The 72,089-nt window shown below is 37.4% G+C and overlaps 1 long non-coding RNA gene across 1 annotated transcript; it reads left to right on the forward strand.

The window, feature by feature from the left end:
- The first annotated feature begins 9,984 nt into the window (after window positions 1-9,984).
- Window positions 9,985-47,487, forward strand: LOC134484602 (uncharacterized). Its single transcript, XR_015647330.1, has 5 exons — window positions 9,985-10,181; window positions 42,548-42,605; window positions 45,057-45,144; window positions 45,336-45,583; window positions 46,358-47,487. It is a non-coding gene; the product is annotated as an uncharacterized LOC134484602 (long non-coding RNA).
- The last annotated feature ends 24,602 nt before the right edge of the window (window positions 47,488-72,089 follow it).

The following is a 72,089-nucleotide window of genomic DNA, read 5'->3' on the forward strand; positions in this document are numbered from 1 at the left end:
ATGGTTATGTAATGTCTACCAACCCCCAAAACCTGTAATATTGTGAAAACTGTCTTATTTCTCCATAACTTGGGTCTTTGGTCACCAACCTTCTCATTGCCTATCTAAACTCTGTTCCTCAAATAGATCAGAAGACTATGTGAGGGTGTCACTCTCATGTAGAAGACCAAGGAACTTTCTGTACTTGCATGTATTTGCTCTTGGGAACATGTAAATGAAACTTTCAGTTTCAAGAACTAAAACATGGCCGTCGAATGGGACACACATGGAAAATAATCTTCCTGCCATCAGTGAACATTAGCACACTGGTAACAGCACAGACAATAAAATAATGTAATAATCCTGGAATAGTAGTAATAATAATAATAATAATAATGATAATATAATGATGATTATTTTAATAATAATAATAATAATAATAATAATAATAATAATAGAATAATCCCCTCAAGGGATCACAGACTAAGTAAAGTAAATATTGAGACATGTTTTTCAAGGGTTATTTTACCCATGAAAGCTATTTTCACTAGGACAGACTCCTCATACATGAAAATCACTCAACCTTTCATGACTTCACAGAGAGATTTGAGAACCAGGGTGGTCTTTTCTTAGGACAGGAGAAAGATTTGCCAACTTTCCAAAAAGAAAAGCAAACCAGACAGTCTGTGTGAGGATGGTTAGCTTGTGCATGACTAACACACACACACACACACATACACACACACACACACACACACACACACACATAAACACACATATCCACACACACACAGACACACACACATACACACAGACACACCAAGAGAGACACAGACAGACAAACAGACAGATACACACACACAGATACACACACATACACACACATAAACACACATACACACACATACACACAGAGAGACATACTCACATACAAACACTCACACGCATAAAAATACACACAGAGAGACACAACACAGGAACACACATACACACACATAAACACACATACACACACATACACAGAGATAGACACACACAGATGCAAACACACACAAACACTCACACACATAAAAATACACACACAGACACACAGACAGACACATAGATACACAGACAGACACACAGATACACAGACACACACACAGACAAATAGACACACACACACACACACACACACACACATCTCTGATGTATGCTTCTTAGAGTGTCCAGGTGCAAAAGGATGAAGTGGCCCCAGGAACTAGTCGGTCAACAGAATCTTGGTCAGCCTGCAAGTGAGTTGGGGGTTGCTCCAAGGTATTAGTGTCACAACTCTGTTAGAAGGTATTCAGGGACGCGCTGTGTGCATATATTTTACTCAGGTTGAACAAGGGCTACACAAACCTTGAAGAGCGGGAAGGGGTTTTCGGGTGGATTTACATCGATGGAGGCTTAAGGTACCAGAAGGGCTCATTTGCTTGAGCTTTTATAATCTCTGTCCCAGCATCGGTCTGTTATTCAGGGATCTCCATTTGACCTCCTCAGAAACCGACTCCACTGAATGTGCCCCATCCCAAAACCTGAGGTTCCACTTGCTTGATTTCAAAAGATTGAAGGTTCGGATTCTGCGTTCTCTATCAGATTAAATACTCGGGAGGTTGTTCTCTAGACGCCATGAACTAACAAGTGCATCCATTGAGTTTCTGCATTAACCCATATGTCCCCTAATTCTGGCCGGTTCTCTCTGCACAGCGCTATTCCTCCATCTTCCCCACCAACCTTCAGCTCCTGTCTCAGTCGTCCGAACTTCAATCACAGAATCTGTTACAGTTTTCCTTTCAGAGAGGTTGATGCTTTCCCTCTCACCGGCCTTCTCCTTTCCTTTGTCCTCTCTCCATTTGTGGATTGTAGATAGAATATGATTTGCCTCACACCTGATACCATCCATAGGTAAACACGCGCCATGTTTGTGTCTCTAGGTCTCAGCTCGCTCTCGGGCTGTTTTTTTTTTTTTTTGTTTTTTTGTTTTTTTGTTTTTGTTTTTGTTTTTTTTTTTCTAGTTTCAACTATTTTCCATGAAGCTTCATGATATCATGACCCCATCCCCATGAGGATATGCCCCACTCCCATGATGTCATGCCCCACCTACACGATGTCATGAGCCACACCCATGATGTCACGCCACCATCCCCGTGATGTCATGCCTGTGCCCCTTGCAAGAATGGTTGTATATATTCACCAGGTAACAGTCTGAATGCTGCACTGTCACCACACTCCTCCAGGCTCCCACCATTTACAGTCCCTCTTTCTATCCTCTCCCCATCTTCTCTGAGAGAGTGGAGTGCCCTTCTGGGTGCACCCTCTCCCCTGGCACATCAAGTCTTTGCAGGGTTAGATTCATCATCTCCCACCAGGTCCTGAAAACGAAGCTCGAGTAGGAGAACAGGATCCAAAGACAGGCGACAGGTTTAGTGAACCCTCGTGAAGACCACTGTGCTCCTCTGCCTCTTTCAGTCCTTTCCTCAGCTCTTTGGTTAGACTCTCTGAGCTCTATCCGATCTTTGGCCGTGCACCTCTGCTTCTGTGTCAGTCGGCTGCTCGGTGGAGCCTTGCAGAGAACAATAATGCTACCTCCCGTCTGCAAACATGTCAATGTTTGAGGTTTGCCCGTAGGATAAGTCTCACATCCGGCTACTTATCCTTTGTCCATTCCCTCATTTCTCTTCCATCTCTGTACCTGTGTCTTTTATAGAGAGGGCAATTTCTGTGTCAAAATTTTGGGGGTGGCTTTGTGTCCTTATCCTTCCACTTTTGGTCCTCTGTGGCTATGGAAAGTGATCATTTCAGTATTTGTATCCCCACTGCTCCGAGTCTCAACTAAAGTCACCCTCATACACACTAGGGTAGCCTCACCAATCCCAGATTGCAAGCAAATCTTAGAGATAGCACCCACCCTGGACAGTCACTGCTTTCTCTTTATTCTCTTGGCCCTCTGTCCCTCTTGCTCGTCTCTCTCAAGAAATGATTCTCAAACCCCATTTCCCGTCCCATCCCCTCAGCCACCCATTCCTTTCCTTCCATCTGCCTCCTCTCATTATTTTATTCCTCCTTCTGAGTGAAATTCAATAATTTTTCTTGGGTCTTTCTTCTTGTTTAGCCTCTTTGGTTCCTTAGATCTTAGTGTTTGAATTCTGTACTTTATGGCTAATACCCTCTTTTAAGTGAGTATGTACATGTTATTTTGGGACTCAGTTACCTCATTCAGAACAATACTTTCTCATTCCATCTACTCCACCGCATCTTCACAATGTCCTTACTTTTCATAACTGTGTAGTATTCCATAGTGTAAATGAACCACATTTTCTGTAGCCATTCTTTGGTTGAGGGGCTTCTGGGTTATTTCTATTTTCTGCTCATTATGAAGAAAGCAGTTAGAACGTTATGGAGCACATGTCCTTGCGGTATGGCAGAGGTTTTTTCAGATATAAGGCCAGGAGTAGTATAGCTGGGTCTTTAGGAAGAATATCCCCCATTTTCTCAGAATACACTGGATAGATATGCAAAGTCATTATTCGAATTTGATCTTCCCACAGCAAATGTTATTTGTATCCTGATATTTATCTGCTTCCTCAAAGGAGGTTGCCCCTGACTAGTCCTCTTTCATGGATTAAGGAGATCGCATATGAACCTTCTGTCCCTTTTAACTGTTCTTTAAATGTTAAAGCCTATGACAGTGAGCCAGAGGGGAAAGTTGATACTGGAGTACTGAGGGTGTGTTTAGGTAGAGAGTCAGAAGAGGGTAAGAGAGGTATAGTTTATTACTATATAATAATTTAATATACTAACATAATATATTAGTATCAATTATATTTTATTATGATATAAATATATAATAATATAATGTATTAATAAAATATGACTATATTATTTATTTTAATAATAATATTCTTTAATATGTTAATATAGTATATTATTAATTATATTATTATAATGATTGTACATATCACTTTAATATATTAATTTATTATAATAATATTTTATATATGTGTATATATATATGTATTTATATACAATATAAATATATATGTGTATATATATATACTGCATGGTATGCAACATCCACAAAGTTAACTCCAGGTGGAGCTCGCACGTTAATGTGAAATGCTGAGGGCAGAATATTTTTTTTTCAGTTCAGTTTGCTTATATAGTGGATCACTTTGATGGGTTTTCATAGATTGATCCACTCCTGCAGCCTCAGGAGGTAGCCTACATGATGGCACTGAATGGCGGTTTTGATATGCCCTTGGATTTTATTTTTGAGCATTTTACCTAGTATTTTTTCCACCAATGTTGGTAAGGGAAATTCTCCTGAAATTCTTTCTTTGTTGTGTCGTTTGTGATTTATGTGTCAGGGCGAAACTGGTGTCATGGAATCATTTTGGCGTTTTCCTCCTGTTTCTGTTATTTTGGTGTAGGTTGAGAATTCTTTGAAAACCTGGTAGGAGTCTGCACTCAAACAATCTGGCCCTTGAGCTCTTTCAGTAGGGAAACTTAATTACTGTTTGTGTCTCATTAGGTGTTGTAGAGCTATTTACAGAGTTTATCTTACCTAAATTTACCTGTGGTCAGTGCAATCAGTCTACACAATCATCCACTTTAAAGTGAGAACTAATGATTATGTGACTTTCATCATTGTACATTGATACGGCTCCCTGTTCATTTCTGAATTTGTTATTTGGATGCTCTCTCCTCCTATTACATTATCTGTCTGAGGATTTGTCTGTCGGATGGATGTTCCCAAGGAACCAGCTCTTGTTTTTTTTTTTTTTGTTTTTGTTTTTGTTTTGTTTTTTTGTTTTTTTTGATCTTTGTATTCTCTTTGTTTCTGATGGATCACTCTCACCCTGAGTCTGATCATTTCTTGCTGTCTCTTCCTTTAATATGTATTTGCTTCTTTTTATTTTAGAGATCTAGGGTGTGCTGGGAAGTTGCTAGTGTGGGGTCTCTCCGGTTTCTTTATAAAAGCACCCTGTGCTGCATATGCAGGTAAGTTTGGAGAAGTTGTGCCTTCATTTTCATTAAATTCTAGGAGCACTTTTTGTTTTTCATCTCTTCCCTGAACTGGTGGATCTTAAGTTGCCAGCTATTGAATTTAAATGAGTTTATAAACTTTTTCTTATTGTTGAAGTCCAGTTTTAATCCATGGTGATCTGAGAAGATCCAATGGTTAGTGCTGTATTTCTGTATCCATTGTGGCTTCTTTAGAGTGGGAGAACATGTTCATTTTAGGATAAGGTTCCATGAGGTACTGAAAAGAGAGTGTGTACTTTTGTGTTTGTGTGAACTATTCTGTAGATATCAGTGAAGTCAATTTTATTGAACCCCGTGTTTGTTAAATCATTTATTTATTTATTTTTTTAATTTCTGTCTCAATGGCCTGCCTTTGGTGAGATGGGACATTGATGTCACCCACTATTAATGTGTGAGGTTCGATGTGATATTTACGCTTTAGCAATATTTCTCTCACCAATATTTCTGCTTTTTGTCTTTGGCCTATATACATCCAGAATTGAGATGTCATTTTGGTGGATTTTTCCTCTGATGCATATGAAGTATCCTTCCCCGTCTCTTTTGATTACTTTTGGTAGAAAGTCTGATTTGCTGGATGTTAGAATGGCTACACCATCTTGTTTCTTGTGTCCATTAGGTTGGAAATCTTTTCCAACCCCTTGGTCTGAGGTTTTGTCTATCTTGGTTGCTGGATTGTGTTTCTTGAGTGCAACAGAAGGATAGATCCTGATTTTACATCCATTGTGTTAGCCTGTGTCCTTTTACTGTTGAGTAGAGGACATTAATGCTTAAAGGTATTAATGAGATGTTGCGGGAGCAGGGTTTTTTTTTTTTTTTTTTTTGCTTGCATGTTTTTTTGGTTTTTGTGTTTTCGATTAGGATGTTTGAGTATGTATGTGAGTATTACATCTGTTCAGTAGGGTGCATGATTTTTTTTGTTTGTATTTTTTTGTTTTTTTTTTTGGGAGGGAGCTATTGGAGTATGAATGTGAATGTGAGATCCTTTCTGTAGATTATGCTGTGTAATTATTAATTTCTAGGGGGAGGCAGAGATGTTTCAATTTCTGAAAATCCATCAATATAATTCACTATATAAAAAAACTGTAAGAGAAAAATCACATGATAATCTCATTAGATATTTAAAAAGCTTGCAAAAATATTCCAACCCACCTTCATGTTAAAAGGGTGAGAGCAATCAGGGATACGAGTCCTATGCAGAAACATAATAGAGGCAATGGACAGCAGGCCGGTACCCAGCATCAACCTAAATGGAAAGAAATGTAAAGCAATTCCTTTAAAGTCAAGGACAATGTAAGGCTGCACACTCTCCCTAATTAGTATAGTATTTGAAATTATATCTAGGGTAAAATCATAGTTCAAATTTGGTTCTGAAATGGAGTATTGCCAAGGCCTGTGAAGGAGGAATGGCACAGAGCTTTAGAAATCCTGGGGTATGGCCCAATCTTCAGCACAGTCTCGTTGGACCTTGGTGAGTCATGAACCCCACGAGGATTTCAGGCAGAGTGGTGCTCAGTTATTGCACTCATTCTCTCTTAATCTAAGAAGTGCATGAAAATCCTCATGGAGCTTTCTACCACTCAGAGGGCAGTGCCATTGGCATTTGCAATAAGAGTGATACAGGTCTTTTAGCAATTGCCTCTGGGGTAGATCATTGCTTCTATCATTGCCCGAGGAAATGTAGAATGATTAGCGAGGACCACAACCCATTAAAAGCATTTGGAAAAATAAAATTCTTTGTGAAGCTGGCTAAGATCTTTTCCCTACTGACTCTGATATAAAAAACAATGTATGGAACAATTTGTAGTTCGGAAAGGCTGGGATCTTTTAAGGTCAGGGATCAAGAACAATGGCGGCACAGGCTAATGGTGTGACTGTCACAAATGCTGGACTGTTGATGACTGCTTTCTGAACCAGTTTTACCCTCAGCTTCCTGATAGGATTTAATAAGGTTTGCCAATCACAGATGTGCATTCTGATCATTTAAAGCAGGTATAACATTTTTATACAGATGTTTAGATTTCTGTTTCTAAAAGATTCTTACAAGTATCCTTTTAAGGATAAATAATACAATACTTTAACATTTCTCTGTGAATTCAAATTGCTTACTTATGAAGTTACGTTGACCTTGGGAGCAATTTGTTTTCTTTAGGTGTACTATATAATATTTGTTCTAATACAGTACTGGGTATCACTTTTTTCATCACTAAGCAAGAGAAGAAAACTAGAATATGATCACATTTGTAATACAATATTCAATAAATTAAAGGTCTATAGGGAAAATACTGCCCGTTGCGAAACAGAGAAAACCTAGAAAATTGAACTGTATGTCACAGGAATAATCCTGGGAGTATAAATATTATCTAGAAGAATCACCTCCACTCCATCTTCCTAAATCTTTTCTACCCGTGACGTGCCCCAGACTAACTTTCACCATTCAGAGCATTTAACCACTAATGAAGAAAAGAGAAGTATCTAACTTTATAGAGAGATGGAGTACGTAAATGTTTCCACTGTGACACAAGAGACTCTCCTGGAAAAGGCACTCTTGAAACTGGTCAATGTAAGGAAAGCTGTTCAGCATGTAGGCCATGGGCGTTCTAAGAGACATTATCATTAGGCCCTCTCTGAAAAATCTCTTGTAACCTAGAGAGCCCTAGCTCCTTTTGTGAGGTCACAAGTGTTGTCCTGATAGCATCTGCCTCTCAGATATTTCTTCAGTACCCCTAGAGCTTACTAATTGGCCTTTAATTCAGAATAAACAGACATTTTTGAAGGGAGAACAAAGAGGATGAAGAAATCAGAGATGTGCAAAGAAAGCTTCCCTTCTGTTTTGGTATCATAAAGGAAGAATTACCTGGTCCATTTGAGAGCTCAGTGAGTCCGGGGTAGGTGTTTAGTGGGTTTCCTGAAGAGACAGCCTTCATCTCAGCTTTCCACATATGGGAATGAGGACATGGGAGCCTCTCAAAATCATCTGGACTTACCTGTTCTTATGGTTCCTGGAAGTCAGAGAGTTTATATCATTCATTTCTTTATTCCAAAAGCCAAGGGATGGAAAGGGCACAGTTGTTTTCCTGAGAGTGCATGGCCTTTATTCTTTTTGACAAGAAGAAAAGGGACTTAAAGAACACGGGAAGGACAAGTTTTGTAACCCTAGCTCTGTGTAAACTCCTCCATGCTTTAGATTCCTATAGTGCAGTTTGTGCCTGACCCTGATATCTGGGATAGAGAAGAGCTTCTATTTGAAACATCATCATCTCAGTCCTTCAACTATTATTTCTATGACTGTCATTACCTGATAGTGACTCATTAGATTTCTGAGTCAATAGCTGTAATTAGCTGGTAGTTTTCTCTTCTTTTATTTCTTATATCTTTTATTTTTACAAATTTTATTTCTTTTTTTAAAATGTATATTTATATATTTATATTTAAAATACTGTTTCCTTTTAGAATTTCCTCCCATAAGATCCCTAACAGGTCCCTCTCCACTTCTTCTATAAACCATCCCATTACTGTCCCTTCACATTCCCTTTAAATGCAAGTCAAATCAAGGGAGGACCAAGGGCTTAACCTTCCTTTGGTGCCCAACAAGGCCATCCTCTACTACAAATGCAGTTGGAGCCTTAGGTCTTTCCATTTTCCACCTTTGAATATTGGTCTCGTACCAGAAAGATCTGGTTCATTGGCATTTTTGTTCTTATGGGTTGAAACCCTTTTCAGCTCTTATTATCCTTTCTCAGAATCTACCAACTGGAACTCCATTTCCAGTTTACTGGTTTGCCATTGACATTCACTTTTGTATTTGACATGCTCTAGCTTTGTCTCTTAGGAAATATCTATATCTGTTTCCTGGCAGAATGCATTTCTTAGCTTCATCAATGTTATCCAGTTTTGGTGGTTGAATATATATATATATATATATATATATATATATATATATATATATATATATATATATATATACTTTAGGTGCTTCCTACACCTATTAGGTTAGGTGGAATGATTACATGGATTCTGCACAACTAGGTCAAGAATGTAGAGTTTGCAAATGAGTATATCAAAGAGACTCCCTCCTGTACTTATGAAGGTATTGAGTTGAGGTTTCACTGTTCCTCAAGTCTTTCTTCCCCCTGCCCATGCTCCTGTTTCTTATATATGACATTAAGGAAGAATCATGGCAACACATCTAAAACCTTCAAGTCTGGCCATGGGAACACAGGAAGTAGATAGTGTAGTACAGATATCAAATGTGAATAGAGAAAAGAATTGTATACTCCATGTGGTCCTTTGCTTTATTGATGATGGTAATTTTTGAATAACATAAGGATTTGGGAATTTATAATTGAAGTAGGTACACCATATTTACACTGTTATTCTCAGTCTATAGATGGGCCCACTTTGTTTCCAAAATCATAGCAGAGAATGGAATTTGAAAACAGAATTTTTGAGTACATATTCAGGAATATTTATAATGTCCCCTATGAAGGAATGTACAATAGGAAAGTGAAATACAATATTCATTCAACGAAAGGTGTGTAGGTAAAGTACTGGCCTTTATAAAATTAAGAAAACCTAGAAAATTGAACTGTATGTCACAGGAATTGACCTGGGAATAAAAATATTATCCAGAAGAATCTCCTCCACTCCAAGTTCCTAAATAATTTCTATCCATGCCATACCCCTGACTCATTTTCTCCATTCAGAAGTCACTAGCTTTAGAGAGATGGAGAACGAAAGTTTCCACTGTGTCACAGGAGACATACCTAAATTGGCACCCTCAAAACTGGTTAATGTAAGGAAAGCTGTTTAGAGTCAGGCCATGGCAGTTCTCAGTGACAATATCATTAGGCTCTCCCTGAAAAATCTCTTGTATCCTTGAGAGCACTAGCTTCTTCTGTGATGTAATAAGTGTTGTCCTGACTGCAAATGCCTCTCAGATATTACTTCAGTACCTATAGGTTTTACTAATTGGCCTCAAATTCAGGGGAAACAGTCATTAGGGAGGGAGAACAAAGACGATGAAGAAATCAGAGATGGGGAGAACGAAGCTGGTCTTCTGTCTTGGTATAAAAGAAGGAAGAAATACATCATCCCTGAGAAATCTCACTGAAGCCTTGGTAGGAGTGGAATATGTAAGTTGAAGAGATAGAATTGATCTGATCCTTCCACACATGGGATCAGGAGCTGGGAGCCTCTCAGAAGAATCTGGACTTCCCTGCTTCTAATGGTTCCTGGAAGTCAGAGAGTTTATATCATTAATTAATTTCTCCCAAAAGCCAGGGGTTTGGAAGGACACTGTTCTTTTCCTTAGAGCTCATGGATTTTTGTTCTTATTGCCCAGAAGAAAATGGTCCTAAGGAAGAAGTGAAAAATAAGTATACTTTCCTCAGCTCAGAGTAAACTCCTCAATTATTTGGATACTTATAGAGCAGTAAGTGTCTGATACTGGTATTTGGGAGAGAGAAGTGCTTCAAATTTGGACTTCATCATCTCAATCTTTCCACTAGTATTATTCTGACTATAAATCCCTGACAGGAACCCTTTGGATTACTGACTCAATAGGTCTGATTAGCTGCTAATTATCTTTTGTTTTTTTTTTCCTTTTTTTTAGCAAATTTTATACCTTTTTTAATTGGATATTTCTATATTTCCATTTCAAATGTTATTTCCTTTCCCAGTTTCCTGTCCTTAATATTCCTAGCTGGTCCCCTTATCCTTATCTATAACCTTTATTGTGCTTTGACATTCCCTTGAACTAGGGAGAACCAAGGGCTTCTCCTTCCATTGATGATCAACATCGCCATACTCTGCCACATATGCAGTTGGAGCCACAGGTCTGTCCATAAACAGTCTTTGAATATTGGTTTAATACCAGAAAGCTCTGGTTAATTGAACTTGTTGTTCTTATGGGGGTTGAAAGCCCATTCAGCTCTTGTAATGCTTTCTCAACATCTACAAACAAGGGGTCTGTATTCAGTTCTCTGGTTTGCCACTAGCAATCACTTCTGTATTTGACATGCTCTAGCTGTTTCTCTCATGAAAGATCTAAAACCATTTATTGGCAGAATGCACATTTTATCTTCATCAATCTTATCTAGTTTTGGTGCCTGATATATATATATATATATATATATATATATATATATATATATATATATATATATATATGAATACATACATACATACATACATATATATATGAATACATACACACATATAGATATGAATATATACACACATATTATACATATATATATACATATATATATACATATATATATATACATATATATATGTATATATATATATACACACTTTTGGTGGATCCTACAACTAGGAATTTTGGTTTAATATTTGGATGGATTCTGCATAACAAGGCGAAGACTATAGGATCCACAAGTGACAATTGCAAATAGACTCCCTCCTGTTTTTTATAACCTATTGAATTTGAGGTTTCATTGGACCACAAGCCATTCCTATCACTGCCCATCACTCAGAAACTGATGTGTGGCCTGAAGAAAGAATCATGGTAAAACATCCAAAACCCTCAAGCCTATCCCTGGGAACACAAGAAGGTAGATATTAGAGGGCTGATATCTAATAGAACTTCAGAACCACATTCTATACTCCATGTTGTCCTTTGCTTTACTGATGTCTTTTAATTAATGGATAAAATATGGATTTGGGAGTTGATCATTAGAAGTAGGTGCACAATATTTCCACTCTTATATTCACTCTATAGCTGAGCCACGTTTGATACCAAATTCATTGCAAAAAATGGAATTTGAAAAATGAAATTTTGAGTACACATGCAGGAACATATATAATGTCCCCTGTCAATGAATTTACAATCAGAAAATATAAAACAATATTCACTCAATTAAAGTTCTGTAGGGAAAATACTGGCACCAGTGAAACAGGGAAAACCTAGGGAATTGAACTTTATGTCACAGGATTTGACCTGAGAATAAAAATAATCTCCAGAAGAATATCTTTCCTTCTGTGTTCCTAGATCTTTTCTACCCATGACAAGCCCCTGACTAACTTTCTTCATTCAGAGCATGTAATCACTAATGAAGAAGAGAGAAAGCTCTACCTTTAGAGAGATGTAGCATGTAAATGTTTCTACTGTGTCACAGGAGACACTACTGGAAAGTGCACAACCAAATCTGGTCAATGCAAGGAAGCTGTTGAGCAGGCAGGCTATGGCAGTTCCCAGTGACATCATCATTAGGCCCTCCTTGAAAATTCTATTGTGTCCTGGAGAGCCGTAGCTTCTTCTGTGATATCACAAGTTTTGTTTTGACAGCAACTACCTCCTTCCATATATCTATGGTTTAGTAATTGGCATCTAATTCAGAGTAAAGAGCGATTTGGGAGGGAGAACAAATAGGATGAAGGGATCAGAGATGGGGATGAGGTAGCTGGCCTCTTGTCTTGGTATAAAAGTAAAGAAGAAATAAGTGGTTTTTGGAAAACACCCTGAGCAGATGGCTTTAGTTCTTTTGTTCTTCTATGGGTTAACCGAGCTCTTGGAGAAGTTGGTGAACATCCTAAAGACCTTTTGGCAGATGGTAAAGTTTTTAGACACCCCTTTTTGTATTTCGATGATCCTAGGGATTGTATGACTAAAGGTAATTGTTTTCTAGGACGAGTGCTAGAGAAAGATAGATTTTTAGGTGCTTTAAAAGACATGGAATTTTTCTGATATACTTGGACTAATGGCACAAGGTCTAAATGATTTTTTTTTCGATGTGGACTTTCCCTCAGACCATAGGTAATATTTAAAAAAAAGGTTTTATATGTTTGAAGTCTAATTTGCACAATGACAAACCACTTTGAGCATGGAGAACACTTTCTGGAGCCCTAGAGAGGGGTGAAGAAATTCTCTGAAACTCTAGGGCAGACGGTGAACATGCCTTTTTTGTAGAAGGAGGAGTTACTTGAGCATCTTGGGACAATATGGAATGTCCAGCAAGTCCTTTCAAGGAATGGCATCTTTGCACAATTCCTTCATATTTTTTGGAAATTCCATGTCCCTTTGGACAGATGGAGAAGGTTAGGACTCACCTGAGGATAAGATGTAGCTTTTGGTGTCTCTTTGGCAGCAGAAGATGGCACAAGATCAGAAGGGGGATGTTTGAAACTATCTTCTTTAGAGGAAATTTCTCAAGACTACATCAGAAGGATCAAATCTTAACCTTTTTTTTATAGAAACTGGATGCCTGTGGTCCACTTTGTTAGAGGGAGAATGTCGCCTCTTTATCCCCAGAGTGGACATGTTAAATAAATCTACTTAGGTATATGGAGATAGTTCTAAAACATGCTGTTCAGATGCAGTAGATCCTAAGACATCCTTCTCAGATGAGGAAGGTGTTAATGTACCATGTATACGTGTAGAAATCCTTACTGTGATATCAGAATGTAGGGAAGGTATTAGAGCTACCTATGAAAATGTGACCTCTCCCTGAGCATCATAGACATATTCTAGATATTGTTTTGTAACTGTGGAAGTTCCAAGAGAAATTTCTTCTGCTGGAGAAGTGGAAACCGACTTTCCTATAGAAGTGTCAGGTTCCCTAGCCTGCTTGAGAGGCAAAACAGGCTCCAAAGCCCCTTCAGAAGATGAGGTAAAATCCAGAGCTTTTGAGGTATTTGGCAGATGTTCTGGGTCTGCTTGTGGGTATAAAGAAGGAATGGCAATCCTTTCTGAATATTTGGAAGAGTGTGTAGCATCTTCTCTAGTTGGGGAAGATGGCTGATTTTGAGGAGATAAGGAAGTTCCTATAGCCTACTGTGGAATTTGTGGAGGTCGTATTCATTCTTTTACACTAATGGAATACAAGGAATCCCTCTCCTCAGTTGTCGAGGATGCTACAGACTCTGGTGTTCGCATTTCATGGTTCACATATGTTTGGGTCCATAACCTTCTCTACAGATGGAATCTGTCCTAGAATATCTTTTGTATATGTGTCACATCCACAAGACATTTCTAAAGATGTGGCTATGGGTAGACCTCCTTTTGTAGAAGTTTCTTGTCCCACAGTCTCTTTATGAGATAGAGTAATACTCAGAGAATACTGCTCAGTTTTGGGAAGTTCTAGCATCTCTGATGTATATGTGGAAAATTTTGGAGCCTCTGCTTTCAGGACAGAACGACTTAGAGTCCCCTGAGGAGGTAGGGGATATTTTATCTTCTCTGCACATTGTATAAATATGGAGTCTGCATGGCTCATTGACAGTGTGTTTTGATAAATTTGGCTTTTTGGGGCCTAATGGGATGTCAGGAGGGTCCCTTCAGTGGTAGAGGATATTTGAATAATTCTCTATTATATAGGGACATTTGAAGTACTGGGGGATATGGTGAGGCTGCTAGAACATATTTTTTATGTGCAGAAGGCACAGGAGTTCCATCGGTGGATTCAGAAATTTCTACCACATCTTGCGTGGGTGTGGAACTCTCAAGAGCCCCTTCTGAAACTGTCAATGGTCCTTGATCTAATGGTGTACATGCAGAAAATTTTGTCTCTTCTTGGGCTGGTATGTGTGTTATGAGGTTCACTTGGGTATTTGTAACTGTATTTTGTACGCCTTGGATCATAAGTGATGATTTAAGCGCATTTTTAATAGTGGAGGACTTTGAATGTCCTCTTGGCTTAATAGGGTAGTTCTGCAATCCGCTTTGTCAGCAGAATCAGGTTTCAAACTCATTTTACCCGAAGCAGATTTCATAAGCACGTTGGTGGAGATAGGGCACATCTTTGACTGTCTTTGTGAATGGACAGAGCTCTCTGCCCTGCTTTGGCAGCTGGCAAAGGTATTAAAGTCTCTTCTGGAGAAGGGGCAGGACTTATTCCACTTGTGGAATATGAGAAATCACTGAGATTACCTTTAAGAGAAGAAGATTTCCAGCCCTTTTTTTTTCTGATTGGGCCTGTTGTACCTCCCCTTAACCAGAGGCGTCTTCTCAAACAAAATTTGGAGGAGAACTGGAAAGACTGAGGACCTGTAAGATAGGGAGTGAACATTTGAAATCCTTTGGAAAGTCTGTGGGACAAGAGCTGAACACCCAGAAGAGTGTGCAATACTGAGACCTCAGCGAGGAGACCCTGCTACTTCTTCCCACATGTGCTCAGATCCCTAGCCCAAGAGGAAACTGCATAGTGCCACTGGATACATGAATATAGGAGCAGTCAATCTGCAGGAGCCCTGCAGTCCAAACTGCAGCTGAATCTGAACTTGTCCAAACAGTATTCTACACCCAAATGTCATGAGGGGTGGGGAAGTATTACACTGTCAGAGGGGCAGAAACCCGTGAGAACTCTGCTCAAATTCCTGACTCAAGAAAAAAACACCTAGCTCCATCTGGGCCTCCTGTGCATAGGAACCTAGGAGCAGTAGGGTCAAGACACTTCTGGTTGCAGCCCTTATGGAAAGCTGAAAGTCAGCCCAACAAGTGAGTTCAGGCCTGAGAGAAGAGGTGATTCCAACTTTTCTGCTTGAAGCGAGCTCACTGGTTGACTCAGGACATGCAAAGGCAGAACTCCTCTGGGATCAGGCATTTCCAGTTTCTAGCTGGCTCCTGAACCTTGCTGATTCCAGCACAAAGCTCCCTTCTCCTAGAAACTGTGGGAGAGAGAGCTGATCACCCAGGAGTGTGGGCAATACTGAGCATACAATGCACACAGACTACCACTTCTGCCCACAATTACCCACATCTCTGGCCCAAGACAAAATTGCATAGTGACTCTGGAATAGAGGAGGAGTAAATCTACTGGAGCACCATGTTCCAGACTGTGCCTGGATCGGAACTGATCTTGTCAAACAGCTCCCTGTACCCAAATCATGATGGTGGGGTAACTAGAGCCTCAGAGAAGCAGACACTCCTGGGAAACCAGAGGAGACTACTCTCTGCCCAGATTCCTGACTCAAAAGGAAAACACCTTGTACCATCTGTGCCCCCTCCCCCCACAGAGGGACCTAGGAGAAGTATGGGAAGTTCCTTCTGGTTCCCGCCCACAGGGACAGCTGAAAGTAAGTAGACAGGAGCAACTACATGCCTGAGAGCAGAATACTCTGTTCCCTTAACTGGGTAAAAGAAAACAGGAAAACAGGTCTACAGCAGCCCTGACACACGAGCCTACAGGACGGTCAAGCCACTGTCAGAAAGAGCAAGACAAGCTAATTCCAGAGACCACCTGATGGCCACAGGAAAGCACAGGAACACAAACAACAGAAACCAAGACTACTTGGGCTCAACAGAACCCAATTCTCCCATCAAAACAAACACTGGATATCTAAACACACCAGAAAAGGAAGATCTAAATTTAATTTCACATTTATCATGATGATGGAGGATGTTAAGAATAGTAACTCCCTTAAGAAAATGCAGGACAATAGAAAAAACTGAAGTAAACAAATATAATGCAAGAAAGAGGGAACACAAAACTACCTTAAAGAACTACTTGAAAAACAGCATAACAGGAGAAGTAAATAAACAAAACCACCCAGGAGTTAAAAATGGAAATAGAAACAATAAAGTAAGCACAAGGAAGATAACCCTGGAAATGGAAAACCTAGGACAGAGACCAGGAGTCATAGAAGTGAGAATCACCAACAGGATAAAAGACATAGAAGACATAATCTAAGGAGCAGAAGAATCACACAACTGTCAAACATAATGTAAAACAGAAAAGACCTAGCTCAAAACATAAAGGATATCCAGGACACAATGAGAAGATCAAACCTAGTCTTAACAGGTATAGAAGAAAGTGAAGACTGTCAACATCAAGGGACAGTAATATCTTCAACAAAATTTTAGAGTAAAACTTCCCTAATCTAAAGAAAGAGATGCCCATAAACATACACAAAGCCTACAGAACTCCAAATAGATTGGACCAGAAAAGGATATTCTCCCATCACATAATAGTCAAAACACCAAATGCACAAAACAAATAAAAATGTTAAAAACTGTAAGGAAAAAGTTCAAGTAATATATAAAGGCAAAGTTATCAGAATTAAATCAGAATTCTTTCCGGATACTATGAAAGTCAGAAGATCATAGACAGATGTCATACAGACACTAAGAGAATAAAAACACCATCCCAGGGTACTGTATCCATCAAAACTCTCAATTAACAAAGACGGAGAATCCAAGATATCCCATGACAAAACGAAATTTACACAATACCTTTCTACATATCTAGTCTTATAAAGGACACTAACTGGCAAGACCGAACACAAGGATTCAAGTAAAACCATAGATAAAGCAAGAAATTAGTCTTTTCACAACAACACATAGAGAAGAGAAGCACACAAACATAAACTAACCTCCAATTATGAAAATAACAGAAAGTGACCATCACTATTCCTTAATATCTCCAACATCAATAGACTCAATTCCTCACTAAAAATACACAGATTGACACACAATATGTAATGAGGACCCAGCATTTTGCACTACAGGAAACACACTTCAGAGACAAAGACAGACACTACATCAGAGTAAAAGGCTGGAAAACAATTTTCCAAGCAAATGATCTGAAGAATATATAAAATCGACTTTCAACCAAAAGTCATCAAAAAGCATAAGGAAGGACACTTCATATTCGTCAAGGGAAAAATCCACCAAGATGAACTCAAAATCATAAATGTCTATGCTCCAAATACAAGGGCTCCTACATACACATAAGAAACCTTACTAAAGATCAAAGCACATATTGCACCGCAAAAAATAATAGTATAAGATTACAACACCCCATTCTCATCACTGGACAGATCACAGAAGCAGAAATTAAACAGAGATATAGACAGACTAGCAGAAGGTATAAACCAAATGGACTTAACAGATATTTACAGAACATTCTATCCTAAAACAGAAAGATAAACCTTCTTCTCACAGCCTCCTGGCACTTTCTCCAACATTAATCATATAATCAGTCAAAAAGCAGGCCTCAAAGCATACAGAGAGATAGAAATAATCCAACGCATCCTATCAGACCACCATGGGCTAAGGCTGTTCTTCAATAAAAATTAGGAAAGAACGCCCACATATACATGGAAGTTGAACAATTTTTTTACTCAATGATAACTTGGTCAAGGAAGAAATAAAGGAAGAAATTAAAGACTTCTTAGAATTCAATGAAAATGAAGGTACAACACACCCAAACTCTTGGAAAACAAAGAAAGCTGTGCTAAGAGGAAAACTCATAGCTCTGAGTGCCTGCAGAAAGAAACAGGAGAGAGCATACATCAGCAGCTTGACAGCACACCTAAAAGCTCTAGAACAAAAAGAAGCAAATACATGCAGGAGTAGTAGAAGGCAGAAAATAATCAAACTCAGGGCTGTAATCAACCAAGTAGAAAAAAAGGGACCATACAAAGAATCAACAGAACCAATACCCGATTCTCTGAAAAAATCAACAGGATATATTAACCCATAGCTAGACTAAGCAGAGGATACAGAGAGTGTGTCCAAATTAACAAAATCAAATATTAAAAAGGGAGACAGAACAGCAGAATCAGAGGAAATTAAAAAAAATTACTGTACTACAAAAGCCTAGGTTCAAAAAACTTGAAAATCTGGAAAAAAAAAAAGACAATTTTCCAGACAAATACAAGATACCAAACCTAAATCAGGAAAAGATAAACCATTTAAACAACCCATAACTCCCAAAGGAATACAAGCAATCATCAAAACTCTCCCACCCAAAAAGAGTCCAGGATCAGATGGGTTTAGTGCAGAAATCCATCCAAAATTCATTGAAAAAGTCATAACAATACTGTCCAAACTATTCCATAAAATTGAAACAGATGGAGTACTACCAAACTGCTTTCATGAAGTCACAATTTCTCTTATAACTAAAACAAAGAAAGACTCAACAAAGAAAGATAACTCAGACCAATTTATCTTATCAATATCAACACAAAAATACTCAATAAAATTCTGGCAAACATATTCATACAACACATTAAACAATCATCTACTATGTTTAAGTAGGATTCATCCCAGGCTTGCAGGGATACTTTAATATACAGAAAATAAACAACATAATTCACTATATAAACTCCAAGATAAAAACCACATGATCCTTTCATTAGATGCTGAGAAAGATTTTGACAAAATTCAACATCACTTCATGAAAAAAGTCCTGGAAAGCACAGGAATTTAAGGCCCACACCTAAACATATACAGCAAATCCGTAACTAACATTAAACTAAGTGGAGAGAAACTTAAAGCAATCACACTGAAATCAGGGACTGAACAAGGGTGCCCACTCTCTCACAACTTATTCAATATAGTTCTAGACATCTTAGTCAGAGCAAGCAGACACTGAAGGAGGTCAAAGGGATATAGATTGGAAAAGAAGAAGTTAAAATAGCACTGTTTGTAGTTGATATGATTGTATACTTAGTGACCTCAAACATTCCACAAGAGAATTACTAAGCCTGATGAACAATTTCAGCAAAGTGGCTGAGTATAAAAATAACTCTGCACAAAGCTAAACAAGCAGAGAAAGAAAGTAGGGATATGACACCCTTCACAATAGCCCCAAATAATATAAAATGTCTTGGGGTGACATTATCCAAGTAAGTAAAAAATATGAGCATATGAGCAGAACCTCAAGTCTCTGAAGAAAGTGAAGGAGATTTCAGAAGATGGAAAGATCTCCCATGTTCATGGACTGGCAGGATTAATACAGTAAAAATGGCCATTATATCAAACGCAACCTACATATTCATTCCAATTCCCATCAAAATTCCAATCCAATTCGTCAAAGATTTAGACAGAACATTCATTAATTCATCTGGAATAAAAAAAAACACAGAATAGCTAAAACTGTCCTCAACAATAAAAGGACTTCCATGGGAATCACTATCCCTAAACTCAAGCAGTATTACAGGGCAACAGTGATAAAAAAAAAAAAAAAAAAAGAAAAAAAAAAAACAAAACAAAAAAACAAACAAAAAAAAAAAACTGTATGGCGTTGTGACAGAGGCAGGCAAATAAACCAGTCGAATAGAATTGAAGACCCAGAAATGAACCCCTACACCCATGGTCACTTAATTTTTGAGAAAGAAGTCAAAACCATCCAATGGAAAAAAAGACAGCATTTTCAGCATGTGGTGCTGGTTCAACTGTGTGTCAGTATGTAAAAGATTGCAGATCGATCCATTCTTACTGCCCTGTAGAAAGTATAAGTACAACTGGATCAAGGACCTCCACTTCAAACCAGATACACTCCAACAAATAGAAGACAAAGTGTGGAAACATCTCAAACACATGGGCACTGGAGAAAATTTTCTGAACAAAACACCAAAGGCTCATGTTCTAAGATGAAGAATCAACAAATGTGATCTTAAATAAACTGAAAAACTTCTGTAAGGTACAGGACACTGTTGTTAGGACAAAATGGAAACCAATAGATTGGAAAAAGATCTTTACCAATCCTACAACTGATAGACAGCTTATATCCAAAATATACAAAGAACACATGAAGTGAGACTACAGGGAGACAAATAACCATTTGAAAAATGGGGTTCAAAGCAAAACAGAGAATTCACAGCTGAAGAATATCAATTGGCAGAGAAATACCTAAAGAAATATTCAACAACTATAGTCATAAGGGAAATGCAAATCAAAACAACCCTGATATTCCACCTCACACCAATGAGAATGTCTAAGATCAAAAACTCAGGTGAGAGCAAATGCTGGAGAGGATGTGGAGAAAGAGGAACACTCCTCCATTGTTGGTGGGATTGCAGACTGATATAACCATTCTGGAAATCAGTGTAGAGGTTCCTCAGAAAATTGGACATTGAGTTATCTGAAGACACAGCTACACCTATCTTGGGCATATACCCAAAAGATGCCCCAATATATAACAAAGACATGAGCACCACTATGTTCATAGTAGCCTTATTTATAATAGCCAGAAGCTGAAAGAACCCAGATGATCTTCCACAGAGGAATGAATACAGGAAATATGGACATCTAACCAATGGAATGTCATTAAGAGATACATTGAAATGCTAGCACTCTATACAACAGGGTTTTAGAGTCCCTTAGTGAGAGAATGGTCTTTTACAGCAAGGTCTTCATTATCAGACTTTGATTTAACCCGTCTACCAATGAAGTGAAATTATCACAGACATAAAATAGTGCCTCTCCAGAAACAGCTTTTATCCACAAATACGCATCTACTTCTATTTCATAATTGTCATGTTTATATGGGTTTAGGATACAATATGTTCTGATTTATTAATGATATTTAAGTATTATTTGGGGTAATTTTGAAATTTTCAAAGGAACAAACCTATTTTATGATTGTATTCCATACTACTTGTAATTTGATCTTGAAGAATTTCATGAAAACTGAAGTATCGAAAATGTATATCTTCCCATTGAAAATTTGTAACATCAATCATGTGAAACTCCCGCTGAACCTCAGTGTATTGATTTCTCTGAAAGCATTTATAGACTCTCCTACTGCATTATTGCAACTCTACAGAAGCTTCACTCCCATAGTGGCAGTTCCAGATCAGATGTAAACAAACAATTTTCTTTGCTTTGGAAAAGATTTAAAATATTTTCATTAACTTTTTACATGAAACTACTAAGGATTTTGAGAAAAGGGGGCAGACAGGCCCCAGAAAGTATGTTTTTAAAATTCTTTTCTTAAAATTAGACTTTTTCATGCAATATATTTGAATTATGATTACTCTACCCTCTATTCCCCCCTTCTATTCCTCTCCTGTCATCTGTATCTACATCCTTCTGACTCTCAAAACAAACCATCATCTAAGGGATAAAAATAAAATGAAAGTTAATGAATAGGAATAGAACAAAACAAGCATATAGAAAAGAGCCAAAACAAGGTTCAAGAATCAGATACAGACACGCTGACCCAGACTTCCATTCACACACTCTGGAATTCCATGGAAACATAAAACCAGGAAAAATATATACACAAAACATACAGAGCAAAAATTTATAGATAAATAAACATAAAACAAAATGAAAAAGATATTCTGAAGAAAAAGTCCTGACCCATTATGAGACAAGGATCCTCCAAAGATGATGTTCAGTTCCCTTAGTGCTTTATACGCAGTCTACCCTTAAAATTAGTTTGTGTACCCAGTGATATTCCCTTGGAGAAAACTAAGTTTTCATTTTCACATGATTATCCAATGGAGATAACTTCCAAATTAGAGATAAGGTGATATGCAGGCCTTGGGTACTTTCAAGGGCTTATTAATAGGTAAGGAGATCTGTGAGGTGCTGTCCACTGAGCATGATACAATTGTGGCCCTCCAGAACTCAAAATACTTACATCTATCTGAAAAGACCCTATATAATATTGACACTGCCTATTCAAAGGAACTAAGTGAAGTGCTGGAGAATAGAGAATGATGTAGCCATGGGTGTCTTACTTCATGCAAGAAGATTTTAAGAGACTAAAATTTACTATGAGTTGGTGTCTCAAAGTAACACCAGAAATTACACTGTTAATGTCTCACTAACACAACTGCCTAAACAACAGCTGAGGAAGAGAGGGAATGGGTAAGAATGGAAGTTTAGTTCTCTTTCTGTTTAAATTCCTTCTTCCTCTTCTTCTTCTTCTTCTTCTTCTTCTTCTTCTTCTTCTTCTTCTTCTTCTTCTTCTTCTTCTTCTTCTTCTTCTTCTTCTTCTTCTTCTTCTTCTTCTCCTTCTTCTTCTTCTTCTTCTTCTTCTTCTTCTTCTTCTTCTTCTTCTTCTTCTTCTTCTTCTTCTTCTTCTTCTTCTTCTTCTCTTCTTCTTCTTCTTCTTCTTTCTTCTTCTTCTTCTTCTTCTTCTTCTTCTTCTTCTTCTTCTTCTTCTTCTTCTTCTTCTATTTCTTCTTCTTCTTCTTCTTCTTCTTCTTCTTTTTCTTCTTCTCCTTCTTTTTCTTCTTCTCCTTCTTCTTCTTCTTCTTCTTCTTCTTCTTCTTCTTCTTCTTCTTCTTCTTCTTCTTCTTCTTCTTCTTCTCTTCCTCTTCTTCTTCTTCTTCTTCGTCTCCTCCTCCTCCATCTCCTCCTCCTTGTCTTCCTCCTGTTCCTCCTCCTTCTTCTTCCTCTTCTGCTTCTTCCTGCTCTTCTTCCTCCTCCTCAATCTCTTCTTCTTCCTGTTCTCCTTCCTCCTCCTCCTCCTCCTCCTCCTTCTCCTCCTCCTCCTCCTCCTCCTCCTCCTCCTCCTCCTCCTCTTCTTCTTCTTCTTCTTCTTCTTCTTCTTCTTCTTCTTCTTCTTCTTCTTCTTCTTCTTCTTCTTCTTCTTCTTCTTCTTCTTCTTCTTCTCCTCTCCCTCTGGTTTGATGTGTAGGTCCTTGATTCACTTTGACTTAGGCTTTGTACATGGTTATAAAAATGAGATAATTTGCATTCTTCTTCATGCTGATTTCCAGTTGAACCAGAATTATTTTTGGAAAATGCTATGTTTCTGCCTTTGAATGGTTTTTATCTACTTTTCCAAATATCAAATGATAGGTGTGTGGGTTCATTTCTGTGTCTTCACTTCTATTCCACTGGTCTATCCATCTGTGTCTTTACCAATACCATGCAGTATTTATCACTATTGCTCTGTAATACTGCTTGAGTTCAGGGGTGATGATTCCCCCAGAAGTTCTTTTCTTGTGGAGGATAGTTTAAGCTCTTCTAGTTTTTTCTTATTCTAAATAAATTTGGAAATTTCTCTTTTTATCTCTATTAAAGAAGTGAGTAGGAATTATGATGGAGATTGCATTGAATGTGTAAAATTAAATTGAATGGCAAAATGGTCATCTTTACTATATTAATCCTGTCAATCCATGAGCATGTAAGCTCTTTCTATCTTCTGAGATAGTATTCAATTTCTTTCTTCAGATACTTGATCTTTTGTCATACAGATCATTCACTTGCTTGAATAAACTTAAACCAAGATATTTTATATTATTTGGGACTATTGTGAAGTGTGTGATTTCAATATTTTCTTTCTCAGCCTGTTTATCCATTGAGGAGAGGAAGGCTACTGGTATGGTTGAGTTAATTTTATACCCTGACACTTTGATGAAGTTATTTATCAGGTTAAGAAGTTCTCTGGTGGTACTTTTGGGTCACTTAAGTATATACTATCATATCATCTGCAAATGGTGATATTTTGATATCTTCCCTTCCAATTTGTGTCAGTTTGACCCCCTTGTGGTCTGGTTTCTCTGACTATAACATGGAGTCCTGTTTTGAATGACTAGGGAGAGAGTGGGCAGCCTTGTCTAGTCCCTGATTTTAGTGGGATTGCTTCAAGTTTCTTTCCATTTAGTTTGATGTTGGCTACAGGTTTCCTGTATATTTCTTACACTCTATTTTGATATGAGCCTTCAGTTCGTGATTTTGCCAGGACTTTTATTCGCATGGGTTGTTGAATTTTGTCAAATGCTTTCTCACCATCTAATGAAATGACCTTGTGCTCCTTATCTTTGAGTTTGTTTACATGATGGATTACATTTATGAATTTTCCTATATTAAACCATCCTTCCATCCCTTGGTTCAAGTCTACTTGATCATGATGGATGATTTTTTTGATGTGTTGTAATATTCGGATTGCAAGAATTTTATTGAGAATTTTTTCATCAATATCCCTAAGGGAAATTGGTCTGAAGTCCTCTTTCTGTGCTGAGTGTTTGTGTGGGCTAGGTATAAGAGTAATTGTGGATTCATATAAGGAATGTGGTTGTGCTCCATCTGTTTCAATTTTGTGGAAGAGTTTGGACAGTATTAGTATGAGGTTATCTTCCATTCTCATTTCCCTGCTTTCCCTATACCTAATTCCTGCAAAGGCCACTCCCTTCCCAACCTCCCCTCTCATTCAGTTTCCTCTCTCCCTCCATCCTCCTCAATATCAATTCTGCTAACTGCATTTTAAAGTCAATATTTAGGAAAAAACACTGAGAAAGTATAGGAAGTATCCCATAAGCAATTGTGGTTGATGTTTTGTCAAGATATGAACATATTTAATTTAATAGTTGTCAAAATTCCTACATATACTGTTAGAAGAGACCCTGTCTTCATTACCTCCAATATGAAGGAAAACCATTTATATATTCTTTTAAGTTATACAAGGGCATCTGTTAAATGAGTAACACACATCACACAACTTTATTACTTTGAAAGCTCTCTTCTTTGCATATATTTACACAATGAAAAGTACAAAGGCTTAAACTCATGTGAGTGTACTTTGTTTCAAAGTTAAAGTTTAGATATACAGGTTGATGACAACAGCCATCTCAGACTCAGAGGGGTTAAATACATAAGGGCATCATCTATTACCTTACCTTTCTTCTTTCCTTTATTCCTGATTAAGACTCATCTCATTTGCAGCCCCTGCTGTGAGAGATGGATCAGAAAATGCCTGAGAGTCCACAAACCAGAATCCATCTATAGGAAAGAAAAAAGACTACATCTACAAATAGTACACGCACTCAAAACTTGTTTGTAGATCTTAACACTTGAAATAAAATGCAAAAAGAAACCCATTTTCTAGGATATTACAATATACAGGAAATGGTACCTGTAGGAAGCATTCTCAGGGGATTTTAAACTTCTGCACCTAAGAAGGAAACTGCCTCCATGAAGGTGAAGATTTTTTTCTTTGGCAAGAAAGTCAGTCTGTCTCTTGACAGTTGTGCAGTCTGTTCATCACTAGAGCAACGGTGATGCTTTATGAATGTGAATAGATAAACACATACCAGTTTTCACTTCTTCAAATAATTTCAAGAAGAACCTGAAAGAGAATATATAATGTTCCACAGATGAAATATGGGAATTTAAATTAGCCAGCATAAATATGCTGTTAAAATTTCTGCCTTTATTAATTTTGACTATTTCTGCTATGAATAATAAGATGGTTATGTAATGTCTACCAATCCCCAAAGCCTGAAACATTGTGGAAAACTGTCTTATTTCTCCCCAACTTGGTTTTTGATCACCCTACTTTTCATTGCCCATCTAAATTCTCTGTTTCTCATGTAGATCTGAGGACTATGTGAGGGTGTCACTCTCATGTAGAAGACCAAGGAACTTTCTGTACTTGCATGTATTTACTCATGGGAGCATGCAAATAAATCTTTCAGTTCCAAGAACAAAATCGTGGCTGTCCATGACCCACATGAAACAAAATCTTTCTTTCTGCCATCAATGAACTTTAGCACACTGGTAACAACACAGATAACAATATAATGGAATAGTCCTGTAATAATAATATTAGTGATGATGATGATGATCATGATCATGATGATGATGATGATGATGATGATGATGATGATGGAAAAATCCCCTCGAGGGATCACGTTATAAGGAAAATAAATATTGAGATGTGTTTTTTTAAGTGATATTGTATCCAGGAAAGCAGTTTTCAATAGGACAGACTCCTCTCACATGAAAATCACTCAAACTGTCATGGCTTCACAGAGAGAGTTGAGAACCAGAGTGGTCTTTTAGGACAAGAGAAAGATTCGCCAACATTCTATAAAGAAAAGCAATCCAGACATTCTGTGTGAGGATAGTTAGCTTATGCATGGCTAACACACACAACATATACACAAACACACAAACACACACACAGACACATATGCATGTACACACACACAGATACACAGAGACACACAGAAAGAGACATAGACAGTTAGACAAACAGACATTCACACAGAGAGACTGACAGTAACAGACAAACACACAGACACAGACACACATACACAGACACAAACACACAGACACACACACGTATACACACAAATATACAGAAGCACAGACACAGAGATGATAACCAATATACAGATACACACACAGACACAGACAGACACACACACACACACGCAAACACACTTATGTACACACACACACACATACACACACACACACACACACACACACACACACTCATCTCTTGTCTCCTACCTAGAGTGTCCAGGTGCATAAAACGTGTGAAAGGATGAAGTGGACCCAGGAAACAGTTAGTCAGCAGAATATTGGTCTGCGTGCAAGTGAATTTTGGTGTCTTCCAAGGATTTCAGTGTCACAGCTCTGTTAGAAGGTATTCAGGGACACGCTATGGTTGTGTGCATATAATTTACTCAGGGTCAAAAGGGCTAAACGAACCTTGGAGAGCAGGAAGGGGTTTTTGTGTGCACTTACATCAGTTGCAGGCTTAAGGTACCAGGAAGTCCTCTATTGCTATATCTTTATAATCTCTGACCCAGCATCGGTCTGTTGTTCAGGGATCTCCATTTTACCTACTCAGAAATCGACTCCACTGAATGTGCCCCATACCCAACCCTGAGGTCCTACTTGCTCGATTTCAAAGGATTGCAGGTTCATGTTCTGCATTCTCTGTCAGAATAAATCCTCAGGAACGTGGCCCTCTAGACATCATGAATTAACCAGTGCTTCCATCGAGTTTCTGCATTAACCCGTATGTCCTCTATTTCTGGCCGGTTCTCTCTACACCCCGCTATCCCTCCATCTTCCCCTCTGAACTTCTGCTCCTGTCCTCAGTCGCACTCACTCACTCACAGAACCTGTTCCAGTTTTTCCTTTCAGATAGGTCGATGCTTTTCTTCTCAAGGTGCCTTCTCCTTTCCTTTGTCCTCTCTGCATTTGTGGATTGTAGATGGAATATGATTTATCTCACAGCCGATACCATGCATAGGTAAACGCCTGCCATGTTTTTGTCTCTAGGTCTCATTTCCCTCTTGGGCTGATTTTTTTTTCTAGTTTCATCTATTTTCTCTTTGGCTTCAGGATATCATGCCTCGACCACTATGATGTCATTCCCCCACCCCTATGATGTCATGCCCCACCCCCATGATGTCATGCCTTGGCCCCTTGTTAGAATGGTTGTATATATTCACCAGGTAACATTCTGAATTCTGCCCTGTCACCAGACTCCTCCAGGCACCCACCATTTACAGTTCTTCCTCCTATCCTCTCCCCTTCTACTCTTATTGAGTAGAGGACCCCTCTGGGTACACCCCGTCCCCTGGCACATAAAGTCTCTGCAGGACTAGACTCATCGTCTCCCACTAGGTCCTGAAAACGCAGCCCGGGTAGGAGAACAGGATCCACAGACAGGCGACGGGTTTACTGAACTCATGTGAGAACCATTGTGCTCCTCTACCTCTCTCAGTCCTTCCCTCAGCTCTTTAGTGAGACTCACTGAGCACTGTCTGATATCAAGCCCTGTGCCTGTGCATCTGTATCAGTCGGCTGCTCGTTGGAGCCTTGCAGAGGACAATAAGGCTACACTGCCGTCTGCAAACATAAGAAAGGACCATTAATAATGTCAGTGTTTGCCGTCTGCCCATAGGATAAGTCTCACATCCGGCCACTTTTCCTTTGGCCATTTCCTCATTTCCTCTTCCATCTCTCTCCGTGTGTCTCTTATAGAGGGGGCAATTTCTGGGTCAAAATTTTGGGGATGTGTTTGGTTCCTTATCCTTCCACCTTGGGTCCTCTGTGGCTACAGAAATTGACCATTTCGGTGTCCATATCCCCACTGTTATGAGTCTCAGCTAAATTCACCCTCATGGACGCCAGGGTATCCTCACCCATCCCAGATTGCTGGCAAATCATAGAGATAGTACCAACCCTGGACAGTCACTGATTTCAGTTTATTCTCTTGGCGCTCTGTCCCTCTTGCTCGTCTCTCCCAAGAAATGATTCTCAAACCCTATTTACCTTCCCATCCCCTCAGTCACCCAATCCTTTCCTTCCAACTGCCTCTTCTCATTACTTTGTTCCTCCTTCTGAGTCAAATTCAAACATTTTTCTTGGCCCTTTCTTATTGTTTATCCTCTTTGGTTCCATAGAACTTAGTGTGTGAATTCTGTACTTAATGGCTAATACCCTCTTTTAATGAATATATACATGTTATTTTGGGTCTCAATTACTTCATTCAGGACAATACTTTCTCACTCCATCTTCTTGACCGCAGCTTCTCAATGTCCTTATTTTTCTTTCTTTTTTTTTTCTTTTTTTCAGAGCTGGGGTCCTTATTTTTCATATGTGTATAGTATTTCATAGTGTAAATGAACTAAATTATCTGTAGCCACTGTTTGGTTGAGGGGCATCTGGCTTATTTCTATTTTCTGTTCATTATGAAGAAATCCACTAGGAACATGATGGAGCACATGTACTCTCTGCATGGCAGAGGTCTTTTCAGATATAAGACCAGGTGTAGTATAGCTGGGTCTTTAGGAAGAATATTCCCCATTTTCTCACAATCCACTGGACAGATATTGATAGCATTATACAGATTTGCTCTTCCCAAGCAAATGCAATTTGTATCCTGATATTTATTTGCTTCCTCAAAGGAGGTCTCCCCCCACCAACTAGCCCTCTATCATGGACACTGGTGATCACATATGAAACTTCTTCCCATTTTAACCGGTCAGTAAATGCTAGAGCCTATTACTGATAGCCGGAGGGGAAAGTTGGTACCGGAGGTATGACAGTGGGGTTAGGTAGAGAGGCAGAAGAGGGTAAGAGGGGAAGGGAGAGGACTGAAGAAAAAGAGGAGGAAGTAATGATGGAAACAATCCATGTGGCCTGAAGAATGCACATGTAGCAGGGGTTTGATGGTTGGAGTATAAGTTATGATAACATTAGATCTACCCAATACACGTTTATAGATTATAATTATAATAACCAAATTGTGTGTTTTCTTTATGGGTCATTGGGTTTGGAAATTCCAACAAGCTTTCCTCAACAGTATTTCTGAATCAAATTTTCTGTTAATAGAGATCACCCCTTGTAGGGGCTCTAACCATTGCTCCATAGTCCAGTAGATACAGCTGTTTCTTCCTCAGTCATGTCTCTTGTATTTTCTGTGGATATCTGTTTCTTCAGTGATTCATGCCCAGTGTTCCTTTTTCTCAAGGTTTTCAATGATCTCACCCAGAGGAGTTTCAGGTTTCTCAACTTGTTCCACTTAGTTAACCGCAGCTTCACAATGTCCTTATTGCTCATACCTGCATATTATTCCACTTTAAAAATTTTCTGATAACAGTGAACCGTCGTGAGTAGGCTAAAATTTCCCAAGAAAACATTAAACATTCAGTCTCTAAATCTAGATCTCCTCATCCCATTATGCTTGCTTTGCCTGAATGGCCATGGCATGAGCAGTTTTTTCTTAGGGACATCAAAGCCATTTCCTTCTCCAGTAATGGCTGCCATCCCTCTGTCACAGGTTTTTACCCTGGTTATTTTTGGTGATTGATGTGATTTAGAAATTGTAACACCATCTGCATGGTAGAAAGCCAGAGATGTTTCAGGTTGACCCTGCTTCCACAGCCAATGATGTCACATGTGCACAATGAGCAACCATGTGACACCCAAACAGCAAGATGATGTCATCTTTGACTCCACATGTGACTGCAAGATTGCCTCTTCTCCTGCATGCACCTTGGCAACCATGTCATCCTGACTGCAAGATAGGAACTTTGAATCTACACCCAAAATTAAGATGACCTCTTTAACTCTCTTAATCCTACCCGTCTGTGAGTATGGGAGGTCTTTCTGTCTTCTGCTACCTTCCTCAGTGTCTCTTTTCAGAGACTTGGAGTTCACACCAGATATGCTTCTGATGTGCTAGGTTAGAGTTAATTTATATTTCATAATATATATATATATATATATATATATATATATATATATATATATATCTCCATTGTGATTGGCATGTCTTCCATAATTTCTTCTCAGCCTCTCTGTCATTTGCATGGCATATTATTTTCATTTAATTTTTCATCCATCCACTTGGCTGAAGGTGTTTTTCATATGTAGGTCATTTCTGGTAAAACTTTTGGATCACATATGTTCACTATTATATGATGTGTGAATGGTGATACACTGAGTTCTCCTTTTGCGATATCATCCCCTTGACCTCCTTTGGTTGTCTTATTGCTCTAGCTGGGAATTTAAGGACTTTACTGAAAGGATGCTGCGAGGTGTGCAGTCTGTTCTCATTCTCCAATTTAGTAGAATTGCCTTTTGCTTCCCTACCCCTTATTTAGATATTAACTGTTGGCTTGCTATATTGCATTTTATGTAATATTTTTTGTATTTATTTTAGTATTTTATTACATTAGGTATGTGCCTGACATCCCTGGTCTCCCTGAGACCTTAAATATGGAACGACGATGGATTTTGTCAAAAGCATTTTCAGCATTTAAGAGATAGTCTTGCATTTTTTCCTTCTTTCTTTAATTCTGCTCCTTCACACCATTGAGTAATAGTGAATATTAATAATATTAATAAATCATATTAAATATGTTAATAATTAATATATTATTTTTGATATATTAATGTAATATATCAGTTACATTATTATATCAATATATATTAATTTAATATAGTAAAAAATATATTAATATTAATTATATTTACCTTATTAATATAATAATTTAATGTATAAATACATGTTAATATTAACATAGTATATTAATATTAGTTATATATTATGATGTTAGGATATAACAATTTAATGTTACTTTATTAAAATATATATGTATTTTATTAAAAAAATATATATTATGATATGCAACTACCAAAAAGTTAAATCCAAGGGGAGCTCCCACGTTAATTTGAAGTGCAGAGGGCACAATTTTTTTTTCAGTTAAGTTTGTTAATATGGTGGATCACTTTAATGGGTTTTCATAGATTGATCCACTCCTGCATCCTCAGGAGAAAGCTTACATGATTGCACTGAATGGCAGTTTGAAATGCTTTTCATTTTGTTTTTGAGCATTTTACCTAGTATTTTTTCCACCATTGTCTGTAAAGAAAATTCGTCTGAAATTCTTTCTTTGTTGAGTCATTTTGTGATTTCGGTGTCAAGGCGACAGTGGTGTCCTGGAATCTGTTTGGTGATTTTCCTTCTGTTTCTGTGTTTTGGAGTAGGTTGAGAATTCTTTGAAAATCTGGTAGAAGTCTGCGCTCAATGAAACTGGCCCTGAGAATTTTTCAGTGGTTAAACTTTCAATTACTGTTTGTGTCTTTTTAGGGGTTGTACAGCTATTTACATAGTTTATCTTACCTTAGTTTACCTGTGGTCAGTGTTATCCATCTACACAAACATCCATTTAATTCAGAGATTCTAATTTTGTAGAAAGCAGGTTTTTGAAGTGAGACCTAAGGATTCTGTGACTTTCATCTTTGTCTATTGATGTGTCTCCCTGTTCATTTCTGATTTTGTTATTTGGATGCTGTCTTACCTCGTATTACATTATCTATTTAAGGGTTTGTCTGTCTGGTTGATTTCCCCAAGGAACTAGCTCTTGTTTTTGTTAATATTAGTATTCTTTTTGTTTCTGGTGGATCACTCTCACCCTGAGTCTGATCATTTCTTTCTATCCCCTCCTTTAATATGTGTTTGCTTCTTTTTATTCTAGAGATTTCATGTGTGCTGGGAAGCTGCTAGTATGGGGTCTCTCCAGTTTCTTTATAAAATTGCTCTGTGCTGCATGTGCACGTTCCTCTTACACTGCTTTCCTTATGTACCTTAAGTTTGGAGACAATATGCCATCATTATCATTGAATTCTAGGAACTTTTTTTTTTCAAGTCTTCTCTGAACTTGTGGTTCTTCAGTTGCAAGCTATTGAATATCCATGAGTTTATAGACTTTTTGTTATTGTTGAAGTCCAGTTTAAATCCATGGTGATCTGAGAAGATCCAGTGGTTAGCACAGTCTTTCTGTGTCTGTTGTGACTTGTTCATTGAGGGTGAACATGATCAGTTCAGGATAATGTTCCATGAGGTACAGAAAAGATAGTGTGTACTTTTGTGTTCATGTGAAATATTCTGTAGATATGAGTGAGGTCAGATTAATTGAAACCCCTGGCAGTTATATATTCTATTTTTATTGTTTTATTTTTAGTTTCTGTCTCAATGACCTGCCCTTGGTGAGATGGGACATTGATGTCCCCCACTATTAATGTGTGAGGTTCGATGTGATATTTGAGCTTCAGCAATATTTCTCTCACCAATGTTGCTACTTTTGTCTTTGGGATATAGACATCCAGAATTGAGATGCCATTTTGGTGGCTTTTTCCTCTAATAAATATGAAGTGTCCTTCCCCTTCTCTTTTGATTACTTTTGTTTGGAAGTCTGATTGCTGGATGTTAGAGTGGCTACACCATCTTGTTTCTTGTTTTATTTCTTGGAAAATATGTTCCAACACCTTAGTCTAAGGTTATGTCTATCTCAATTGCTGGAGTGTGCTTCTTGAATGCAACAGAATGACAGATCCTGTTTTTACATCCATTATTTTAACCTCTGTCCTTTTGTTGTTGAATAGAGGCCACTAATGCTTAACGGTATTAATGACCAGTGATATTAACTTCATGCTATTTTGATGTTGTGGGTGCAGGGTTTTCTTGCTTGCATGTATTTTGGTTTTTTGGGTTTTTTTTTTTTGTTTTTTTTGGGTGGGATGTTTGAGTGTGTATGTTAGTATAAAATCTGTTCTGTAGGGTGAATGATTTTTTTTGTTTGCATGTTGTTTTTGTTTTTTTCGGGGGGGGGTTGTTAGAGTATGCAGGCGAGTACTTCCATAGGTTATGCTGTGTAATTTTTAATTTCTAGTCGGAGGTTGGGATGGTTCAAATTCTGAAAATCCATCAGTATAATCCAGTATAAGTGAAACTGAAGGAAAAAAATTACATGATAATCTCATTAGATGCAGAAAAAGCAATTCCAGCCCCGCTTAATGATAAAAGAGTGTGAGTGATAAGGGAGACAAGTCCTATGGAGAAACATAGTAAAAGCAAGGGAGAGGAAACCTGTAATGACCATCAAGCTAAATATAAAGAAACTTAAAACAATTCATTAAAGTGAAGGACAAGGTAAGGCTGCCCACTCTCCCTATTCAGTATAGTATTTGAAATTCTATCCAGGGTAAAAGCATGGTTCAAATTTGGTTCTGACATGGAGTATTGCCAAGTGCTCTGAAGGAGGAATGACACAACATTTTAAAAATCCTGGGGTATGGCCCACTCTTTAGAACAGCCTCATTGCTCTTTGGTGAGTCATAGCCCCAAGGACCAACTGTACTGAGAACTTCATGCAGCATTTCGCTCGGTTGTTCCCCTCATATCTCTCTAATTCTAAGAAGTACATAAAAATCCTCCTGGAGCTTACCACCACTCAGGGAGCAACATCATTGGCATTTGCAATAATATTGGTCGAGGTCTTTTAGGAATTTCCTCTGTGGAAGACCAATGCTTCCACCATCACCAAAGGAAATGTAGAATAATTAGTGACGACCAGCACCCTTAAAAAGCATTTGGAAAAATAAAATTGTTTGTTAAGCTGGCTAACATGTTTTAACTACTGCCTCTGATGTAAAAAAAAAATTAGGTAACAATTTGAAGTTGGAAAAGACAGGGACTTTTTAAGGCCAGGGATCAAGAACAATGGTGGCACAGGCTAATGGTGTGACTGTCACACATGCTGGACTGTTGAGGACTGATTTCTGTCCCAGTTGTACCCTCAGCTCTCTGATAGGATTTAATAAGGATTGACAATCACAGGTGTGCATTCTGATCATTTAAAGTAGATATGACATTTTTATACACATATTTAGATTTGTGCTTTTTAAAAGATTCTTATTAGAGTACTTTTAAAGATAAATGATACAATATCAACCATTTCTCTGTAAATTCAAAATGCTGCCTACAGTGAAGGGAAACCGAATGAGAAAACTACTTTGCTTACTCTTTGTTACTCTATAACAAATTGCTTACTTATGAGCCTTGTTGGCCTTGGGAGTAATTTGTTTATTTTACGTGTACTATGTAATATTTCTTCTCATACACTATCACTCTTTTCAGCATCAAGCATGAGAAGAAACTAGAACATTATCACATTTGCAGTTTTACTTGGCTTGAAAGATTTCACTAGGATATCAAAGCTATTTGCTGTGGTTTGCCCTGAAGTTATCTGTATTTTGATGCTAATTCCACTGCCCCAAGGACAGCTGCCTACTCATGTACTCAGAACTCAGGTGACTTCACCAAAACCACCTCCCATTGAATTTGTAAAGTACAGGTGTGGGGCAGGTACATGATAGAAGGAGGCTTTGGGAGTAACTTTGTTTTCTTTACTTGTACTATGTAAAGAACTTTTCTTTACCATGTAAAGAAGGAGGTCATTGGAGGAGAAGGAAGAATGGGTGAGAGAGATGTTTGAAGAAAGAGGAGGAGACTGGAGGAAAAAGGGGAGATAGGAAGAGGAGAGGGTGAGAAGTCATGGCAGGTGAGGTTACAATTATGGTCTGTGTATTTACAGGTTATTATTAATGTTCCTAAGGGATGGATGGTAAAGGGCTTTGTATATTTAAGTGCGCAATTATATCTTAGCAATTGGGTCAAAATTTTTGTGATGTGTGTTTTCTATGTGAGGGATTGAGTATAGGAAAGTGTGTGGCGGCAAGGGACACTGGGCTGACAGGGAGTAGGGATGTGTTTTCACCAAGATATCTACCTATTATATTAGGACACTACGGTGCTAGTGATAGCATGGTAAAAGACAAGTTTTCTTTCTTTTTTACAACAACAGATGGCAAAACAAGGTGATGGGCAAGAATCCACTAGTAATCAAAAAGTTGAGAGAACCTTTTTATTTTCTAAGTAAGAGGACTCTGGTGCCATATTAATTCTTGATAACTTTAGAGCAGAATATAAAACAAAAATGGGGAAGAAGTAAGAGCTGACAGGCTGTTGGTCCCCTGCTGTGTGATAAGTAATGGCAATTCAGAGAGTTAAGAGATTAAAGCTGCTTTTTAATGAGAGTTGTTTAGTAAGTCTTTCAGGATACACATTTTCTTTTTAACATAGGCTCCACAGGGGAATTTTGTGTGGAAATCCTAGTTACACAAGATACTTCTTCTATTAAGGTATTATTAACAAGTGATTAAGTTTTATTTAAGAAAGAAGAGAGTAGAGAGATTACCTGAATCAGGTGGGGATTTTCATCTACTGCTCAGACTTAGGGAAAAATTAGGCACTACCAAGTAGAGAGTTTTGATGAAATGTCTGTAACAACAGGGAAAGTGAATGCAGACATATATTGTAGAAGTTATTAACGATAAAGAAAAATCTGTGGCTTCAGGTAGAGAGCTTAACAGACTGAGCTATTTTGGGCAAAAGTCCTGGTTTGAAGTTTTCTTATTGATATTAGAATTGATAGAAGGTATTCGATTAGTTTTATGAATTATCCCACTATATGGCTCGTTGATGACGCTTAGCGATGATTTGTGGTTACTTTTGATATTTACGACAATAGCAAGTTCAAATTCTCTTAACATGGGCTCCATGGGAACTTTGGGTTTATTTCCTGATATCACCAAGTACTGAGTTATATCAGGCTCATTTTATACATAAATTCCTTTTTTAAAAATTGTTTAATCTTCAGGATGGGTGTGACTTTGAGTTTTATGCTTATATTATTACTCTGGGAGAGAGTGCAAGATACAAGCTTCTCTGGTTTCAGATTAAGAAACAGAGTATTTTGGAAGAAAGATTTTGTCCTTGTCTTTTTAAAAATTGTGATTAGGATTCTGGAAACCTCACAGAGTCATACTGATCAGGTTTGATATCAGTAGACGGCTATCAAATATATATTCGGGAGAATCAAACAAAAGATATATCGATTCTTAACCTTTTTCCTGAGAGTTGTATTTTGTAAAGTGTACCTACTTAGAATCCTGGTTTCAGTGAATTTCAGCTGGGTCCAGTCAGGACATATCGGCTATCGCATTTGTTTCATTTTTCCTACCCCCTACACCTAAGGATATCTCAACGCCCATGTACAACTTGAAGAAGTTATGGTGGATCCGTTGTCTCAATTACCTAGAATTTGTGGGGTGGGGCTGGAAGTGGTTATTCTAAAGACGTTTTTATAAAGAATTGAAAATTGGTTGAAATTTAGCAGGGAGGAATAAGCTAGATTTAGTTATACAGTCATAATCGTATTTGGTAACTAAGCTTAATCTTATCTTTGTTTGGGTATAGAAATAATTGGAAAAAAATTTAAAATTACAAGAGCCAGTTCTATTATTTTTGTCATTACACACTTCTGAGTTGATTAAACCTGTGAGTCAAGATTGAAATATTAAAGTCATGCATCTGACTTTGTAAGAGTACTATCAAGAAAAAATTAAGATATAAAGACAACAGTCCAGATTGTCTTAGATAGATAGATGCTTTTCAAAAATGTAAGAAATCCACAAAATTTGAGATTTAAAGTTATTACGTATCTTTTGTTGAGTCATATCTTCTCCTAACTGTTCCCCTTTGGCAAATTTAATGAAGAATTTGAACATCTCTACCTCCAAATGAGGCAATACTTTGTGGCTAGGCAGTCACTGGAAAAAAATGCCTGTTTCATATGCAGATTAATGCTATCCAGAAAAGGACAAATTATGCAGAGGATTTGAGGGATAAACCCTGCCAATACAGGGTAATCAGCCCTTCCAAGTCCGCCTTTCAATAGGCTGTCAGTTGATCTTGTGTCAGAAGGCTGAAGACTTAAGCTCACATGTTGCTAACAGGGGATTGTGCTATTGGAGATTTGTCTCTACAACCTCTCAGTTCTAGAAGCCCTCTAAGACATCCTATGTGTATAGATATTTGGTCACTCTCAGATTTCTGACGGGGTAGGAGACGGATTATAGCCTCATTGCTTATCAGGCTGTATAACTCTGAATATACATATTTTACTGGATAGTTATCAGATAGTATACAAGCTAGCCAAGACATAATATAGATTTTAAGCCTTTCTGAAGCTGGAATGAAGAACTAAATGCTCTTTCTAACTGATATGGTGACATACTGGGTTTTGAGTATATCAAATGCTTTATAAATTGTAGAATAGTAATAATCTTACTCAATTGATATATATAAATGAAAAGTCTGTTTAACTGGACAAAAAGGGGGAAACGTTGTTTACACTAAAGTTATCTGTATTTTGATGCTAATCCACTGCTCCAAGGACAGCTGCCTTGTCCTGTACTCAGAACTCAGGTGAATTCTACAGAACAGCTTTCACATTAAATTTGTGAAGTACAGGTGAGGGGCAGGTACAGGATAGAAGCAGGCCTATCATTGGAAGAGAAGGAAGTATGGGCAGGAATGAAGTTTGAAGGAAGTAGAAGAGACTAGAGGAAAAAGGAGAGACAGGAAGAGGAGAGGGTGAGAAGCCACGGCAGGTAAATTTAAGATACTGCTCTGTGTATTTACTGGTTGTTATTATTGTCCCTAAGGTATGGATCGTACCAGGCTTTGTATGCTTATGTGGGCTACTATATCTTATCAATTGGGTCAAAGATTATTGTGTTGTATGTTCTTTCATGTGAGGTTTTGAGTGTAAAAACATGTGTGGCAATAAGAGACACTGGGCAGCTGAGAAGTGGTGATGTATTCAACCAAGATATCTAGCAGAGACTTGGGAAACTACAGTGCCAGAGATAGCGGGATATAAGACAACTTTTTTATTTTTATATTTTTGCAACAACACATTCACTTCTGTATTTGACATGCTCTTTTTGTGTCACTTAGGGAAGATCTATATCTGGTTCCTGACAGAATGTGCTTCTTAGGTTCATCAATCTTATCTAGTTATCTAGTTTTGGTGGCTGATTATATATATATATATATATATATATATATATATATATATATATATATATATATCGGTGGTTCCTACAACTATGAGATTACGTGCAATTTTAACTAGATTCTGAGCAGGAATGTCAAGAAGGTAGAATCCACAAACGGCAATGCCAAATAGACTCGCTCCTATTCTTATTACCCTAATGAAGTTGAGGTTTCATTGGACCTCTAGTTCTTCCCTCCCTGCCAATCCTCCTGTATCTTATCTTTGGAGTGAAGAAAGAATCATTTTAAAACATCCAAAACCCTGAAATCTCACCCTTGGAACACGACAAGGTTGATATTACAGAGATCATATCTAATGGGACTACATAGTCCACACTGTCCTTTGATTTACTCAGGCAGTTATTTCTTTGCACAAAATAAAAATTTGGGAGTTTATCATTTTAAGTAGGTACACAATATTTACACTGTTAAATTCACTTCATAGCTTAGCCACGTTTGTTGCCAAAATCATTGCCAAAAAACTGGAATTTGAAAACAGAATACTTGAGTACACATTCAGGAATATCTATAAAGACCCCTTTCAAGGAATGAACAATTAGAAAATGAAATACAATATTCACTCAATTAAACATCTGTAAAGAAAAAATGGCCTGTGGGAAACAGGGAAAAAATAGGAAATTGATCTGTTTGTCAGAGGAATGGAACTGGGAATAGAATTATTATCCAAAAGAATCTCCTACATCCCATGTTCCTAGATCTTTTCTACTCAATACAAGCCCCTAACTGAGTTTCTCCATGTAGAGCCTGTAACCACTGATGAAGCAAAGAGAAGTTTCCAGCTGTAGAGAGATGTAGTACATAAATGTTACCAATGTGTCACAGTAGACATTCCTGGAAAAGGCAAACTCGAATCTGGTCAATGTAAGGAAAGCTATTTAGGAGGTAGGCCATGGCAGTTCTCACTGACATCATCATTTGACCCTCCCTGAAAAATTTCTTGTACCCTGGAGAGCCCTAGGTTTTGTGATGTCACAAAAAACTGCATCACATATATTCCTGCAGTACCTCTAGGGATTACTAAGTGGCCTCTATTTCAGTGCAAACAGCCATTTGGGAAAGAGAACAAAGAGGATGTATATAACAAAAATGAGTAGAAGAAAGTTGGCTTTCTGTTTTAGTTTGAAAAAAATGAGAAAAAAAATATGTGGTACATGGGAAAGTGCAGTGAGTGCCGTGTAGGGTTTGTGAGGGTTCACTGAACACATGAGCCTTCCACATATGGGATTCAGGAAATGGGAGCCTCTTAGTAGCAACTGGATTTCCTTGCTTGTTATGGTTCCTGAAAGTCAGAGTTTTTTTTTTTTTTTTATCATTAATTTCATTATTCCAAAAGTCAGGTGTTGGGATGGGTACAGCTTTTTTTTTTTTTTTTTTTTTGAGAGCACATGGCTTCTATTTTTTCTTCCAGAAGAAAAAAGTCCTAAGGAGGAAGGGAAAGACAAGTATTGTATCCTCAGCTCAGAGTAAACTCCTTCGTGTATATGATTTCTACACTGTAGTTTGTGTCTGACACTGATATCTGGGAGGGAGAAATGCTTCTAGTTCAGACTTAATCATATCAGTCTTTCCACTAGTGTTATGCTGACTACCATTCCCTAACAGTGTCCCTCGTAGATTTCTGAATCAATATTTCTGATTACCTTGCAGTTTTATTTACTTTTATCTCTTTCATAATTTTTTTTAATTTAAGCTAATTTTAATATTTTTTGGATATTTCTATATCTACATTTAAATGTTATTTCTTTTCCCAGTTTCCTCTCCATAAGAGACCTAAATGTTTCCATTCCTTGACATTTAAACCACCCTTACTCTCCCTTGACATATCCTTGAACTGGGAGTCAAACCTAGGGAGGACCAAGGTCCTCTCCTTCCTTTGGTGTCCACCAATGCCATCCTCTGCTACATATGCAGTTGGAGCAATAGGTCTGTCCATGTACAGTCTTTGATTATCTGTATAGTACCAGAAAGTTCTTGTTCATTGTTCTGATGGGGTTGATAGCCTCTTCAGCTCTTGTAATCCTTTCTGAAAATTTATCAACAAGAGGTCCGTTTACAATTCTCTGGTTTGCCACTAGCATTCAATTCGGTAACTGACATGCTCTAGTTGTGTCTCTCAGGGAAGATCTATAACCTGTTACTGGCAGCATGCACTTCTTAGCTTTATTAATCTGAATCGTATCTAGTTTTGGTGTCTGATCTATTTATCTATCTATCCATCTATCTATCATCTATCTATCTATCTATCTATCTATTTACGCATATATTTATCTATCTATCTCTGCCTCTGTCTCTAGCTCTATCTCCTCTCTATCTCTATATATCTATATCTATTTATCTATATCTATTTTTATATATATGTACATATATTTGATGGCTTATACATCTATGAAGTTAGTTGAAATTTTAACATGGATTCTGAGGTCCTAGGTCAAGAATGGAGAATCCACAAATGCCAATACCAAATATACTCCCTCCTGTTCTTATGCGCCTATCGATGTTGAGCTTTTACTGGGCCTCAAGCCATTCCTCTCCCTTCCCATCATCCTGTATCTTTTGTATGGCCTGAAAAAAGAATCATGGTAAAATATCCAAAAGCCTGAAGTCTCACCCTTGGAACACAGGAAGGTAGATATTCCAGAAATGATACCTAATGGGAATACAGAACCGCATGCTATAGTCCATGCTGTCCTTTGATTTACTGATGTCAGGTAATTTTTGCATAAAATAAAAATTTGGGAGTTTATCACTTGAAGTAGGAACACAATATTTACACTATTACATTCACTCTTTAATTGGCCAGCTTTGTTGCGAAAATCATTGCAAAAAACTAGAATTGCAAAACAGAATTTTTGAGTACATATTCAGGAATATCTATAATGTGCCCTATCAAGGAATGAACAATTAGAAAATGAAATACAAAATCCACTCAATTAAATATCTGTAGGGAAACAATGGCCTTTGGGAAACAGATAGAACTTAGGAAATTGAACTGTTTGTCACAGGAATGGAACTGGGAATAAAATTATAATCCAGAAGATTGTCCTACATCCCATGTTCCTAGATCTTTTCTACACATGCAAAACCCGTAATAACTTTCTCCATTCAGAGCATGTAACCACTAATAAAGCAAAGAGAACTGTCTAGCTTTAGAGTGATGTTCTACATAAATGTTTCCACTGTGTCAAAGGAGACACACCTGGAAAGGTCACCTTAGAATCTGGTCAATATAAAGAAAGCTCTTTAGCAGGTAGGCCATGGCAGTTCTCAGTGACATCATCATTAGGCTGGCCCTGAAAAATCTCTTGTATACTGGAGAGCCCTAGCTTCTCCTGTGATGTCACAGTGTTTTCCAGACTGCAACTGCCTCTCAGACATTCATTCAGTACCTCTAGGGTTTATTAATTGGCCTTTATTTCATTGTAAACAGCTATTTGTGAGGAAGATCAAAGAAGATGTAGATATCAGAGATGGGGAGAAGGAAGTTGGCCTAGGAAGTTTTAGTTTAAAAAACGAAGAAATATGTGGTACATGGGAAAGCACAGTGAGTGCTGTGTAGGGGTTGTGAGGGTTCACTGAACACATAGCCTTGATCTGAGCCTTCCCCATATGGGATTCAGAAGGTGGGAGCCTCTAGGTAGCATCTGGATTTCATTGCTTGTTATGGTTCCTGGAAGTCAGAGGTTGTTTATCATTAATTTCTTTATTCCAAAAGTCAGGTATTCGGAAGTTTACAGTTGTTTTTCTGAGAGCTAATGGCTTTCATTCTTTTTCCCCAGGAAAAATAGTCCTGAGGAAGGAGGGACAACAAGTATTGTATCGTCATGTCATCTCAAGGTAAACTCCTCCTTGATTTGGATTCCTATAGTGCACTTTGTTTCTGACAAAGATATCTGGGACAGAGATGTGCATCTAGTTCAGACATCATCATCTCAGTCTTTCCACTAGTATTTCTCTGATTACCATTCCCTGACAGTTACCCTTTAGATTTCTGTGTCAATATGTGTGATTCATTGACAGTTTTCTTTTCTTTTAACTCTATCATTTCTTTAGGAATTTTTATTGCGTTTCTAATTGGATACTTCTATATTTACATTTCAAATGTAATTTCCTTTCTCAGTTTCCTGTCCATAAGAGCCCTAACCTGTCCCCCTCCCCTTTTTCAATAACCCCCCTTACTGCCTCTTGACAGTCCATTGAACTGGGAATCAAATCTAGGGAGGACCAAGGGCCTCTTTTTTCATTGGTGTCACGAAGGCCATCTTCTGCTACATTTGCAGTTGGAGACATTGGTCTGCCCATGAGCAGTCTTTGAATATTGATTTAGTACCAGAATGGTTTCGTGTATTGGCATTGTCCTTGTGGGGATTAAAGCCCCATTCAGATCTTGTAATCCTTTCTCAACATTTACCAACAAGAAGTCCATTTTCAGTTCATGGGTTTGCCACTATCATTTACCTCTGTATTTCACATACTTTAGCAGTGTCTCTCAGGAAATGTCTATATATGATTCCTGGCCGATTGCAGTTCTTAGGCTCATCAATTTTATATCATTTTGGTGCCAGATGTGTGTGTATATATATATATATATATACACACACATACACTTTTGGTGGCTCCTACAGCTAGGTGGTTCGTTGGAATATTAACATAGAATCTGCCAAACTAGGTCAAGAATGTAGAATTCAGAAATGACAATGTCAAATAGACTCCCTCCTGTATTATGAACATATTGAGTTTGAGGTTTGACTGATAAACATGTCATTCTTCTCCCTGCCTATCCTCCTGTATCTAAGGTTTCTACTTAAGGACGAATAATGATAAAACATCCAAAACCCTTAATTCTGGCCATGGGAACACAGGAAGATAGGTAGTGCAGGTTTGATATCAAATGGGACTAGAGAACCGAATTCTGTAGTCCATGTTGCCCTTTGCTTTTCTGATGCCTGGTAATTTTTACATAAAAGAAGCTTTTAGGAGTTTATTAATTGAAGTGAGTACACAGTACTCACACTGTTATGCTCACTCTATAGCTGGGCACACTTTGTTGCCAAAATCACTTTGTTGCAGATAATGGAATAGGAAAAAAGAATTTTTCAGTACACATTTAGGAATATTTATGAAGTCCCCTGTCAAGGAAAGTACAATAAGAAAGTGATATACAATATTCATTTAATTAAAGGTCTGTAGGGAAAATACTGGCCTTTGTGATACATAGATAACAAAGAAAATTGAACTCTATATCTCAGGAATGAACCTGAGAATAAAAATATTATCTAGAAGAATCTTCTACACTAGATGTTCCAAAATCTTTTCTACCCATGCCAAGCCACTGACTACCTTTCTCCATCCCAAGTTTGTAACTGCTAATAAAGCAAAGAGTAGTCTCTAGCTTTAGAGAGATGGAGTACATAAAGGTTTCTACTGTGTCACATGAGACATACGTGGAATGGGCACCCTTGAATCTGGTCAATGTAAGGAAAGATGTTTAACAGGTAAGCCATGGCACATCACAATGACATAATCAGTAGGCCCTCCCTGAAACATCTATTGAAACCTGGAGAGGACTAGCTTCTTCTGTGATGTCACAAGTGTTGTCGTGACTGCAACTCCCTTCAGATATCCCCTCAGTACCTCTAGTGTTTACTAATTTAACTCTAATCGAGAGTAAACAGTCATTGTGGAGTGAGAAGGAAGAGGATGATGAGATCAGAGATGGGAAGAAGGAAGGTGGTCTTCTGTCTTGTTATAAAAAAAGGATGAAATACATGGTACTTCGGAAAGCTCAGTGTGTCCTTGTAGGAGTTGAGTAGGATCACTGAAGAGATAGACTTGTTCTGAGCCTTCTGCATATGGGAATCTAGAGCTGCGAGCCCCTCAGAAACATCTGGACTTCGCAGTTCTTATGGCTCCTGGAAGTCAGAGTTTTTATATCATTCATTTCTTTATTCCAAATGCCAAGAATTTTGAAGGTAACAGATGTTTTACTGAGAGCTCATTGCATTTATTCTTTTTGTCAATTATAAAAAGGTCCTAAGTAAGAAATAAAAGGCAAGTATTGTGTCCTCTGCTCAGAGTAAACTTCTCCATGCTTTGGATACCAATAGTGCAGTTTCTCTCTTACACTAATATCTTGGAGAGAGAAGTGCTTCTAGTTGAGACTTCATGATCTCAGACTTTCCACTAGTATTTCCACCGACTAACACTTTAGATTTCTGAGTCAATTGGTGAGATATACTTGCCGGATTCCTTTCTTTCATTTCTTCCATTTTTTCTTTATTTTTTTAGAAAAACTCTCAAAACTCATCCTGGCTGACAATGTAGATTAGACGCATCAGATGAAATGAATTGAAAAACTCTCCTGGGAATGAAAGTGGTAAGGAAATCACATTGATGTATCCTAAATACAGTGCTAAGAGCAATATTCAGACTAGTCTGTGGAGATGCTGCTGTCATCAGAGACCACAGACAATTAGTGGAGAATGATTCAGCATTAAACTGGGAATGGAAGATGATGGTTGATATTGTTCTAGTAGATCTCACTACATTAAAAAGTGTTTCTTCCAGATAACTGAATGATTATTGTAAAGCAAATCCCGGAATGAACTTATGAGACCCACCATCAGCCTGTCAAATAATGTGCGAAAGAAGAAATCTGTGTCTCTCCAGGGACAAATTGTTGCTTTCAAACCAACAGTAAAGTGTCCATTCTATGAATGATACATTGATATATACACATTATAGAAGGATGGATCCAGAGTTTCTTCAGGTCCATGAATGAGGTATTCAGCAGTTGACCTGGATCAGAAATGAAGGTAATTTTTGCCAACTCTTCAGACTTGAGCTCCTTCACTAGGATCCCCATGATTGAAGAAAAGAACAAACTTCAGACAACTTGTCTCAGATTTTTATGTAGTTAAGATTTCCTGGTCTTGGTCCTAGGAAGGAAGGATATCTTGCTTTCCAATTCTTGTTTATCCTATAATCCTCTCTGCTGCACTCATGCAAATAGATTACTGTGCATTTCTTTAATAGGTTACAATTGCTATTTTAATTATGTTGCCAAGAACTATAGAAAAAAAGAAGGACTGTAACAAAGCATCATATGAAAATCCGACTAAGGTAATGTGGCCATTGGAAATTTGTAACTGACCTGAAACTCTTACTAGAGACAAAATGCCATAAAAGGTCTTCTCTAGATATCTGGTGTAGTAGTTGGTGTTCCCCAACAGACAGTAAAGGATGAATCTCTCTGTACAGAGAAATCGGACTAGTCACAATGATCACAGACTATGGAACACATAATTTAACCATGACTGACTATTTTTAAAGTCCTAGAATCCATTAGTTTATTAGTCCAAAAGGCAAGATGTCTTATCTGGTCATTGACATATGGATAAATATTCAGTATGCAGGTTCTAATGTCTATGAGGATTTGGTATCACTGTGAGTGCAAAAATGAAAAAGTAAAGGCTTCTTTCTTCCATGTTTTCTACGGGAATTCAAATAGAATGCATGGTTTAGAATACATTGGGTTTGCCATTCTCAAACAGACCAATATCTTCAACTGAACATTCTTTTCTTGGAAGCTGCACCCTGTCAGCATGGCTCACGTGTATGTGAACTGCAAGATCTAGTCTGGGAAGGCGGTCCTGTTCATCGATCCAACCTGCCCCTAATACTGAAATACCCAAGACTTCCTCAATCAACTCCTTTGCAAACATGGTCTTCTGGGATTTGAAGACATTACATCTACTAACAACACCAATGCAATTCAAGATTACTTTCAACAGCTCCCTGGAGTGAGAATTGTTCCTTGGGTCCTTATATGTAGAGAAAGACTGCATAGGCAGACACAGTGATCTAATCTACCTGCAACAGAATGAAGAGATGATGATGTGGCTGAAGCAGATTGGAGCTCTGCATTTATTAAAGGGATGGCAGTAAAAGCCCATGCTGACAGCAGACATTCAGACATGCTGAAGCCATGCTGAGACTTGATGTTTGTCACAGATGATGTCAGTATTTTCTTATGACTGGGATTTTCAACAAATTGGCTTTCATTCTATTCCTCATTCCAAAAAATCTTTTGCTGTAGGCCTCAAACCATGGGGCAGGGAAACTTAAGAGACAACAGAGGATTGATAATCCAGTCTTCATTCACTGACTTGTCTCTACCTCTAAGTCCATGTTTCACAATCCAGTGCATTTAAATCTCCAGGGAATCAGTTACTGTTTCTCTACCATGCTGGTCTGCTGAAGTCATTTTACAGAAGTCCACTTCCAAGTAATTATTAAAGCAATGAATATTTTGAAGTTGTTTATGATCTACACACAGGCTTTTTACGCCCCAAGCATGTACCATCCCACTTCTGCATTTGTAGCTCTCAGCCAGTGTTCTCGACCTATCCATCCAGCAACCCTTAGATTCCACACTTTGTATGAGGATAATATTTGAAAAAACAGAAGAATAGCTGTAGCATGGTTGTTCTTCACTGAAGCCATATTAACACAGACGGCAGAGCATATGATGCATTCATCTCTGTTTGTAGTGTTTAATTCCCCGTAAAGTCCCAAACAATTGAGAGTTGATTCTGTCAGAGTACCAGCAAAGTCAAATAGGAAATGCAAAATTTCAGAATTCTCCTTCCAAAGATGTTTGTGAAAGAAGTTGTTTGCAAAACACTGTCTTAATAAATTTATTCCATTCTCACTTTGATATTTTGCTTTGATGTCTTGAAGTGACGTTTAATTATCACTGAAATGCAGGTCCCCTCTATAGTCTCCAGTAAGAAGAATTCATTCCTCAAAAGGATGTATCTGCAGATGCCTGAAAAAATAATAGAAAGAATATTTCTTGATAAAGATCTAGGTTAAAGTTGAAACATCTTACCACAAAGATACATATAAGAAGTTCATTTGACATTGACCTTATATTATGCAGAAATTCTTCACATATTCCCTCTATCGTTGGGGTTTAATTAATCTCCAATGAATAGTTGACAATGAAGAGTAGCCTTTAGAATCATTTTACCCTTTTCAGTAATAGTTTTAAGCAAATGGAACACTAAAAGATCACAAAGAAGAAATGGTTATAATCAAAAGATACATGTGGGACAGTCTAACTCTCATGGTCAAGATGACTTTGCACATGCTCCTTATGGTCATGGATTGCTCTCATAATACTCTGCAGAAGGTTGTTCCTACTGCCTCACTTTAAGCTCCAGGAATTACAACTACCAGAGCTGTTCAAGTTCCCTTACAATGCACTTGAAAGCCACATATGCTTAGGAACTTTTGATGTGCTTTAGCTCTATTGTCAGGTTTTTTTAAGCCTCTACCAAATAGCAAGCTGTCCTTTTTACCCTCTTCTCAACACCTCTAAATCTGCCCTAACTCAATTTCTCAATTGACATTAGTCATAGCTCAGCACCCCAAATATGCACTCATCTTACTGTGTTTTTAACATCCTGCCTGCTACACCAATGGCCACTCCATACTAGATCTCACATGACTGGTAACTCTTGCTCCACCCTAAATCCTTTCTCCACCCTTGTGTCTACTAGCCTGTTGGTAGAAATCCACACAACTGATTGGCCAAGAGCATCTTTATTGAACTATACAGAATCAATTTGGGAACAGGACCTTCAGTGTTCGCAGGATGATTCCCGATCTAAGAATCAAAACGATAGCAAACAAGACTCAATCCATGTCTCTGGTTTTGGGAGGGAGATAGAGCACTTTGATTCAGAGTTGAAATTTAAATAATTATAATATATATGTAGTATTAATTATGCCAGGATAAAAGGATCCAAAAAGTGGAAATGGGCAACATTAAAGGCAAGAGAAAAATCCCTAGTACAGCAAACAATGTGGACCTGTTAGAAAGACTGGTCTCTTTCCAGCCATCTGAATTTGTACTTGAAATTCTTCTAACCACTCTTGATCTCTGCATGTAGAAAAGAACAAAAAGAAAAAGAAAACAAAATAAAACAAAAAATCACCAAAATGAAACCAAAAGCAAAAGCAATAGCTAATCAACCCAATCCTAAAAGAAGAGGACCGAGTGAAGATTGCTTGAGGTCCTCATTTTTAACTACAACTACAAGTCACCAATAGCTTTCAATGCAAAAGTTTGTCATTATTTTATTTGAAACTTCTCTGTGGGTCAAAGAAACAAGGTTTATAAGCTGCAACAACAGGAAAGAGAAAAAAAATCATACTGTAGAGCTCAACACTGATATTACTATGGTGACTGTGGGCAATGCAGAGAATATTGGTGTTTGACAACGGGTCTTGTGGTTTTCTATATGCTGGCAATATCTATGACTCTGAAATGAATTAGAGTCATCACCAAATCATCACTAAATGAACTGCTCCTTTCTTTGGAGCACAAGATCTGGCAAACTGTTGACTGACTATGATTTTTAACTTGGATCTAGCCTCTGTGGTAAAGCTAAGGCTTCTGATGGAAAATCCTCCACCAAAATACTGGACTATCAATTGTGCTGCCAGCCAAAAACCAAGTCCTGACTCTACCCTGCAATCCAGAAGAGGTTTCAAAGTGTCAAACATAACAATATTTTAATTGTGGCTTTGTCTTTTTTTCACTTTTTATTTTAAATAAAGTGTGATTTCTGGCATAATTCCTTCTAAGTTCTTCCTCACATAGAACTTCACTTTTGACCTCAAATTCCATTCATGAAGGGGTACTCTTATCTTTCGTTGGCTAAGTTTTCTATTTTGCTTTTATGGCTTGCTGTGATTGCTTATTGTGACTGTCTAAATGATGCATTATTGAGCAACTGACTCCATAAGAATGGCTTGCGGGCATCAGTATTTTGCATTTTCTTGATGGTTAGTTTATGTAAGGTGACTTAGCCCACTGTGGATGGTAACAGCACTAGTAAGCTGAGGAGGTTACAGAGAAAAGGTAGCTGAGCAGATTAGTAAGCAGAGTTCCTCTTTATTTTCATGCTGCTGCCTTGTGTTCTTTTCTTGGATTCCATTGATTATGAACTGGAACTTGTGAGGTGAATTAAACCTTCAATTTCCCACACTGGCATTTTTATGTTTACTATAACATAGTCGTACTAACTGGAACATTTGGCACTTTCTTGAGATCTGATCCGATAGTCCATCCTCCTGCTGGCATGTAACCTACCCTTTTAAATTAATAAATAAATCCAAGTCACTCCAAACTTTTGACATATTCACTCTGCCAACAAAATCACACTGTGTATGTAACTTACTTTTAATCTCATATTTTTCCTCCCACATTTTTTCTCTTTAAAATTATCTCCCTAAACATGTTAGCACTTTGTCGTTTTAAGTTATCTTATGTCCCATAGAAATAGTATAGTCAAATTTTTGATTTTCATAAAAGTGGGTGATTTGTTGTAGTAAAATATTCTAATCAATATTTATTGCATTAACTTTATTAATGAATCAAAAATTGACATTATTATACTATCTAGTTATCCTTAAAACTATAAAAGATTTGGTTCATTCAAGGCTTTAAGGTCCTTCAGAACATCAGCTAGAACGTTCTTATGTATAATCTGGATGTATCATGGTTACTTCATATGTCTTCTAACTCACTGTGTTCTTTCTAACAATGCGAATTCAGGGTATTTGATATATATTTTAAGAGTGTTTAAGTGGAATATTTCCCTGATGACTCGCCCATAGTTTGAAATTGGAAAACAAAAAGATAACGTGTTTTGAGTGTTCACTTTGAATTCTACTATTTCATGAATGCATTTTCAGCTTTAAGAAACTTAATCTTTTAAAGAAAAATTGTCTCTATTCAGGATCACGTCTAGCTAATTCATAGTGGTCTTTGCATTTTAAATACTTTCATCCACAATATTTTGTTTTATATTTTCAGAGTATTGTGAGGGGAATTTCACCCATATTTCCTCACAGTATGGTTTGGATTGGCATAAAGGAGGCTAAGGAATTTTGTGTGTTCGTATGATATTCTGCTTTTATGACCGTATTTTTCAGTCTTAAGAGACTGACATATTTTTAGAGTTTTTAAAATGGTATCATGACATCTGCAAATGAGAACACTTTCATTTCTTCATTTTTCATTTGTATTCCCTGGATCTTCTTCGGTTGTCATATTGCTCTAGCTAAAATTACACATACTGTAATACATAGTTGTGAAACCAGTGTATATTCTTGTCTTCTTCCTGCTTGTAGTGGAACTGCTTTGAATTTTTCTCTCTTTAGCACGATGCTTGTGCTGGGCTTCTTGTACCTTGACTTTATTATGTTGAACTATATCCTCCATATCTACAGCTTCCCCAGGACGAATCAAACTTTTATGTTGGGATTTGAAGAAAGCTTATCTGGTAGAAGATTATTTTTAATGTTGACTTGAATCTGTTCACAAGTATTTTATTGAGAATATGTGTGTATATTTGTAAATTAGTGTGTAATTCTCTCTCTTCCTCTCTTTGTGTCAGTCGTTTGTAACTCTTTCTCCCTCTCATTACCTTCCCTTTTGCCTCATTGTCCCCCTGTCTCACACTCTCTCCTTATTTTGTCTGTCATTGTTAGATAATACCAGATTCAAAATATAATTTTAATGTATTCAATCCTTTTCTCTACTTTATGAAATAGTCTTAGACACTTTAAATGCTATTTAAATGTATATTCATTTCTGTTCAACTGAATACATGTGGTCCTATGATATTTCAGGTGGGAGAAATTAAAAACCTGATTCTTTGTAATTGTTTAGTATATAGCTTTTTAAATTATGCAAAATGAGCTGATTTAATATTGGTATATAAATACATCTAGTATTTACTGTCACTTCCAACCCCGACCAGCAGGAAAGGAGAGACACCACACATTCTTCTCAAAGCAGTTTTTTCAGGAACCCTTTTGTCTGCAAGCAGGAACAATGCCTCCATCCAGCCCCCGAGCCCACTCCCTTGTATCCTCCCTCAACCACCTCAACCATCCAGTCTGCGTGACCTCCATTCCTAGGTCCACGTCACATGGTCTGATATATCGTCATGGTGCGCCTGCGCAGCTCTCACGATGGGGAATGGCTTAATTTCAGGTGCTATTAATGAGACGCGGCAGCAGTCCCGGGCTCCATTTTGGGATTGCCGCTATACCCGCTCCCCACAGTAAATCCAAATGCTTTAAAAAAATTCTAGATTTTGGACTGTAAATATAAATAATCTGTGTTTTCTCCATGTTTCCGATTTTCTCTTTCATTTTATTAATTCAAACCTTTCATTACCTAACATGGCCAGAGGTTATGACGATCCTGTTAATACTTTCCAAGAGTGACCCCTTCCTTTCATTCGTTATATTGTCTACATTTGTCTACATTTTATTGATTTCAGCCATGACGAGTTGGATATACATGTTATACCCCTTCCCCAAGGCTAAAAAGCCATCCTGAAACAAGATGCAAAGAGAATATAGGTCCCCAAAATTGTGGATGGGATCAGACATAAAGCGTCTTCTTGATACAAGAGGTGCTGCCCTCATGTCACATAGCAGCTGTGGTTTCCTGCAAAGCTTCAAGCCAGTCAACAGTCAAGAATGCAGTGAAAAGGCCTAAAAACTGCTGTACATAACTGACATACTATGGACAGTAAGTATCTTCAGTTGGAGGGTTGAAAAATTATTTGTAAGGGTTTATAATAGAGTTATTAAACAGTACTTTAATGTAGAAGATATACAAATTTAGGATTCAAAGAAATAGAGTGAGTGGGTAAAATAAATGGAAAGATTATCATCAAAATTCTTTGGAAATTCTCAAAGAATAAAATATATGAACTCTATTCCTCAACATTATGTACATAGAAAATGTTTTATTATATAGGGATACTTCATGAAGCGACCTTATGATTTCTGTTGGTTAAAACAGATCTGCCAATTCTGTGAGTTGAATATGTGCATTATGTAATTTGATCTTAATAAGTTTAAAGTGGCTATTTTCAAAAATAGTAAACATTATTTCCATGTACATGTTCAAAAACGGGCTTCAATAAATAATAATAATAGAAAAAACTAAAACACTATATATCAAGAAAACATAATTAAATTTGGCTACATGTCTAAGCAAAATATTCAAAAGTGAAGAAACTCAAGTGACTCAGAATCGAAAGTGAAATATTTATCATCCTTATACAATACAGAAATGCAAATCAAAATTATTCTGAGATTTTTTTCCTCCCTTTCAGAAATTTTAGTTTTATAACACATGAGTCAACTTATGTTTGCTGTGTTATGGGGAGAGGGGAACATTGATATTCTTCTGGTGGGAATGCAATCTTCTACAGCAACTTTGGATATCAGTATGATGTTTCTTCAGGAACATGGAAATGTATGCACCTAAAGATATAACGTGAGGAAAATATATCCAAGTGTTGATTCATGCTAGTATAGAGACTCTTGAATATTTAGAAATATTCACGTTGTTCCTTAACAAATGAATGCATAAAGAAAATGTGGTGCTTTTACAGATTGGAAAAGGAAAGCATGTAATTTTCAGGATAATGAATGGATCATGTGAAAGTCATCATAGATGAGATAATCCGGACCAAAGAGAAAAAATGGGATACATTTTCACTTTAATCTGAATATTAATTCTCCACACTGTATCAGTTTGATTAGTTTAGTGTAAAAGTCAAGGGATGTGGTCCAGACTATCCTCACTTTGTGATGAACAAATGTACTTATGGATTGCAGAGGAACACTGTCAGGTACAGGAATGTCAAATGTGAAGAGAGTGGGAAGAGTATGACAATGGAGGGAATGCAGAGATGTACAGTTAAATTGGGAGACGTTTGAGGCATTGAATGAAAACCATATGCAACAGAAATAAAAACTATTTTTTATTTAATTATGTTTTTTGTCAAACTAAAGATTTAAAGCTATAAGGACAGAAGATAAAACATTGATTGGGTGTTTCTATGTGAAATTTCAATAATAAGAAACTCACAGTACTTATGGATTTCAACTATCAATAAAGCTATAGTACAGATAATGCAATATACAGTCCTTAAGGAGACAGATGGGAATATCTCTGCTGTTAAAAAATATTAATTGTATACATTATATATGTAAAATAATCTATTTATTTGCTTACATTTCAAATGTCATTTCCCAAACTGGTCTTTCTTTCTTGAATCCCCTAAGCTATTCTGTTCCTCATTTTTCTAATATGGTGCTCCCCCATCTACATGCGCACTTCCGCTTTAGTCCTCTAACATCCCCCTTCTCTGGGATATGAAGTCTCCACAGGACCAATTGCCTCCCTTCACACATATGGCAGATGAGGCAGTTGTCTTCACCATATACTCTGCTATTTGTGTAGCAGAAGTCTTCGACTGGGCAAAGCATACTCTAGGATGTGGAAAATTTCCTGAGGCTCTGAAGGTTATATTTAGTTGATACTGTTATTCTTCAAATTGGGTTGCAATCCCCTCCAGATACTTAAGGCATTCCCCTAACTCTTCTTTTGTGGCTGTCAGGTGCTCTCAAATGCTTAGGTGTTTCTGCATCTGTCACAGTCAGGTGATGGCAGAGCCCCTCAGAGGGCAAACATATTAGGGTCTTATCTGTAAGCACATTTGAAATCAGGAATAGGGCCAGGATTTAGAGTCTGTGGAAGAAATGTTTCTTATGGTGGTGTGTTTCTGAAGGGCCTTTCCTTCAGTTTTTGCTCTGTTTTTGTATTTGTCTTTTTTTAGACCTTGGATGTATATAGGATAAAGATTTTGAATTGTGTGGGCCGCACCATTCCTTCACTGGTGGGCACGTCTAGCTACAGGAGGCAGTCTCTAATGGTTCTATCTCTTTGCTGCTTGGTATTTCAACTACCATCATCCCATTAGGTTTATCAGAACCTCTTGCATCCCTGGCACCTGGGACTTTCCTGGGGAAACCCAAGTTCACCACCAACCACTGATGTTTATTGTCATTTATTACACTTTTCCTCTGGAATTCTCTCCTGTCTCTTTTCATTGTTGCAACTCCCCCCACTTTGTCCATCATTCTCTACCTCTAAATAAGTCCCTCCGTCCCTCTGCCTTCCATGATTATTTTGTTCTCCTTTCTAAGTTGTTTGCAAGGATTTGCAATCTGGCCTCCTAACATGTTACCTTTCATGTGATAAATGCTCTCAATAATGGGAGTTCTGAGCTTTATGGCTAACATCCATTTGTCACTAAGTTCATCCCATGTTATGTCCTTTTTGATCTCTGTTACTTCACTAATTTCCAGCACCATCCCTTTGCCTACAAAGTTCTTGGTGTCCTCATTTTTAATACCTTAGTAGTGTTCCTTTGTTTAAATATAGCACACTTTCTCTATTTATTCCTCAGTGGAGTTGAGGTAAATCACGCTTGTGCCCAGCATTCGACTATTGTATGTAAGGCTGTTGTGAACCTGTTCAACCTCATGTCCTTTTTGTATGTGGATCAAGGTTGAGTATATGTGTTGAAGTGAGTGGTAAAGCTGGGTCTTCAGGTAAAGCTATTTGCAATTTTCTCTGAACGTCCATATTGCTATCCAAAGTGGCTCTACAGGTACTAATAACACCAGCAGTGAGGGAGTGTTCCATTTGTCTACATCCTAGCTTACTCTGCTACTGCATCAGTTTTTTATCTTAGTCATTGAGATTGGTGTAATGTAGAATCTCTGGTTCATTTTGATTTGCCTTTTTCAGATAAGTATGGATGCTGAACATTTCTTGATGTTTTTCTCAGCTATTGAGGTACCTCAGTTGAGAATTCTTGGTTTAGCACTCTAACCAATTTTAAAAGTTTGGATATTTATTTGTCTGGGACATTAAGTAAGGGGATATCAATGTGGAGGGGACAATCACTATAAAAGGTGAGGGGTAGAGGTTAGCGGTGATGGACAGGAAAGTAGACAATATCATCTGTTATCTTTAATCAGTGTAAATATGCATGTATGTATGTATGTATGTATGTATGTATGTATGAATGTATGTATGTATGTATCTATCTATCTATCACTCTGATCTATCACATATTGCAGTACTTTGATATATTTTCTCCCTCACATAGGTCTAGTATTATCTTCTAATTATATCACATGCTGGAAAAGCTAATTAGTTATGTTTCATGCTAAAAGGTATACAGTCACATAACTAAAGTAAATATTTATGTTTTTATGAAATAGTTGAGAAATTTGATAGCATAAAAATTAATTATCTTTATTGAATCTGTTTTCTGAACTGAAATTTAACCTGAATCAAAATTTTTAAAGCAGCTTTTAAAATTCTTGAGTACTAATGTATACATCAGAATTGTTTCATAAAATTAGAAAATAGAGTGCATTTGTATGTTACATATATACACGTACAGACACACATATATATATATATGTACACACATATATAAACATATATACACACACACACACACACACACACATATATACATGTGGCCACATACACATATATACAAATATATACATATATACATATACAAATATAAATATATGTACAATATATAAACATATGTCCTTATGTACTCATACACATATAGACATACACATACATACATACATACATACATACATGCATGCATACATACATACATACATGCTTTTAAAAAGCAAAATCCTTGCTTTAAAAGAATTTCCCTAGGCATGATGTATATGGTTTAGCCAAATAAGAGAAAAATGATGTTATTGCTAAATGGCTCTGTCTTAGTACTCATTTCTGCTTGTTTAACATGATGATGGTTCTACCAATCCGACTTCTATGTACTTGGGGATTGAAATGATGTCCTTTACTTCTCTAACTCACTCATACACTTTCTCCAAAAATAAGTGATTCCTTATCCCTACAACTAGATGCCATGTGCCTTTAGCCAAACATAATAGGAATAATAAAATAGGAGCTTCACATCTTGCAAACATTAGTTTATAAACTTGCTTGAAATCATAGTTTTGATAATTATCATTTTGATCAAAGGCACCATCAGGCTTACACATTCAAAAACACCTTGTTTTCACCTTTTTTTAACTAACTTTATTTTATTACATACAAGAGTAAGAATAAGTAACTGCTATTGAGGTGGTTTTAAGAGTTTGCAGTACCATTAAAGCTCACAGGTTTTTAAACTTATTATTTTGGAAACATGGTCAAAGCATCTCCTCTGATCACATATTGGATTACCCATTTCACCATTAGCGGCAATAGCTATAAAGGATTGGAATAGTCTCTATCCCTCTGAGGAGAAAATGATGTACAGGATTACTCAGCAACAGTAATATATTTGTAGCAGCAAACGTTTCAAACACCTTATATATTTCCAAGGGAAATCTGGCAATATAGACTATGACAAACAAATAAAGCAGCAGGAACAATGTTTTGCATCTTGAGTCTCTGTTGATCTTCAATTCCCTGAGAGAACCACAACATAGAATGTCTCTCTGTCCAGGTTACTGACAGAAGCCTGGCTGTTATACTAGATTGTGCCACTGCTGCTCTTTCCTGTTTGTTATGACAAGTCTACAGACCAGAACTACTAGTGTATTCATGAAATGTTTGCTAATGGAACAAGCTGCCTATTCCAACTTGAGAACTGAAATTCTGGTTTCCAGAGAACACAGATGGGAGTTGCTCCAATGAACCTTTCTAAAGAGGGACACCACCCCCACTCCACAATGCCCCCATCCTTTCTTTTACCGCTGGTGCCTAGAGGGCTAGAGGGAGGTTAAAGATTTTAAGAGTCATCAACAAATAGTGATATTTGGAAAAAATAAAGTTTTAGTTTGTAGAGTTATCAGCTTTAGGCTCTCCTTGGGGTGTAATATCACTCAGGCATTTGACATATGCTGCATGGAAGGAGCCTGAGGATGCCAAGTTAATAGCAAAAAAGACAGGTATTTTCTGGTCCTGCATATATCAGTGTATATAAAGTATTTATCAACAGTGGTAAGAAGCAGGAGATTTGGGGTCTGGGAGGAGAGAGAAGGAAGATGGTTACTATGTGTAAAATGCATGGCATCTCAGCTCCATAAATTCAAAAAGATCTGGGTCAGAGAGGGTGTGACAGGCACACACCAGAGATGCTGAGTACTGTACAAAAATGATAGAGTGCTAAGTTTTGTGCTCTATATATATTGATACAAAACCAAACCAAAGAAAACAAAAAACATATAAAGAACCATGTGTGTGTGTAAAGATCTGCTGGAAGAAATTTGTCTGAGGCTCTCAATATTCAACACTAAATAAATAATCTCAAATAAATGATGACCCACTCACTCATGGAGATGGCCACCAAGTAATACTGGCAATAGTATTTTGAAACAGCATTGAACCCCACGGCAAGTGTTCATTACACAACATTTGGAAAATATTTGCATGCTTTTTTTTAGTGGGAACCAAGCTCTGGTTACATGTGTTCATGCATTTGTCTGAACATTCAGCTTACTGAGGTCCATGCTCACTGACCATTGTTTTCCCTACTGCAAGGACAGCACTGACAGCAGTGAATCATAATAAGCTTTTGTCCAGTGAATGAAGAAGGAAGTGAGGGATTAAATACCAATCAAAGAGTACACATGGAGGTATCCATGGCTTCAGCCTCATATATAGAAGAGCATGGCATTTTCTGGAATGAATAGGATGAAAGGACTTGGTCCTATGAAGTCTGGTTTCTCTAGTGTAGGGAATGCCAGAGTGTTGAGGTGTGAGTGGGCAGGCAGTAATCGTAGAAAACTCACAGAAACATGGAAAGGGTCGATGGGAGAGAGGGGAAACAGGAAAGGGTATAACATTTGAAATGTAAATACACACAATTTCCAATAAGAAAAGAAGGAAATGAGTGAGAAAGGAGCAGGAGGCTTACCTCAAAGAAATGAGAGAGTTTCTAGATGCTGGTTTAACTTAAAAGATTCAAGAATCTTTGTTATATATGAAAGGCAAGGGTCAGCAGACTGTAGTATTTCATGTTTTTAAAGAAATGCAATTGAAATAATAGTTCCATTTTCTTATATGAACACACAGAATCATTGGAAAGAAAAATAGACAGCTGTTTTTATTACATTTATTGGTTGAAGAATCATTGGCATATTTTTCAACATAGCTTGATATACTCTCAAAAAGGTTTTTATGGGATAAGACAGCAATAGAGAGTATTGGGTCAGTGTTGGGATACAGGTATCTTCCATGTATTTTCAGACACATACAAACATCCTTTTAAACTGTGAAAATATAAAGTTATTAATTGATTGAATGCAATACTATGAATATAATTCTTTATATGAAGCAGTACTATCTGTGTGTATGACTTTCACACTTAGTATAAAATTAGGAAATGAATTCATTTAAAAATTGTTAAAAGTGCTGTGGTATAGTGGAGGGATGGAATCCAGGCTCTCCACTCTCTAATCGTAAAGCAAACAAGAATGTAAAGAGACAAGTGCCTCTAAGAAAAGACTCACTATAAAACTTAAAATAACCTTATACATTCAAAAGAATAATATAAATATTTTAGATATTCTAATAGGATATAAGGATTATCATTTTAGAACGGGTTCATATTTCCATACAATATATTTTACTTAAAATTTAAAGCTCATACGTGTGCAGTTTTGTTGGTCGGTACTGTTTACCAGCTAGCATGCATTGATCTTCTTCATTATTTACCCCTTTAATTCTAATTGACTGTTTTTTATTGCAACCTTCTTAGTTGCCAACATTTTTGTCTGTTCTGTGATAACGACAACCATTTTTGTGCGGCTGAATCTGTCAAACATGTAGAGCCAGAATAAATCTAATGTATCATGGTGAATGGAATTGCAAAAATAGCTAAAATTTACAGGATATATTTTGATATTAAGTACAGGCATAAAGGAAACTCTGTAGTACATTTATTTTTCCTAATTTGTTTCTAAATATTTTGAGATAAAAATGTAAAAGCATGTTATTTGAGAAATGAGAATACCCTATTGCTAAAGTGCCAGAAAATATAAGATACTTATTTTGAATTGCAATGGAATGCAAAATCAAATATAACAAGAATAATTTGATGGGATGGCTATTGTGTATGCAAAATTTCTATGTCACAGAATTATATCCTTACATTATTACTCCTTGGTACATTAATAAGCAAAATGACCAAACTACAGTTTATTTCTTATAGGACAGTTAAAAAAATAAAACAAAACTGTCCTTTTAAGTTCTTTTAAAACTAATTTTGCATTTAATAAATACATCCTTCAGTAAGAGAAGAATGACTCATAGCGCTAAGTGCCTGCAGAACGAAAGAGGAAAGAGCATATGTCACCTGCTTGACAACACACCTAAAACTCTAGAACAAAAAGAACCAAATACAATCAGGAGGAGTAGAAGGCAGGAAATAATAAAAGTCAGAGCTGAAATCAACCAAATAGAAACAAAAAGGACCATAGAAAGAATCAAAAGAACCAAAAGTTGATTCTTTGAGAAAATCAACAACATAGATAAACCCTTAGCCAGACGAATGAGAGGACACAGAGTGTGTGTCCAAATTAACAAAATCAGAAATGAAAAGGGAGACATAACTACAGATTCAGAGGAAATTCAAAAAATCATAAGATCTTTCTATAAAAGTCTATATTCAACAAAACTTGAAAATCTGCAGGAAATGGACAATTTACTAGACAGATATCAGGTAATGAAGGTAAATCAGGAACAGATAAACTAATTAAACAACCCCATAACTACTATGGAAATAGAAGCAGTCATTAAAGGTCTCCCAACCAAAAAGAACCCAGGTCCAGACGGGTTTAGTGCAGAATTCTATTAGACCTTCATAGAAGACTCATATCACTATTATCCAAACTATTCCACAAAATTGAAAAAGATGGAGCACTACCGAATTCTTTCTATGAAGCCACAATTACTCTCATACCTAAACCACACAAGGACCCAACAAAGAAAGAGAACTTCAGACCAAATTCCCTTATGAATATCGACGCAAAAATACTCAATAAAATTCTGGCAAACCGAATCCAAGAGCACATAAAAACAATCATCCACCATGATCAAGTAGGCTTCATCCCAGGCATGCAGGGATGGTTTAATATACGGAAAACCATCGACGTGACCATTATATAAAGGAACTGAAAGAAAAAAACCACATGATCATTTCATTAGGTGCTGAGAACGCATTTGACACAATTCAACACCCCTTCATGATAAAAGTCCTGGAAAGAATAGGAATTCAAGGCCCATACCTAAACATGGTAAAAGTCATATACAGCAAACCAGTTACTAAAATTAAACTAAATGGAGAGAAACTTGAAGCAATCCCACTAAAATCAGGGACTAGACAAGACTGCCCACTCTCTCCCTACTTATTCAATATAGTTCTCGAAGTTCTAGCCAGAGCAATCAGACAACAAAAGGAGGTCAAGGGGATACAGTTTGGAAAAAAGAAGTCAAAATATAACCTTTTGCAGAAGATATGATAGTATATTTAAGTGATCCCAAAATTTCCACCAGAGAACTACTAAAGCTGATAGACAACTTCAGAAAAGTGGCTGGGTATGAAATTTACTCAAATAAATCAGTAGCCTTCCTCTACACAAAATAGAAAAAAGCTGAGAAAGAAATTAGGGAAACGACACCCTTCATAATAGACCCAAATAATATAAGGTACCTCGGTGTGACTTTAACCAAGCAAGTAAAAGATTTGTACAATAAGAACTTCAAGACTCTGAAGAAAGAAATTGAAGAAGACCTCAGAAGATGGAAAGATCTTCCATGCTCATGGATTGGCAGGATTAATATAGTAAAAATGGCCGTTCTACCAAAAGCAATCTACAGATTCAATGCAATCCCCATCAAAATTCCAATCCAATTCTTCAAAGAGTTAGACAGAACAATTTGCAAATTCATCTGGAATAACAAAAAACCCAGGATAGCTAAAACTATTCTCAACAATAAAAGGACTTCAGGGGGAATCACGATCCCTGAACTCAAGCAGTATTACAGAGTAATAGTGATAAAAACTGCATGGTATTGGTACAGAGACAGAAAAATAGACCAATGGAACAGAATTGATGACCCAGAAATGAACCCACACACCTCTGGGCACTTGATTTTTGAAAAATGAGACAAAACCATCCAGTGGAAAAAAGATAGCATTTTCAGCAAATGGTGCTGGTTCACCTGGAGGTCAACATGTAGAAGAATGCATATCTATCCATGTTTATCACCCTGTACAAAGGATAAGTCCAAGTGGATCAAGGACCTCCACTTCAAACCAGATACACTCAATCTAAAAGAAAAAAAAATAGGGAAGCATCTGGAACACATGGGCACTGAAAAAAAATTCCTGAACAAAACACCAGTGGCTTATGCTCTAAGATCAAGAATCGACAAATGGGATCTCATAAAACTGCAAAGCTTCTGTAAGGGAAAGGACACTGTGGTTACGACAAAATGGCAACCAACTGATTGGGAAAAGATCTTTACCATTCCTACAACAGAAAGAGGTCTTATATCCAAAATATACAAAGAACTCAAGAAGTTAGACTTCAGGGAGACAAATAACCCTATTAAAAAATGGGTTCAGAGCTAAACAAAGAATTCACAGCTGAGGAATGCCGAATGGGTGAGAAACACCTAAAGAAATGTTCAACATCTTAAGTCATAAGGGAAATGCAAATCAAAACAACCCTGATATTTCACCTCATACCAGTGAGAATGGCTAAGATCAAAAACTCAGGTGACAGCAGATGCTGGCGAGGATGTGGAGAAAGAGGAACACTCCTCCATTGTTGGTGGGATTGCAGACTGGTACAACCATTCTGAAAATCCGTCTGGGGGTTCCTCAGGAAATTGGACATTGAACTGCCTGAGGATCCACCTATACCTCTCTTGGGCATATGCCTAAAAGATGCCCCAACATATAAAAAAGACCCGTGCTCCACTATGTTCATCACAGCCTTATTTATAATAGCCAGAAGCTGGAAAGAACCCTGATACCCTTCAACAGAGGAAAGGATACAGAAAATATGGTACATCTACACAATGGTATATTACTCAGCTATCAAAAACAATTTCTTTATGAAATTCGAATCAAATGGTTGGAATTAGAAAATATCATCCTGAGTGAGGTAACCTAATCACAAAAAAACACACATGGTATGCACTCATTGATAAGTGGCTATTAGCCCAAATACTTGAATTACCCTAGATGCCTAGACAAATGAAACAGAAGACAGATGATCAAAATGTGAATGCTTCACTTCTTCTTTAAAAGTGGAACAAGAATACACTTTTCAGGGAATAGAGAGGCAAAGATTAAAACAGAGACAGAAGGAACACCCATTCAGAGCCTGCCCCACATGTGGCCCATACATATTCAGCCATCCAATTAGACAAGATGGATGAAGCAAAGAAGTGCAGGCTGACAGGAGCCGGATGTAGATCTCTCCTGAGAGATACAGCCAGAATACATCAAATACAGATGTGAATGCCAGCAGCAAATCACTGAACTGAGAATAGGACCCCCGTTGAAGGAATCAGAGAAAGAACTGGAAGAGCTTGAAGGGGCTCGAGACCCCATATGTACAACAATGCCAAGCAACCAGAGCTTCCAGGGACTAATCCACTACCTAAAGACCCTGGACTCTGACCTCATAGGTAGCAATGAATATCCTAGTAAGAGCACCAGTGGAAGGGGAAGCCCCGGGTCCTACTCAGACTGAACCCCCAGTGAACATGATTGTTGGTGGGAGGGCAGCAATGGGGGGAGGATTGGGACCGGAACACCCTTATTTAGGGGAGGGGGGAGGGGGATAAAAAATGAGAGAAAATAAAGAGTAGAATGACTTTTTCCTAAAGTACTTATGTTAATTTGTGACATTCAAAAATGAATTTTGCTTTCTTTTTTCAAATGCCAATACCAATGTACAAAATCCATAGGTAGTGAGAAAGATAATTGTTGCGGTTCTTCAATAATCGTTTCCTTTGGTTATTGGAATTTTAACCATGTGTTTCAAAATTAATCTAAGTATTGTCATTTCGATCAGAAGATTAGAAGAAACAATGATATAAACCACATCTGCAAGCTATAGAACCTTTTCCAAGCAATTCCAATTGACACTCTTACACAAATTCTTTTTATAATAAATGTAGTAAACAAAATACTCCTATACAAATAGTAATATCTTTGGAGTTAAGTTCACATTAAATTCAAACTTTCTCTCTAGATATAGAGTCTTATTAATTAATCTATTATTACTTTGGAAGGAATAAAAGAGAATATGGATATATAGATATGAATTTCATTTCTTCCATGAATGTTTAAACAAGATTTTCCCTTTTAATATTCCCATTCTCTTGATTTGTTTCCGGATATCACAGATCCCATAAGGGTTGGATTAAAAAGTGTTCACTATTTCATGATAATAAATTTAGTCTTAGAAATTCCCTATTTGTTGCTACTTATGAATAAGGAATTTTGAATCAGATCAAGCAACTTGAGTCCACAGAGATGTTTTCCTTCTCTAATTATCATTTGCACACATTTGTTCATAATACCATGTCATAGCCAGAGTTTCTATTACTGTTGTGAAATACCATGACCAAAAGGGAAAACAGGAAAGTTGGGGAAGAAAGTGTTTATTTTAGTTTACATTTTCTTTTTTTAAATTTTATTTAATAGAATTTTACAATCCAGATTTCATCCCTCTCCAAGCCCATACTCTTACTGTTCTACATCCCTTAGCTACTCCCCTCATGCCCATCTGAATGAAGCTGTCTCCCACTGCACCCCTAGTCTACCAGACCTCTCCACTCTCTGGGGACTCAAGTCTCTTGATGGTTAAGTGCATTTTCTCTTGTTGTGTCTAGAACCAACACTCCAGGCTTAGAGGCCTCATAGTAGCTTGTGCATGATGCCGCATTGATATCTTAGTGTCTTAAAAAAACACTGGCGTCTGGTTCAGTTAACACTGCTGGTCCTCCTGCAGGGTTTCTCCCCTCCTCAACTTCCTCTACTTTCCCCTAGTTCGACCACAGGGCTTAGAAGCTTCTGTTCATTGCCTGAGTGTAATTGTCTGCATCTGACTCTTTAAGCTGGGTGTTGGGTCTTTCAGAAGGCAGTCATGTCAGGTCCATTTTGTGAACATGACAAAGCATGAATAATAGTGTCAGGCCTTGGGGGCCTCTACTTAATCTGGTTCCCATATATGGCGGCTCACTGGAATTTCTTTTACTCAGGTTCTTCCCCTGTCTTGTCCCTGAAGTTCTTATAGACAGCAGCAAATATGGCTCAGAGTTTTGATTTGTGGATGGCAACCTTATCCCTCACTTGGTGCTCTCTCTTCCTCATGGAGTTAGTCTCTACAAGTTCCGTCTACCCACTCCTGGACATTTCACTAAGTCCTGATAGTCTCTTACCTCTCAGTTCTCTGGAATATTCTAGAGCCTGTCCCTACCTCCAACATTTTAGCTCCTGAGGTTGCCTGTTTCCATTCATTCTACTGGCCCTCAGGGCTACAGTCCTACTCCCCACCAATACCTGACCATGTTCCCCTCTTTCACTTCCTGTCTCCTTTCTTACCCAGGTCCCTTACTTTTCACTTCTGTCGTTCATTTCTTCTCGATCTCAAGTGGAATTGAGGTTCTTCACTTTGGAACATCACCTTATTAAACTTTTAATTTTCCTTTTATAAAAATTGGATATTTTTGTTTACATTTCAAATATTATTCACTTTCCCAGCTTTCCAGTCATAAGACACCTATCCCTTCCCCCAACAGTTCTTCTATATAGGTATTCCCCCTCACTAACCACTCCCTTTCCCAGATTTCCAGTCATAAGACACCTATCCCTTCTCCCAACAGTTCTTCTATATAGGTATTCCCCCTCACTAACCACTCCCTTTCCCAGAACCCCTTGACATTCCCCTACACTGGGGGTTCCACCTTTGCTAGGCCTAAGAGCATCTCCTCCCATTGAGGTCCAACAAGGCCATTCTCTGCTACATATGCAGTTGGAGCCATAGTTGTGTCCATGTACAGTCTTTGAATATTGGTTTAGTACCAGAAAGCTATAGGTCATTTGCATTGTGGTTCTTATGGGCTTGAAAGCCCATTCAATCCTGGTAATCCTTTCTCCAAATTTACTAATCTGAGGTTCGTTTGCATTCCACTGGTTTGCCAAAAACATCTCACTTCTGTAATCGGCATGCTCTACCTGGTTCGCTCAGGAAAGATCTATATCCGTTTCCTGGCAGCATGCACTTCTTAGCATCATCAATCTTATGTAGTTTTGTGGCAGATCTATCTATCTATCTATCTATCTATCTATCTATCTATCTATCTATCTATCTATTTCTATCTCTATGTCTATCTACCTATGTCTATATCTATATGTATATCTATATGTATATCTATATCTATATATGCATATGTATATGTATATGCATATCTATATATGTATATTTTTAGTGGCTATTTACAGCTATGTGGTTAGGTGGAATTTTAGGATGGATTCTGTGCAACTAGGCCAAAAATGTAAAATCACCAAAGGCAAATGCCAATCAGACTCGCTCCCGTTATTGTGAATCTATTGAAGTTTTAGTCTCTCTGTACATCAACCCAGTCCTCTTCCTGCCCATCCTCCTGATTCTTGTGTTTGGCCAGAAGAAAGAATCATGGTAAAACCTACAAAACCCTTAAATATGGCCTTGGGAACACCGGAAGGTAAATATTATAGAACTGATATCTAATACGACTAGAGATCCGCATTCTATACTCCATGATGTTCTTTGCTTTATTGATGTCTCATAAATTTTGGATAAATTAAGGATTTGGGAGTTTATCATTTGAATTAGGTACACAATATTTACACTTTTATATTCATTCTATAGCAGGGCACGCTTTGTTGCTAATTCATTGCAAAAACTGGAATTGCAAAACAGAATTTTTGAATACACATTCAGGAATATATATATATATATATATATATATATAAAGTCTTCTATAAAGGAAAGTACAATACGAAAATGAAATGCAATATTCAATCAATTAAAGGTCTGTAGGGAAAATACTGACCTTTCGGAAACAGAGATAACCTAGTAAATTGAAGTGTATGTTCCTAGATCTTTTCTACTCATGCCAAGTGCCTTACTTACTTTCTCTTTTAGAGCATGTAGCCTCTATTGAAGCAAAGAGAAGTCTCTAGCTTTACATAGATGGAGTACCTCAAGGTTTCCCCTGTGTCATAGGAGTCATACCTGCAAAAGGCACACTCGAAACTGGTCAATGTAAGGAAAGCTGTTTGCAGGTAGGCCATGACAGTTCTCAGAGACATCATCGTTAGTCCCTCCATGAAATATCTCTTGTTTCCTGGAGATCCCTAGCTTCTCCTGTGATGTCACAAGTGTTTTCGTGTCTGCAAATGCCTCTCAGGAATGACTTCAGTACCTATACGGTTTACTAATCGACCTCTAGTTCAGAGGAAATATCAATTGGGGAGTGAGAACAAAGAGAATGAAAATTTCAGAGATGGGGAGTTCGAAGATGGCCTTCTGTCTTTGTATATTAAAAAGGAAGAAATATGTCGACCCTATAAATTTCACAGTCCTTGGTAGGATTTGATTAGGTACATGGGATCAGGAGCTCAGAGCCTGTCAGCAGCATCTGGACTTCCCTGCTTCTAGTTGTTCTTGTAAGTCATACAGTTTATATCATTAATAACTTTATGTCAAAGGCCAAGTGTTTGGAAGAACACTGTTCTTTTCCTTAGAGCTCATGGCTTTTATTTTTCGCCCAGAAGAAAAAGGTCCTAAGGAAGAAGTGAAAGACAAGTATGGTGTCCTCACCTCAGAGTAAAATCCTCTGTTATTTGGAAAGTTATATTGCAGTTTGTGCCTGATACTGGTATTTGGGAGGAGATCTGTTTCTAGTCCATCATAACATTCTTTTCCCTAGAATTACTCTGACTCCCTTTGCCTGATAGTGACCCTTTAGATTTCTCAGTCAATATGTGTGATTAGCTGGGGGTTTGCTTATGTTTAACTTATTTAATTTTTACTTTATTTTTTAGCAATGGTTTTGCTTTTTTAATTTGATATTTCCATATTTACATTTCAAATATTTTTTGCCTTTCCCAGTTTCCTGCCCATAAGATCGCTAACCTGTCCGTTTACCTTTCTTGTATAATCCCCCTTACTGCCCTTTGACATTCCCTTATATTGGTAATAAAACCTAGTTTAGACCAAGGGCATGTCCTTCCTTTGGTGCCCAACAAGTCCATTCTCTGCTACATATGCAGCTGTAGCCATAGGTCTATCCATGTACAATCTTTGAATATTCGTATAGTACCAGGGAACTGGTTCGTTGGCATTGTTTTTCTTATCGGATTGAAAGCTCCTTCAGCTCTTGTCATTCTTTCTCAAAATCTACCAATAAGAGATCTGTTTTCAGTTCACTGGTTTGCCACTACCATTCACTTCTGTATTTGACATACTCTAGCTGTGTCTCTCAGGAAAGACTTGTATCTGTTTCTTCTAATCGTGCAATTATAAACTTCATTAATCTTATCTAGTTTTGGGGGCTGATACGTTTCTCTCTCTCTCTCTCTCTCTCTCTCTCTCTATATATATATATATATATATATATATATATATATATATATATATATATATAGTGTGTGTGTGTGTGTGTGTGTGTGTGTGTGTGTGTGTGTGTTACCCACAGCTATGAGGATAGATAGAATTTTAACATGTATTTTGGGAAACAAGGTCAAGAATGTGGAATCCACAAATGACAGTGCCAAATAGACTCTCTCCTGTTCTTATAAACCTAATGAAGCTGAGGTTTCACTGGACCTCAAGGCATTCCTAATCCTGCACATCCTCCTGAATCTTACTTTCGCCTGAAGAAAGAATCATGTTAAAAGGTCCAAACCCCTCAAATCTCTTCCTTGGAACACTGGAAGGTAGGTATTAGAGAACTGATATCTAATGGGACAAGAGAACCACATTCTATAGTTCATGCTGTCCTTTACTTTAATGATGTCTTGTAATTTTTGGATAAAATGAGAATATGGGAGTTTTGAAGAAGGTACACAATATTTACACTTTTATATTTACTCTATAGCTGTGGCCCCCTTTTTGCCTATATCATTGCAAAAAATTGAATTGGAAAACAGCATTTTTGAGTACACATTCAGGAATATATATAAAATGTCCCCTCTCAAGTAATGTAGAAAAAAATTAATACAATATTCATTCAATTGAAGCTCTGTAAGGAAATTACTTGCCTTTAAGAAACAGAGAAAACCTAGGAAATTGAAGTGTATGTACAGGAATGGACCTGGGAATAAAATTATTATCAAGAAGAATCTGCTCCACTCCATGTTCCTAGACCTTTTTTACCCATGCCTGGATCTTGACTAAATTTCTCCATTCATAACAGGTAACCACTAATATAAGAAAGAGAAGAACATAACTTTAGAGAGATGTAGAACGTAAAGTTTTCCAATGTGTTACAGGAGACACTCCTGTGAAGGACACCCTCGAAACTGGTCAATGTAAGGAAAGCTATTTAGCAGGTAGTACATGGCAGTTCTCAGTGACATTATCATTATGCCCTGCCTGAAAAATTCTGGAAAGCCCTAGCTTCTTCTGGGTTGTTCCTACTGTTGTACTGACAGCAACTGCCTCTCAGATATTCCCGCAGTACATCTAGGGTTTAATATTTGGCCTTTAATTCAGAGCAAACAGCCAATTGGGAGGGAGAAGAAAGATGATACAGGGATCAGAGATGGAGAGAAGGAAGCTGGTCTTCTGTATTTTTATAAAAATGAAGAAATACTTGGTCCATTGGAAAGCTTACTGAGTCCTGGTTAGGGCTTGAGTGAGTTTGCTGAAGAGATAGCCGTTATCTGAGCCGTCAACATATGGGAATAAAGAGTTGAGGGACTCCCAGAAACATCTGGACATCCCTGCTTGTTATAGTTCCCGGAAGTCAGAGAGTTTATATCATTAATTTTGTTTTTCTAAAAGCCAGGTTTTGGCAAGTGCCCAGTTGTTTTCCTGAGAGCTCATGGCTTTGACTCTTTTTCCCAGAATAGAAAGGTGCTAAGGAAGAAGGGAAAGATAAGTACTCTGTCCTCAGCTCAGTTTGAATTCCTTCATGATTTGATTTCCTGTACTGCAGTTTGTATCTGAGACTGATATCTTGGAAAGAGAAGTGCTTCAAATTTGGATTTCATCATCTCAGTCTTTCCACCAGTATTATTCTGACTAAAATTCCCTGAAAGGGATTCTTTAGATTTCTTATTCAATAGGTCTGGTGAGGTGCCAATTTTCTTTTCTTTATTTCCTTTGTTTTATTTTTCACAAATTTTATAGCTTTTTTAATTGGATATTCCTATATTATATTTCAAATGTTATTTTCTTTCCCAGTTTCTTGTCCATAAGATTCCTAACCGATCCCCTTATCCTTATTATAAAACCCCCCCTTACTGTGTCTGGACATTCCCTTCAACTAGCAGAAAAAACTAGGGAGAACCAAGGGCATCTCCATCTATTGGTGCCCAACAATGCCATTTTCTGCTACATACGCAGTTGGAGCCATAGGTCTATCCATGTACAATCTGTGAGTATTCCTATAGTACCAGAAAACTGTGGTTCGTTGGCTTTGTTTTTCTTATCAGCCTAAAAGCCCCTTCAGCTCTTGTAATCGTTTCTCAAAATCTACCAACCAGAGATCTGTTTTCAGGTCACTGGTTTGCCACTGTCATTCACTTCTGTATTTGACATGCTCTAGCTGTGTCTCTCATGAAAGATCTGTATCCAGTTCCTGGCAGCACTCTCTTCTTAGCTTCAACAATCTTATCTAGGTTTGGTGCCTGATATATCTATATCTATATCTATCTATATCTATATCATATATATGTATATATATATATGTATATATATGTATATGTATATATATATGCATACATATGTATATATATGTATATGTATATATATGCATACATTAATATTTACTTTTGTTGGCTCCTAAAACTATGAATTTTGATGGAATATTTGCATGGATTCTGCGTAATTAGGTCTAGAATATAGGATCCTTACATGACAATGCCAAATAGACTCCATCCTATTCTTATAACCTATTGAAGTTGAGGTTTCACTGGAACTCAAGCCATTCCTCTCGCTGCCCATCACCCAGAAACTGATGTTTGGCCTAAGAAAGAATCATGTTAAAACATCCAAAACCCTCAAAGCCTTTCCCTGGGAACTCAGGACGTTAGATATTAGAGAACTGTTATCTAATAGAACTTCAGAACCATATTCTATAGTCCATGTTGTCCTTTGCTTTACTGATGTCTAGTAATTTATGGATAAAATAAGGACTTGGGAGTTGATCATTTGAAGTAGGTACACAATATTTCCACTCTTATACTCACTGTATAGCTGGTCCCCATTTGTTGCCAAATTAATTGCAAAAAATGAATTGGAAAAATGAAATTTTTGAGTACACATGCAGAAACCTATATAATGTCCCCTGTTAATGAATTTACAATTAGAAAATGTAGCACAATATTCAGTCAATTAAAATTCTGTAGGGAAAATACTGGCACCTGGGAAAAAGAGAAAACCTAGGGAATTGAACTTTATGTCAGAGAATTAGACCTGGGAATGAAATTAATCTCCAGAAGAATTTCCTTCCTTCCATATTCTTAGATCTTTTCAACCCTTGGAAAGCCCCTGACTATCTTTCTTCATTCAGATCATGTAATCACTAATGAAACAGGGAAAAGACTCTAGCTTTAGAGAGATGTAGCCTGTAGAGGTTTCTACGGTATTACAGGAGACACTCCTGGAAAGGGCACCTCCAAGTCTGGTCAATGTAAGGAAAGCTTTTTAGAGGTAGGCTATGGCAATTCTCAGTGACATCATCATTAGTCCCTCCATGAAATATCTCTTGTATCCTGGAGAGCCCTAGCTTCTACTGTGACATTACAAGTGTTGTTTGACATCAACTGCCTCTCAGATATTCCTTCCATATATCTATGGTTTACTAATTGGCCTCTAATTCAGAGTAAAGAGCCATTTGGGAGGGAGAACAAATAGGATGAAGAGATCAGAGATGGGGAGAAGGAACCTGGCCTTCTGTCTTGGTATAAAAGAAAAGAAGAAATATGTGGTTCTTCGGAAAACACCATGGGAAGATGGCTTTAGTTTTTTTGTTCTCAGGGTGAACCGAGCTCTTGGAGAAGATGCTGAACATCCTTAAGATATTTTTGCATATGGTAAAGTTTCAAGATATCCCTTTTTAGATTTTGATGGTCCTGG

The sequence above is a fragment of the Rattus norvegicus genome, chromosome Y, assembly GCF_021556685.1.
Source record: "Rattus norvegicus strain SHRSP/BbbUtx chromosome Y, alternate assembly SHRSP_T2T, whole genome shotgun sequence".
NCBI lineage: Eukaryota > Metazoa > Chordata > Mammalia > Rodentia > Muridae > Rattus > Rattus norvegicus.